The sequence below is a fragment of the Pan troglodytes genome, chromosome 23 (genome assembly GCF_028858775.2).
Source record: "Pan troglodytes isolate AG18354 chromosome 23, NHGRI_mPanTro3-v2.0_pri, whole genome shotgun sequence".
NCBI lineage: Eukaryota > Metazoa > Chordata > Mammalia > Primates > Hominidae > Pan > Pan troglodytes.
The window spans coordinates 17,743,401-17,815,489 of record NC_086016.1 but is presented as its reverse complement, the minus strand read 5'-3'; positions in this window follow the sequence as shown (position 1 = coordinate 17,815,489).

The following is a 72,089-nucleotide window of genomic DNA, read 5'->3' as shown; positions in this document are numbered from 1 at the left end:
TTTGAGGACTTCGTTGGAAACGGGATTTCTTTATATAATGCTAGACAGAAGAATTTTGAGTAACTTCTTTGTGTTGTGTGTATTCAGCTCACAGAGTTGAACCTTTCTTTGGACAGAGCAGATTTGAAACTCTGTTTTTGTGGAAATTGCAATTGGAGATTTCAAGCGATTTGAGGCCAATGTTAGAAAAGGAAATATCTTGGTATAAAAACTAGACAGAATGATTCTCAGAAACTACTATGTGATGTGTGCATTCAGCTCACAGAGTTTAACCTTTCTGTTCATACAGCAGTTTGGAAACACTGTTTGTAAAGTCTGCAAGTGGATATTTGGAACTCTTTGAGGCCTTCGTTGGAAACGGGATTCCTTCATATAATGGAAGACAGAAGAATTTTCAGTAACTTCTTTGTGTTGTGTGTATTCAGCTCACAGAGTTGAACCTTTCTTTGCACAGAGCAGATTTGAAACTCTCTTTTTCTGGAATTTGAAATTGGAGATTTCAAGCGATTTCAGGACAATGTTAGAAAAGGAAATATCTTCGTATAAAAACTAGACAGAATCATTCTCAGAAACCACTATGTGATGTGTGCATTCAGCTCACAGAGTTTAACCTTTCTGTTCATAGAGCAGTTTGGAAACACTCTGTTTGTAAAGTCTGCAAGTGGATATTTGGAACTCTTTGAGGACTTCGTTGGAAACGGGATTTCTTCATATAATGCTAGACAGAAGAATTTTCAGTAACTTCTTTGTGTTTTGTGTATTCAGCTCACAGAGTTGAACCTTTCTTTGGACAGAGCAGATTTGAAACTCTCTTTTTGTGGAAATTGCAATTGGAGATTTCAAGCGATTTTAGGCCAATGTTAGAAAAGGAAGTATCTTCGTATAAAAACTAGGCAGAATCATTCTCAGAAACTACTATGTGATGTGTGCATTCAGCTCACAGAGGTTAACCTTTCTGTTCATACAGCAGTTTGGAAACACTCTGTTTGTAAAGTCTGCAAGTGGATATTTGGAACTCTTTGAGGACTTCGTTGGAAACGGTATTTCTTCATATAATGCTAGACAGAAGAATTTTCAGTAACTTCTTTGTGTTGTGTGTATTCAGCTCACAGAGTTGAACCTTTCTTTGGACAGAGCAGATTTGAAACTCTCTTTTTGTGGAAATTGCAATTGGAGATTTCAAGCGATTTTAGGCCAATGTTAGAAAACGAAATATCTTGGTATAAAAACTAGACAGAATCATTCTCAGAAACAACTTTGTGATGTGTGCGTTCAGCTCACAGAGTTTAACTTTTCTGTTCATAGAGCAGTTTGGAAACACTCTGTTTCTAAAGTCTACAAGTGGATATTTGCTCCACTTTGAGGCCTTCGTTGGAGACGGTATTTCTTCATATAATGGTACACAGAAGAATTCTCAGTAACTTCTTTGTGTTGTGTGTATTCAACTCACAGATTTGAACCTTTCCTTACACACTGCAGGTTTGAAACTGTCTTTTTCTGGAATTTGGAATTTGAGATTTCAAGCGATTTGAGGCCAATGTTAGAAAAGGAAATATCTTCGTATAGAAACTAGACAGAATCTTTCTCAGAAACTACTTTGTGATGTGTGCATTCAGCTCACAGGGTTTAACCTTTCTGTTCATAGAGCAGTTTGGAAACACTCTGTTTGTAACGTCTGCAAGTGGATATTTGGACCTCTTTGAGGACTTCGTTGGAAACGGGATTTCTTTATATAATGCTAGACAGAAGAATTTTGAGTAACTTCTTTGTGTTGTGTGTATTCAGCTCACAAAGTTGAACCTTTCTTTCGACAGAGCAGATTTGAAACTCTCTTTTTGTGGAAATTACAATTGGTGATTTCAAGCGATTTGAGGCCAATGTTAGAAAAGGAAATATCTTGCTATAAAAACTAGACAGAATGATTCTCAGAAACTACTATGTGATGTGTGCATTCAGCTCACAGAGTTTAACCTTTCTCTTCGTACAGCAGTTTGGAAACACTGTTTGTAAAGTCTGCAAGTGGATATTTGGAACTCTTTGAGGCCTTCGTTGGAAACGGGATTTCTTCATATAATGCTAGACAGAAGAATTTTCAGTAACTTCTTTGTGTTGTGTGTATTCAGCTCACAGAGTTGAACCTTTCTTTGCACAGAGCAGATTTGAAACTCTCTTTTTCTGGAATTTGAAATTGGAGATTTCAAGCGATTTCAGGACAATGTTAGAAAAGGAAATATCTTGGTATAAAAACTAGACAGAATCATTCTCAGAAACCACTATGTGATGTGTGCATTCAGCTCACAGAGTTTAACCTTTCTGTTCATAGAGCAGTTTGGAAACACTCTGTTTGTAAAGTCTGCAAGTGGATATTAGGACCTCTTTGAGGACTTCGTTGGAAACGGGATTTCTTCATATAATGCTAGACAGAAGAATTTTCAGTAACTTCTTTGTGTTGTGTGTATTCAGCTCACAGAGTTGAACCTTTCTTTGGACAGAGCAGATTTGAAACTCTCTTTTGTGGAAATTGCAATTGGAGATTTCAAGCGATTTTAGGCCAATGTTAGAAAAGGAAGTATCTTCGTATAAAAACTAGGCAGAATCATTCTCAGAAACTACTATGTGATGTGTGCATTCAGCTCACAGAGTTTAACCTTTCTGTTCATACAGCAGTTTGGAAACACTCTGTTTGTAAAGTCTGCAAGTGGATATTTGGAACTCTTTGAGGACTTCGTTGGAAACGGTATTTCTTCATATAATGCTAGACAGAAGAATTTTCAGTAACTTTTTGTGTTGTGTGTATTTAGCTCACAGAGTTGAACCTTTCTTTGGACAGAGCAGATTTGAAACTCTCTTTTTGTGGAAATTGCAATTGGAGATTTCAAGCGATTTTAGGCCAATGTTAGAAAACGAAATATCTTGGTATAAAAACTAGACAGAATCATTCTCAGAAACAACTTTGTGATGTGTGCGTTCAGCTCACAGAGTTTAACTTTTCTGTTCATAGAGCAGTTTGGAAACACTCTGTTTCTAAAGTCTACAAGTGGATATTTGCTCCACTTTGAGGCCTTCGTTGGAGACGGTATTTCTTCATATAATGGTACACAGAAGAATTCTCAGTAACTTCTTTGTGTTGTGTGTATTCAACTCACAGATTTGAACCTTTCCTTACACACTGCGGGTTTGAAACTGTCTTTTTCTGGAATTTGGAATTTGAGATTTCAAGCGATTTGAGGACAATTTTAGAAAAGGAAATATCTTCGTATAGAAACTAGACAGAATCATTCTCAGAAACTACTTTGTGATGTGTGCATTCAGCTCACAGAGTTTAACCTTTCTGTTCATAGAGCAGTTTGGAAACACTCTGTTTGTAAAGTCTGCAAGGGGATATTTGGACCTCTTTGAGGATTTCGTTGGAAACGGGATTTCTTTATATAATGCTAGACAGAAGAATTTTGAGTAACTTCTTTGTGTTGTGTGTATTCAGCTCACAGAGTTGAACCTTTCTTTGGACAGAGCAGATTTGAAACTCTCTTTTTGTGGAAATTGCAATTGGAGATTTCAAGCGATTTGAGGCCAATGTGAGAAAAGGAAATATCTTGGTATAAAAACTAGACAGAATCATTCTCAGAAACTACTATGTGATGTGTGCATTCAGCTCACAGAGTTTGACCTTTCTGTTCATACAGCAGTTTGGAAACACTCTGTTTGTAAAGTCTGCAAGTGGATATTTGGAACTCTTTGAGGCCTTCGTTGGAAACGGGATTTCTTCATATAATGCTAGACAGAAGAATTTTCAGTAACTTCTTTGTGTTGTGTGTATTCAGCTCACAGAGTTGAACTTTTCTTTGGACAGAGCAGATTTGAAACTCTCTTTTTGTGGAAATTGCAATTGGAGATTTCAAGCGATTTTAGGCCAATGTTAGAAAAAGAAATATCTTGGTATAAAAACTAGACAGAATCATTCTCAGAAACAACTTTGTGATGTGTGCGTTCAGCTCACAGAGTTTAACTTTTCTGTTCATAGAGCAGTTTGGAAACACTCTGTTTCTAAAGTCTACAAGTGGATATTTGCACCACTTTGAGGCCTTCGTTGGAAACGGGATTTCTTCATATAATGCTAGACAGAAGAATTCTCAGTAACTTCTTTGTGTTGTGTGTATTCAACTCACAGATTTGAACCTTTCCTTACACACTGCAGGTTTGTAACTGTCTTTTTCTGGAATTTGGAATTTGAGATTTCAAGCGATTTGAGGCCAATGTTAGAAAAGGAAATATCTTCGTATAGAAACTAGACAGAATCATTCTCAGAAACTACTATGTGATGTGTGCATTCAGCTCACAGAGTTTAACCTTTCTGTTCATAGAGCAGTTTGGAAACACTCTGTTTGTAAAGTCTGCAAGGGGATATTTGGACCTCTTTGAGGACTTCGTTGGAAACGGGATTTCTTCATATAATGCTAGACAGAAGAATTTTCAGTAACTTCTTTGTGTTGTGTGTATTCAGCTCACAGAGTTGAACCTTTCTTTGGACAGAGCAGATTTGAAACTCTCTTTTTGGGGAAATTGCAATTGGAGATTTCAAGCGATTTTAGGCCAATGTTAGAAAAGGAATTATCTTCGTATAAAAACTAGACAGAATCATTCTCAGAAATTACTATGTGATGTGTGCATTCAGCTCACAGAGTTTAACCTTTCTGTTCATACAGCAGTTTGGAAACACTCTGTTTGTATAGTCTGCAAGTGGATATTTGGAACTCTTTGAGGCCTTCGTTGGAAACGGGATTTCTTCATATAATGCTAGACAGAAGAATTTTCAGTAACTTCTTTGTGTTGTGTGTATTCAGCTCACAGAGTTGAACCTTTCTTTGGACAGAGCAGATTTGAAACTCTCTTTTTGTGGAAATTGCAATTGGAGATTTCAAGCGATTTTAGGCCAATGTTAGAAAAGGAAATATCTTGGTATAAAAACTAGACAGAATCATTCTCAGAAACAACTTTGTGATGTGTGCGTTCAGCTCACAGAGTTTAACTTTTCTGTTCATAGACCAGTTTGGAAACACTCTGTTTCTAAAGTCTACAAGTGGATATTTGCACCACGTTGAGGCCTTCGTTGGAAAAGGGATTTCTTCATATAATACTAGACAGAAGAATTCTCAGTAACTTCTTTGTGTTGTGTGTATTCAACTCACAGATTTGAACCTTTCCTTACACACTGCAGGTTTGAAACTGTCTTTTTCTGGAATTTGGAATTTGAGATTTCAAGCGATTTGAGGCCAATGTTAGAAAAGGAAATATCTTCGTATAGAAACTAGATAGAATCATTCTCAGAAACTACTATGTGATGTGTGCATTCAGCTCACAGAGTTTAACCTTTCTGTTCATAGAGCAGTTTGGAAACACTCTGTTTGTAAAGTCTGCAAGTGGATATTTGGACCTCTTTGAGGACTTCGTTGGAAACGGGATTTCTTCATATAATGCTAGACAGAAGAATTTTCAGTAACTTCTTTGTGTTGTGTGTATTCAGCTCACAGAGTTGAACCTTTCTTTGGACAGATCAGATTTGAAACTCTCTTTTTGTGGAAATTGCAATTGGAGATTTCAAGCGATTTTAGGCCAATGTTAGAAAAGGAAGTATCTTCCTATAAAAACTAGACAGAATCATTCTCAGAAACTACTATGTGATGTGTGCATTCAGCTCACAGAGTTTAACCTTTCTGTTCATAGAGCAGTTTGGAAACACTCTGTTTGTAAAGTCTGCAAGTGGATATTTGGAACTCTTTGAGGACTTCGTTGGAAACGGTATTTCTTCATATAATGCTAGACAGAAGAATTTTCAGTAACTTCTTTGTGTTGTGTGTATTCAGCTCACAGAGTTGAACCTTTCTTTGGACAGAGCAGATTTGAAACTCTCTTTTTGTGGAAATTGCAATTGGAGATTTCAAGCGATTTTAGGCCAATGTTAGAAAACGAAATATCTTGGTATAAAAACTAGACAGAATCATTCTCAGAAACAACTTTGTAATGTGTGCGTTCAGCTCACAGAGTTTAACTTTTCTGTTCATAGAGCAGTTTGGAAACACTCTGTTTCTAAAGTCTACAAGTGGATATTTGCTCCACCTTGAGGCCTTCGTTGGAAACGGGATTTCTTCATATAATGCTAGACAGAAGAATTCTCAGTAACTTCTTTGTGTTGTGTGTATTCAACTCACAGATTTGAACCTTTCCTTACACACTGCAGGTTTGAAACTGTCTTTTTCTGGAATTTGGAATTTGAGATTTCAAGCGATTTGAGGCCAATGTTAGAAAAGGAAATATCTTCGTATAGAAACTAGACAGAATCTTTCTCAGAAACTACTTTGTGATGTGTGCATTCAGCTCACAGGGTTTAACCTTTCTGTTCATAGAGCAGTTTGGAAACACTCTGTTTGTAAAGTCTGCAAGTGGATATTTGGACCTCTTTGAGGACTTCGTTGGAAACGGGATTTCTTTATATAATGCTAGACAGAAGAATTTTGAGTAACTTCTTTGTGTTGTGTGTATTCAGCTCACAGAGTTGAACCTTTCTTTGCACAGAGCAGATTTGAAACTCTCTTTTTCTGGAATTTGAAATTGGAGATTTCAAGCGATTTCAGGACAATGTTAGAAAAGGAAATATCTTGGTATAAAAACTAGACAGAATCATTCTCAGAAACCACTATGTGATGTGTGCATTCAGCTCACGGAGTTTAACCTTTCTGTTCATAGAGCAGTTTGGAAACACTCTGTTTGTAAAGTCTGCAAGTGGATATTTGGACCTCTTTGAGGCCTTCGTTGGAAACGGGATTTCTTCATATAATGCTAGACAGAAGAATTTTCAGTAACTTCTTTGTGTTGTGTGTATTCAGCTCACAGAGTTGAACCTTTCTTTGGACAGAGCAGATTTGAAACTCTCTTTTTGTGGAAATTGCAATTGGAGATTTCAAGCGATTTGAGGCCAATGTTAGAAAAGGAAGTATCTTCGTATAAAAACTAGGCAGAATCATTCTCAGAAACTACTATGTGATGTGTGCATTCAGCTCACAGAGTTTAACCTTTCTGTTCATACAGCAGTTTGGAAACACTCTGTTTGTAAACTCTGCAAGAGGATATTTGGAACTCTTTGAGGACTTCGTTGGAAACGGTATTTCTTCATATAATGCTAGACAGAAGAATTTTCAGTAACTTCTTTGTGTTGTGTGTATTCAGCTCACAGAGTTGAACCTTTCTTTGGACAGAGCAGATTTGAAACTCTCTTTTTGTGGAAATTGCAATTGGAGATTTCAAGCGATTTTAGGCCAATGTTAGAAAACGAAATATCTTGGTATAAAAACTAGACAGAATCATTCTCAGAAACAACTTTGTGATGTGTGCGTTCAGCTCACAGAGTTTAACTTTTCTGTTCATAGAGCAGTTTGGAAACACTCTGTTTCTAAAGTCTACAAGTGGATATTTGCTCCACTTTGAGGCCTTCGTTGGAGACGGTATTTCTTCATATAATGGTACACAGAAGAATTCTCAGTAACTTCTTTGTGTTGTGTGTATTCAACTCACAGATTTGAACCTTTCCTTACACACTGCGGGTTTGAAACTGTCTTTTTCTGGAATTTGGAATTTGAGATTTCAAGCGATTTGAGGACAATTTTAGAAAAGGAAATATCTTCGTATAGAAACTAGACAGAATCATTCTCAGAAACTACTTTGTGATGTGTGCATTCAGCTCACAGAGTTTAACCTTTCTGTTCATAGAGCAGTTTGGAAACACTCTGTTTGTAAAGTCTGCAAGGGGATATTTGGACCTCTTTGAGGATTTCGTTGGAAACGGGATTTCTTTATATAATGCTAGACAGAAGAATTTTGAGTAACTTCTTTGTGTTGTGTGTATTCAGCTCACAGAGTTGAACCTTTCTTTGGACAGAGCAGATTTGAAACTCTCTTTTTGTGGAAATTGCAATTGGAGATTTCAAGCGATTTGAGGCCAATGTGAGAAAAGGAAATATCTTGGTATAAAAACTAGACAGAATCATTCTCAGAAACTACTATGTGATGTGTGCATTCAGCTCACAGAGTTTGACCTTTCTGTTCATACAGCAGTTTGGAAACACTCTGTTTGTAAAGTCTGCAAGTGGATATTTGGAACTCTTTGAGGACTTCGTTGGAAACGGTATTTCTTCATATAATGCTAGACAGAAGAATTTTCAGTAACTTCTTTGTGTTGTGTGTATTCAGCTCACAGAGTTGAACTTTTCTTTGGACAGAGCAGATTTGAAACTCTCTTTTTGTGGAAATTGAAATTGGAGATTTCAAGCGATTTTAGGCCAATGTTAGAAAACGAAATATCTTGGTATAAAAACTAGACAGAATCATTCTCAGAAAGTACTTTGTGATGTGTGCGTTCAACTCACAGAGTTTAACTTTTCTGTTCATAGAGCAGTTTGGAAACACTCTGTTTCTAAAGTCTACAAGTGGATATTTGCACCACTTTGAGGCCTTCGTGGGAAACGGGATTTCTTCATATAATGCTAGACAGAAGAATTCTCAGTAACTTCTTTGTGTTGTGTGTATTCAACTCACAGATTTGAACCTTTCCTTACACACTGCAGGTTTGAAACTGTCTTTTTCTGGAATTTGGAATTTGAGATTTCAAGCGATTTGAGGCCAATGTTAGAAAAGGAAATATCTTCGTATAGAAACTAGACAGAATCATTCTCAGAAACTACTATGTGATGTGTGCATTCAGCTCACAGAGTTTAACCTTTCTGTTCATAGAGCAGTTTGGAAACACTCTGTTTGTAAAGTCTGCAAGTGGATATTTGGACCTCTTTGAGGACTTCGTTGGAAACGGGATTTCTTTATATAATGCTAGACAGAAGAATTTTGAGTAACTTCTTTGTGTTGTGTGTATTCAGCTCACAGAGTTCAACCTTTCTTTGGACAGAGCAGATTTGAAACTCTCTTTTTGTGGAAATTGCAATTGGAGATTTCAAGCGATTTGAGGCCAATGTTAGAAAAGGAAATATCTTCGTATAGAAACTAGACAGAATCATTCTCAGAAACTACTATGTGATGTGTGCATTCAGCTCACAGAGTTTAACCTTTCTGTTCATAGAGCAGTTTGGAAACACTCTGTTTGTAAAGTCTGCAAGTGGATATTTGGACCTCTTTGAGGACTTCGTTGGAAACGGGATTTCTTTATATAATGCTAGACAGAAGAATTTTCAGTAACTTCTTTGTGTTGTGTGTATTCAGCTCACGGAGTTGAACCTTTCTTTGGACAGAGCAGATTTGAAACTCTCTTTTTGTGGAAATTGCAATTGGAGATTTCAAGCGATTTGAGGCCAATGTGAGAAAAGGAAATATCTTGGTATAAAAACTAGACAGAATCATTCTCAGAAACTACTATGTGATGTGTGCATTCAGCTCACAGGGTTTAACCTTTCTGTTCATACAGCAGTTTGGAAACACTCTGTTTGTAAAGTCTGCAAGTGGATATTTGGAACTCTTTGAGGCCTTCGTTGGAAACGGGATTTCTTCATATAATGCTAGACAGAAGAATTTTCAGTAACTTCTTTGTGTTGTGTGTATTCAGCTCACAGAGCTGAACTTTTCTTTGGACAGAGCAGATTTGAAACTCTCTTTTTGTGGAAATTGCAATTGGAGATTTCAAGCGATTTTAGGCCAATGTTAGAAAACGAAATATCTTGGTATAAAAACTAGACAGAATCATTCTCAGAAACAACTTTGTGATGTGTGCGTTCAGCTCACAGAGTTTAACTTTTCTGTTCATAGAGCAGTTTGGAAACACTCTGTTTCTAAAGTCTACAAGTGGAAATTTGCACCACTTTGAGGCCTTCGTTGGAAAAGGGATTTCTTCATATAATGATAGACAGAAGAATTCTCAGTAACTTCTTTGTGTTGTGTGTATTCAACTCACAGATTTGAATCTTTCCTTACACAGTGCAGGTTTGAAACTGTCTTTTTCTGGAATTTGGAATTTGAGATTTCAAGCGATTTCAGGCCAATGTTAGAAAAGGAAATATCTTCGTATAGAAACTAGACAGAATCATTCTCAGAAACTACTTTGTGATGTGTGCATTGAGCTCACAGAGTTTAACCTTTCTGTTCATAGAGCAGTTTGGAAACACTCTGTTCGTAAAGTCTGCAAGTGGATATTTGGACCTCTTTGAGGACTTCGTTGGAAACGGGATTTCTTTATATAATGCTAGACAGAAGAATTTTGAGTAACTTCTTTGTGTTGTGTGTATTCAGCTCACAGAGTTGAACCTTTCTTTGGACAGAGCAGATTTGAAACTCTGTTTTTGTGGAAATTGCAATTGGAGATTTCAAGCGATTTGAGGCCAATGTTAGAAAAGGAAATATCTTGGTATAAAAACTAGACAGAATGATTCTCAGAAACTACTATGTGATGTGTGCATTCAGCTCACAGTGTTTAACCTTTCTGTTCCTACAGCAGTTTGGAAACACTGTTTGTAAAGTCTGCAAGTGGATATTTGGAACTCTTTGAGGCCTTCGTTGGAAACGGGATTCCTTCATATAATGGAAGACAGAAGAATTTTCAGTAACTTCTTTGTGTTGTGTGTATTCAGCTCACAGAGTTGAACCTTTCTTTGCACAGAACAGATTTGAAACTCTCTTTTTCTGGAATTTGAAATTGGAGATTTCAAGCGATTTCAGGACAATGTTAGAAAAGGAAATATCTTCGTATAAAAACTAGACAGAATCATTCTCAGAAACCACTATGTGATGTGTGCATTCAGCTCACAGAGTTTAACCTTTCTGTTCATAGAGCAGTTTGGAAACACTCTGTTTGTAAAGTCTGCAAGTGGATATTTGGAACTCTTTGAGGACTTCGTTGGAAACGGGATTTCTTCATATAATGCTAGACAGAAGAATTTTCAGTAACTTCTTTGTGTTTTGTGTATTCAGCTCACAGAGTTGAACCTTTCTTTGGACAGAGCAGATTTGAAACTCTCTTTTTGTGGAAATTGCAATTGGAGATTTCAAGCGATTTTAGGCCAATGTTAGAAAAGGAAGTATCTTCGTATAAAAACTAGGCAGAATCATTCTCAGAAACTACTATGTGATGTGTGCATTCAGCTCACAGAGGTTAACCTTTCTGTTCATACAGCAGTTTGGAAACACTCTGTTTGTAAAGTCTGCAAGTGGATATTTGGAACTCTTTGAGGACTTCGTTGGAAACGGTATTTCTTCATATAATGCTAGACAGAAGAATTTTCAGTAACTTCTTTGTGTTGTGTGTATTCAGCTCACAGAGTTGAACCTTTCTTTGGACAGAGCAGATTTGAAACTCTCTTTTTGTGGAAATTGCAATTGGAGATTTCAAGCGATTTTAGGCCAATGTTAGAAAACGAAATATCTTGGTATAAAAACTAGACAGAATCATTCTCAGAAACAACTTTGTGATGTGTGCGTTCAGCTCACAGAGTTTAACTTTTCTGTTCATAGAGCAGTTTGGAAACACTCTGTTTCTAAAGTCTACAAGTGGATATTTGCTCCACTTTGAGGCCTTCGTTGGAGACGGTATTTCTTCATATAATGGTACACAGAAGAATTCTCAGTAACTTCTTTGTGTTGTGTGTATTCAACTCACAGATTTGAACCTTTCCTTACACACTGCGGGTTTGAAACTGTCTTTTTCTGGAATTTGGAATTTGAGATTTCAAGCGATTTGAGGACAATTTTAGAAAAGGAAATATCTTCGTATAGAAACTAGACAGAATCATTCTCAGAAACTACTTTGTGATGTGTGCATTCAGCTCACAGAGTTTAACCTTTCTGTTCATAGAGCAGTTTGGAAACACTCTGTTTGTAAAGTCTGCAAGGGGATATTTGGACCTCTTTGAGGATTTCGTTGGAAACGGGATTTCTTTATATAATGCTAGACAGAAGAATTTTGAGTAACTTCTTTGTGTTGTGTGTATTCAGCTCACAGAGTTGAACCTTTCTTTGGACAGAGCAGATTTGAAACTCTCTTTTTGTGGAAATTGCAATTGGAGATTTCAAGCGATTTGAGGCCAATGTGAGAAAAGGAAATATCTTGGTATAAAAACTAGACAGAATCATTCTCAGAAACTACTATGTGATGTGTGCATTCAGCTCACAGAGTTTGACCTTTCTGTTCATACAGCAGTTTGGAAACACTCTGTTTGTAAAGTCTGCAAGTGGATATTTGGAACTCTTTGAGGACTTCGTTGGAAACGGTATTTCTTCATATAATGCTAGACAGAAGAATTTTCAGTAACTTCTTTGTGTTGTGTGTATTCAGCTCACAGAGTTGAACTTTTCTTTGGACAGAGCAGATTTGAAACTCTCTTTTTGTGGAAATTGAAATTGGAGATTTCAAGCGATTTTAGGCCAATGTTAGAAAACGAAATATCTTGGTATAAAAACTAGACAGAATCATTCTCAGAAAGTACTTTGTGATGTGTGCGTTCAACTCACAGAGTTTAACTTTTCTGTTCATAGAGCAGTTTGGAAACACTCTGTTTCTAAAGTCTACAAGTGGATATTTGCACCACTTTGAGGCCTTCGTGGGAAACGGGATTTCTTCATATAATGCTAGACAGAAGAATTCTCAGTAACTTCTTTGTGTTGTGTGTATTCAACTCACAGATTTGAACCTTTCCTTACACACTGCAGGTTTGAAACTGTCTTTTTCTGGAATTTGGAATTTGAGATTTCAAGCGATTTGAGGCCAATGTTAGAAAAGGAAATATCTTCGTATAGAAACTAGACAGAATCATTCTCAGAAACTACTATGTGATGTGTGCATTCAGCTCACAGAGTTTAACCTTTCTGTTCATAGAGCAGTTTGGAAACACTCTTTTTGTAAAGTCTGCAAGTGGATATTTGGACCTCTTTGAGGACTTCGTTGGAAACGGGATTTCTTTATATAATGCTAGACAGAAGAATTTTGAGTAACTTCTTTGTGTTGTGTGTATTCAGCTCACAGAGTTCAACCTTTCTTTGGACAGAGCAGATTTGAAACTCTCTTTTTGTGGAAATTGCAATTGGAGATTTCAAGCGATTTGAGGCCAATGTTAGAAAAGGAAATATCTTCGTATAGAAACTAGACAGAATCATTCTCAGAAACTACTATGTGATGTGTGCATTCAGCTCACAGAGTTTAACCTTTCTGTTCATAGAGCAGTTTGGAAACACTCTGTTTGTAAAGTCTGCAAGTGGATATTTGGACCTCTTTGAGGACTTCGTTGGAAACGGGATTTCTTTATATAATGCTAGACAGAAGAATTTTCAGTAACTTCTTTGTGTTGTGTGTATTCAGCTCACGGAGTTGAACCTTTCTTTGGACAGAGCAGATTTGAAACTCTCTTTTTGTGGAAATTGCAATTGGAGATTTCAAGCGATTTGAGGCCAATGTGAGAAAAGGAAATATCTTGGTATAAAAACTAGGCAGAATCATTCTCAGAAACTACTATGTGATGTGTGCATTCAGCTCACAGGGTTTAACCTTTCTGTTCATACAGCAGTTTGGAAACACTCTGTTTGTAAAGTCTGCAAGTGGATATTTGGAACTCTTTGAGGCCTTCGTTGGAAACGGGATTTCTTCATATAATGCTAGACAGAAGAATTTTGAGTAACTTCTTTGTGTTGTGTGTATTCAGCTCACAGAGCTGAACTTTTCTTTGGACAGAGCAGATTTGAAACTCTCTTTTTGTGGAAATTGCAATTGGAGATTTCAAGCGATTTTAGGCCAATGTTAGAAAACGAAATATCTTGGTATAAAAACTAGACAGAATCATTCTCAGAAACAACTTTGTGATGTGTGCGTTCAGCTCACAGAGTTTAACTTTTCTGTTCATAGAGCAGTTTGGAAACACTCTGTTTCTAAAGTCTACAAGTGGAAATTTGCACCACTTTGAGGCCTTCGTTGGAAAAGGGATTTCTTCATATAATGATAGACAGAAGAATTCTCAGTAACTTCTTTGTGTTGTGTGTATTCAACTCACAGATTTGAATCTTTCCTTACACAGTGCAGGTTTGAAACTGTCTTTTTCTGGAATTTGGAATTTGAGATTTCAAGCGATTTGAGGCCAATGTTAGAAAAGGAAATATCTTCGTATAGAAACTAGACAGAATCATTCTCAGAAACTACTTTGTGATGTGTGCATTGAGCTCACAGAGTTTAACCTTTCTGTTCATAGAGCAGTTTGGAAACACTCTGTTCGTAAAGTCTGCAAGTGGATATTTGGACCTCTTTGAGGACTTCGTTGGAAACGGGATTTCTTTATATAATGCTAGACAGAAGAATTTTGAGTAACTTCTTTGTGTTGTGTGTATTCAGCTCACAGAGTTGAACCTTTCTTTGGACAGAGCAGATTTGAAACTCTGTTTTTGTGGAAATTGCAATTGGAGATTTCAAGCGATTTGAGGCCAATGTTAGAAAAGGAAATATCTTGGTATAAAAACTAGACAGAATGATTCTCAGAAACTACTATGTGATGTGTGCATTCAGCTCACAGAGTTTAACCTTTCTGTTCCTACAGCAGTTTGGAAACACTGTTTGTAAAGTCTGCAAGTGGATATTTGGAACTCTTTGAGGCCTTCGTTGGAAACGGGATTCCTTCATATAATGGAAGACAGAAGAATTTTCAGTAACTTCTTTGTGTTGTGTGTATTCAGCTCACAGAGTTGAACCTTTCTTTGCACAGAGCAGATTTGAAACTCTCTTTTTCTGGAATTTGAAATTGGAGATTTCAAGCGATTTCAGGACAATGTTAGAAAAGGAAATATCTTGGTATAAAAACTAGACAGAATCATTCTCAGAAACCACTATGTGATGTGTGCATTGAGCTCACAGAGTTTAACCTTTCTGTTCATAGAGCAGTTTGGAAACACTCTGTTTGTAAAGTCTGCAAGTGGATATTTGGAACTCTTTGAGGACTTCGTTGGAAACGGGATTTCTTCATATAATGCTAGACAGAAGAATTTTCAGTAACTTCTTTGTGTTTTGTGTATTCAGCTCACAGAGTTGAACCTTTCTTTGGACAGAGCAGATTTGAAACTCTCTTTTTGTGGAAATTGCAATTGGAGATTTCAAGCGATTTTAGGCCAATGTTAGAAAAGGAAGTATCTTCGTATAAAAACTAGGCAGAATCATTCTCAGAAACTACTATGTGATGTGTGCATTCAGCTCACAGAGGTTAACCTTTCTGTTCATACAGCAGTTTGGAAACACTCTGTTTGTAAAGTCTGCAAGTGGATATTTGGAACTCTTTGAGGACTTCGTTGGAAACGGTATTTCTTCATATAATGCTAGACAGAAGAATTTTCAGTAACTTCTTTGTGTTGTGTGTATTCAGCTCACAGAGTTGAACCTTTCTTTGGACAGAGCAGATTTGAAACTCTCTTTTTGTGGAAATTGCAATTGGAGATTTCAAGCGATTTTAGGCCAATGTTAGAAAACGAAATATCTTGGTATAAAAACTAGACAGAATCATTCTCAGAAACAACTTTGTGATGTGTGCGTTCAGCTCACAGAGTTTAACTTTTCTGTTCATAGAGCAGTTTGGAAACACTCTGTTTCTAAAGTCTACAAGTGGATATTTGCTCCACTTTGAGGCCTTCGTTGGAGACGGTATTTCTTCATATAATGGTACACAGAAGAATTCTCAGTAACTTCTTTGTGTTGTGTGTATTCAACTCACAGATTTGAACCTTTCCTTACACACTGCGGGTTTGAAACTGTCTTTTTCTGGAATTTGGAATTTGAGATTTCAAGCGATTTGAGGACAATTTTAGAAAAGGAAATATCTTCGTATAGAAACTAGACAGAATCATTCTCAGAAACTACTTTGTGATGTGTGCATTCAGCTCACAGAGTTTAACCTTTCTGTTCATAGAGCAGTTTGGAAACACTCTGTTTGTAAAGTCTGCAAGGGGATATTTGGACCTCTTTGAGGATTTCGTTGGAAACGGGATTTCTTTATATAATGCTAGACAGAAGAATTTTGAGTAACTTCTTTGTGTTGTGTGTATTCAGCTCACAGAGTTGAACCTTTCTTTGGACAGAGCAGATTTGAAACTCTCTTTTTGTGGAAATTGCAATTGGAGATTTCAAGCGATTTGAGGCCAATGTGAGAAAAGGAAATATCTTGGTATAAAAACTAGACAGAATCATTTTCAGAAACTACTATGTGATGTGTGCATTCAGCTCACAGAGTTTGACCTTTCTGTTCATACAGCAGTTTGGAAACACTCTGTTTGTAAAGTCTGCAAGTGGATATTTGGAACTCTTTGAGGCCTTCGTTGGAAACGGGATTTCTTCATATAATGCTAGACAGAAGAATTTTCAGTAACTTCTTTGTGTTGTGTGTATTCAGCTCACAGAGTTGAACTTTTCTTTGGACAGAGCAGATTTGAAACTCTCTTTTTGTGGAAATTCCAATTGGAGATTTCAAGCGATTTTAGGCCAATGTTAGAAAACGAAATATCTTGGTATAAAAACTAGACAGAATCATTCTCAGAAACAACTTTGTGATGTGTGCGTTCAGCTCACAGAGTTTAACTTTTCTGTTCATAGAGCAGTTTGGAAACACTCTGTTTCTAAAGTCTACAAGTGGATATTTGCACCACTTTGAGGCCTTCGTTGGAAACGGGATTTCTTCATATAATGCTAGACAGAAGAATTCTCAGTAACTTCTTTGTGTTGTGTGTATTCAACTCACAGATTTGAACCTTTCCTTACACACTGCAGGTTTGAAACTGTCTTTTTCTGGAATTTGGAATTTGAGATTTCAAGCGATTTGAGGCCAATGTTAGAAAAGGAAATATCTTCGTATAGAAACTAGACAGAATCATTCTCAGAAACTACTATGTGATGTGTGCATTCAGCTCACAGAGTTTAACCTTTCTGTTCATAGAGCAGTTTGGAAACACTCTGTTTGTAAAGTCTGCAAGGGGATATTTGGACCTCTTTGAGGACTTCGTTGGAAACGGGATTTCTTCATATAATGCTAGACAGAAGAATTTTCAGTAACTTCTTTGTGTTGTGTGTATTCAGCTCACAGAGTTGAACCTTTCTTTGGACAGAGCAGATTTGAAACTCTCTTTTTGGGGAAATTGCAATTGGAGATTTCAAGCGATTTTAGGCCAATGTTAGAAAAGGAATTATCTTCGTATAAAAACTAGACAGAATCATTCTCAGAAATTACTATGTGATGTGTGCATTCAGCTCACAGAGTTTAACCTTTCTGTTCATACAGCAGTTTGGAAACACTCTGTTTGTATAGTCTGCAAGTGGATATTTGGAACTCTTTGAGGCCTTCGTTGGAAACGGGATTTCTTCATATAATGCTAGACAGAAGAATTTTCAGTAACTTCTTTGTGTTGTGTGTATTCAGCTCACAGAGTTGAACCTTTCTTTGGACAGAGCAGATTTGAAACTCTCTTTTTGTGGAAATTGCAATTGGAGATTTCAAGCGATTTTAGGCCAATGTTAGAAAAGGAAATATCTTGGTATAAAAACTAGACAGAATCATTCTCAGAAACAACTTTGTGATGTGTGCGTTCAGCTCACAGAGTTTAACTTTTCTGTTCATAGACCAGTTTGGAAACACTCTGTTTCTAAAGTCTACAAGTGGATATTTGCACCACTTTGAGGCCTTCGTTGGAAAAGGGATTTCTTCATATAATACTAGACAGAAGAATTCTCAGTAACTTCTTTGTGTTGTGTGTATTCAACTCACAGATTTGAACCTTTCCTTACACACTGCAGGTTTGCAACTGTCTTTTTCTGGAATTTGGAATTTGAGATTTCAAGCGATTTGAGGCCAATGTTAGAAAAGGAAATATCTTCGTATAGAAACTAGATAGAATCATTCTCAGAAACTACTATGTGATGTGTGCATTCAGCTCACAGAGTTTAACCTTTCTGTTCATAGAGCAGTTTGGAAACACTCTGTTTGTAAAGTCTGCAAGTGGATATTTGGACCTCTTTGAGGACTTCGTTGGAAACGGGATTTCTTCATATAATGCTAGACAGAAGAATTTTCAGTAACTTCTTTGTGTTGTGTGTATTCAGCTCACAGAGTTGAACCTTTCTTTGGACAGATCAGATTTGAAACTCTCTTTTTGTGGAAATTGCAATTGGAGATTTCAAGCGATTTTAGGCCAATGTTAGAAAAGGAAGTATCTTCCTATAAAAACTAGACAGAATCATTCTCAGAAACTACTATGTGATGTGTGCATTCAGCTCACAGAGTTTAACCTTTCTGTTCATAGAGCAGTTTGGAAACACTCTGTTTGTAAAGTCTGCAAGTGGATATTTGGAACTCTTTGAGGACTTCGTTGGAAACGGTATTTCTTCATATAATGCTAGACAGAAGAATTTTCAGTAACTTCTTTGTGTTGTGTGTATTCAGCTCACAGAGTTGAACCTTTCTTTGGACAGAGCAGATTTGAAACTCTCTTTTTGTGGAAATTGCAATTGGAGATTTCAAGCGATTTTAGGCCAATGTTAGAAAACGAAATATCTTGGTATAAAAACTAGACAGAATCATTCTCAGAAACAACTTTGTAATGTGTGCGTTCAGCTCACAGAGTTTTACTTTTCTGTTCATAGAGCAGTTTGGAAACACTCTGTTTCTAAAGTCTACAAGTGGATATTTGCTCCACCTTGAGGCCTTCGTTGGAAACGGGATTTCTTCATATAATGCTAGACAGAAGAATTCTCAGTAACTTCTTTGTGTTGTGTGTATTCAACTCACAGATTTGAACCTTTCCTTACACACTGCAGGTTTGAAACTGTCTTTTTCTGGAATTTGGAATTTGAGATTTCAAGCGATTTGAGGCCAATGTTAGAAAAGGAAATATCTTCGTATAGAAACTAGACAGAATCTTTCTCAGAAACTACTTTGTGATGTGTGCATTCAGCTCACAGGGTTTAACCTTTCTGTTCATAGAGCAGTTTGGAAACACTCTGTTTGTAAAGTCTGCAAGTGGATATTTGGACCTCTTTGAGGACTTCGTTGGAAACGGGATTTCTTTATATAATGCTAGACAGAAGAATTTTCAGTAACTTCTTTGTGTTGTGTGTATTCAGCTCACAGAGTTGAACCTTTCTTTGGACAGAGCAGATTTGACACTCTCTTTTTGTGGAAATTGCAATTGGTGATTTCAAGCGATTTGAGGCCAATGTTAGAAAAGGAAATATCTTGCTATAAAAACTAGACAGAATGATTCTCAGAAACTACTATGTGATGTGTGCATTCAGCTCACAGAATTTAACCTTTCTGTTCGTACAGCAGTTTGGAAACACTGTTTGTAAAGTCTGCAAGTGGATATTTGGAACTCTTTGAGGCCTTCGTTGGAAACGGGATTTCTTCATATAATGCTAGACAGAAGAATTTTCAGTAACTTCTTTGTGTTGTGTGTATTCAGCTCACAGAGTTGAACCTTTCTTTGCACAGAGCAGATTTGAAACTCTCTTTTTCTGGAATTTGAAATTGGAGATTTCAAGCGATTTCAGGACAATGTTAGAAAAGGAAATATCTTGGTATAAAAACTAGACAGAATCATTCTCAGAAACCACTATGTGATGTGTGCATTCAGCTCACGGAGTTTAACCTTTCTGTTCATAGAGCAGTTTGGAAACACTCTGTTTGTAAAGTCTGCAAGTGGATATTTGGACCTCTTTGAGGACTTCGTTGGAAACGGGATTTCTTCATATAATGCTAGACAGAAGAATTTTCAGTAACTTCTTTGTGTTGTGTGTATTCAGCTCACAGAGTTGAACCTTTCTTTGGACAGAGCAGATTTGAAACTCTCTTTTTGTGGAAATTGCAATTGGAGATTTCAAGCGATTTGACGCCAATGTTAGAAAAGGAAGTATCTTCGTATAAAAACTAGGCAGAATCATTCTCAGAAACTACTATGTGATGTGTGCATTCAGCTCACAGAGTTTAACCTTTCTGTTCATACAGCAGTTTGGAAACACTCTGTTTGTAAAGTCTGCAAGTGGATATTTGGAACTCTTTGAGGACTTCGTTGGAAACGGTATTTCTTCATATAATGCTAGACAGAAGAATTTTCAGTAACTTCTTTGTGTTGTGTGTATTCAGCTCACAGAGTTGAACCTTTCTTTGGACAGAGCAGATTTGAAACTCTCTTTTTGTGGAAATTGCAATTGGAGATTTCAAGCGATTTTAGGCCAATGTTAGAAAACGAAATATCTTGGTATAAAAACTAGACAGAATCATTCTCAGAAACAACTTTGTGATGTGTGCGTTCAGCTCACAGAGTTTAACTTTTCTGTTCATAGAGCAGTTTGGAAACACTCTGTTTCTAAAGTCTACAAGTGGATATTTGCTCCACTTTGAGGCCTTCGTTGGAGACGGTATTTCTTCATATAATGGTACACAGAAGAATTCTCAGTAACTTCTTTGTGTTGTGTGTATTCAACTCACAGATTTGAACCTTTCCTTACACACTGCGGGTTTGAAACTGTCTTTTTCTGGAATTTGGAATTTGAGATTTCAAGCGATTTGAGGACAATTTTAGAAAAGGAAATATCTTCGTATAGAAACTAGACAGAATCATTCTCAGAAACTACTTTGTGATGTGTGCATTCAGCTCACAGAGTTTAACCTTTCTGTTCATAGAGCAGTTTGGAAACACTCTGTTTGTAAAGTCTGCAAGGGGATATTTGGACCTCTTTGAGGATTTCGTTGGAAACGGGATTTCTTTATATAATGCTAGACAGAAGAATTTTGAGTAACTTCTTTGTGTTGTGTGTATTCAGCTCACAGAGTTGAACCTTTCTTTGGACAGAGCAGATTTGAAACTCTCTTTTTGTGGAAATTGCAATTGGAGATTTCAAGCGATTTGAGGCCAATGTGAGAAAAGGAAATATCTTGGTATAAAAACTAGACAGAATCATTCTCAGAAACTACTATGTGATGTGTGCATTCAGCTCACAGAGTTTGACCTTTCTGTTCATACAGCAGTTTGGAAACACTCTGTTTGTAAAGTCTGCAAGTGGATATTTGGAACTCTTTGAGGCCTTCGTTGGAAACGGGATTTCTTCATATAATGCTAGACAGAAGAATTTTCAGTAACTTCTTTGTGTTGTGTGTATTCAGCTCACAGAGTTGAACTTTTCTTTGGACAGAGCAGATTTGAAACTCTCTTTTTGTGGAAATTGCAATTGGAGATTTCAAGCGATTTTAGGCCAATGTTAGAAAAGGAAATATCTTGGTATAAAAACTAGACAGAATCATTCTCAGAAACAACTTTGTGATGTGTGCGTTCAGCTCACAGAGTTTAACTTTTCTGTTCATAGAGCAGTTTGGAAACACTCTGTTTCTAAAGTCTACAAGTGGATATTTGCACCGCTTTGAGGCCTTCGTTGGAAACGGGATTTCTTCATATAATGCTAGACAGAAGAATTCTCAGTAACTTCTTTGTGTTGTGTGTATTCAACTCACAGATTTGAACCTTTCCTTACACACTGCAGGTTTGAAACTGTCTTTTTCTGGAATTTGGAATTTGAGATTTCAAGCGATTTGATGCCAATGTTAGAAAAGGAAATATCTTCGTATAGAAACTAGACAGAATCATTCTCAGAAACTACTATGTGATGTGTGCATTCAGCTCACAGAGTTTAACCTTTCTGTTCATAGAGCAGTTTGGAAACACTCTGTTTGTAAAGTCTGCAAGTGGATATTTGGACCTCTTTGAGGACTTCGTTGGAAACGGGATTTCTTTATATAATGCTAGACAGAAGAATTTTGAGTAACTTCTTTGTGTTGTGTGTATTCAGCTCACAGGGTTGAACCTTTCTTTGGACAGAGCAGATTTGAAACTCTCTTTTTGTGGAAATTGCAATTGGAGATTTCAAGCGATTTTAGGCCAATGTTAGAAAAGGAAATATCTTCGTATAAAAACTAGACAGAATCATTCTCAGAAACCACTATGTGATGTGTGCATTCAGCTCACAGAGTTTAACCTTTCTGTTCATAGAGCAGTTTGGAAACACTCTGTTTGTAAAGTCTGCAAGTGGATATTTGGACCTCTTTGAGGACTTCGTTGGAAACGGGATTTCTTCATATAATGCTAGACAGAAGAATTTTCAGTAACTTCTTTGTGTTGTGTGTATTCAGCTCACAGAGTTGAACTTTTCTTTGGACAGAGCAGATTTGAAACTCTCTTTTTGTGGAAATTGCAATTGGAGATTTCAAGCGTTTTTAGGCCAATGTTAGAAAACGAAATATCTTGGTATAAAAACTAGACAGAATCATTCTCAGAAACAACTTTGTGATGTGTGCGTTCAGCTCACAGAGTTTAACTTTTCTGTTCATAGAGCAGTTTGGAAACACTCTGTTTCTAAAGTCTACAAGTGGATATTTGCACCACTTTGAGGCCTTCGTTGGAAACGGGATTTCTTCATATAATGCTAGACAGAAGAATTCTCAGTAACTTCTTTGTGTTGTGTGTATTCAACTCACAGATTTGAACCTTTCCTTACACACTGCAGGTTTGAAACTGTCTTTTTCTGGAATTTGGAATTTGAGATTTCCAGCGATTTGAGGCCAATGTTAGAAAAGGAAATATCTTCGTATAGAAACTAGACAGAATCATTCTCAGAAACTACTATGTGATGTGTGCATTCAGCTCACAGAGTTTAACCTTTCTGTTCATAGAGCAGTTTGGAAACACTCTGTTTGTAAAGTCTGCAAGTGGATATTTGGACCTCTTTGAGGACTTCGTTGGAAACGGGATTTCTTTATATAATGCTAGACAGAAGAATTTTGAGTAACTTCTTTGTGTTGTGTGTATTCAGCTCACAGAGTTGAACCTTTCTTTGGACAGAGCAGATTTGAAACTCTCCTTTGTGGAAATTGCAAGTGGAGATTTCAAGCGATTTTAGGCCAATGTTAGAAAAGGAAATATCTTCGTATAAAAACTAGACAGAATCATTCTCAGAAACTACTATGTGATGTGTGCATTCAGCTCACAGAGTTTAACCTTTCTGTTCATAGAGCAGTTTGGAAACACTCTGTTTGTAAAGTCTGCAAGGGGATATTTGGACCTCTTTGAGGACTTCGTTGGAAACGGGATTTCTTCATATAATGCTAGACAGAAGAATTTTCAGTAACTTCTTTGTGTTGTGTGTATTCAGCTCACAGAGTTGAACCTTTCTTTGGACAGAGCAGATTTGAAACTCTCTTTTTGGGGAAATTGCAATTGGAGATTTCAAGCGATTTTAGGCCAATGTTAGAAAAGGAATTATCTTCGTATAAAAACTAGACAGAATCATTCTCAGAAATTACTATGTGATGTGTGCATTCAGCTCACAGAGTTTAACCTTTCTGTTCATACAGCAGTTTGGAAACACTCTGTTTGTATAGTCTGCAAGTGGATATTTGGAACTCTGTGAGGCCTTCGTTGGAAACGGGATTTCTTCATATAATGCTAGACAGAAGAATTTTCAGTAACTTCTTTGTGTTGTGTGTATTCAGCTCACAGAGTTGAACCTTTCTTTGGACAGAGCAGATTTGAAACTCTCTTTTTGTGGAAATTGCAATTGGAGATTTCAAGCGATTTTAGGCCAATGTTAGAAAAGGAAGTATCTTCCTATAAAAACTAGACAGAATCATTCTCAGAAACTACTATGTGATGTGTGCATTCAGCTCACAGAGTTTAACCTTTCTGTTCATAGAGCAGTTTGGAAACACTCTGTTTGTAAAGTCTGCAAGTGGATATTTGGAACTCTTTGAGGACTTCGTTGGAAACGGTATTTCTTCATATAATGCTAGACAGAAGAATTTTCAGTAACTTCTTTGTGTTGTGTGTATTCAGCTCACAGAGTTGAACCTTTCTTTGGACAGAGCAGATTTGAAACTCTCTTTTTGTGGAAATTGCAATTGGAGATTTCAAGCGATTTTAGGCCAATGTTAGAAAACGAAATATCTTGGTATAAAAACTAGACAGAATCATTCTCAGAAAAAACTTTGTAATGTGTGCGTTCAGCTCACAGAGTTTAACTTTTCTGTTCATAGAGCAGTTTGGAAACACTCTGTTTCTAAAGTCTACAAGTGGATATTTGCTCCACCTTGAGGCCTTCGTTGGAAACGGGATTTCTTCATATAATGCTAGACAGAAGAATTCTCAGTAACTTCCTTGTGTTGTGTGTATTCAACTCACAGATTTGAACCTTTCCTTACACACTGCAGGTTTGAAACTGTCTTTTTCTGGAATTTGGAATTTGAGATTTCAAGCGATTTGAGGCCAATGTTAGAAAAGGAAATATCTTCGTATAGAAACTAGACAGAATCTTTCTCAGAAACTACTTTGTGATGTGTGCATTCAGCTCACAGGGTTTAACCTTTCTGTTCATAGAGCAGTTTGGAAACACTCTGTTTGTAAAGTCTGCAAGTGGATATTTGGACCTCTTTGAGGACTTCGTTGGAAACGGGATTTCTTCATATAATGCTAGACAGAAGAATTTTCAGTAACTTCTTTGTGTTGTGTGTATTCAGCTCACAGAGTTGAACCTTTCTTTGGACAGAGCAGATTTGAAACTCTCTTTTTGTGGAAATTGCAATTGGTGATTTCAAGCGATTTGAGGCCAATGTTAGAAAAGGAAATATCTTGCTATAAAAACTAGACAGAATGATTCTCAGAAACTACTATGTGATGTGTGCATTCAGCTCACAGAGTTTAACCTTTCTGTTCGTACAGCAGTTTGGAAACACTGTTTGTAAAGTCTGCAAGTGGATATTTGGAACTCTTTGAGGCCTTCGTTGGAAACGGGATTTCTTCATATAATGCTAGACAGAAGAATTTTCAGTAACTTCTTTGTGTTGTGTGTATTCAGCTCACAGAGTTGAACCTTTCTTTGCACAGAGCAGATTTGAAACTCTCTTTTTCTGGAATTTGAAATTGGAGATTTCAAGCGATTTCAGGACAATGTTAGAAAAGGAAATATCTTGGTATAAAAACTAGACAGAATCATTCTCAGAAACCACTATGTGATGTGTGCATTCAGCTCACGGAGTTTAACCTTTCTGTTCATAGAGCAGTTTGGAAACACTCTGTTTGTAAAGTCTGCAAGTGGATATTTGGACCTCTTTGAGGACTTCGTTGGAAACGGGATTTCTTCATATAATGCTAGACAGAAGAATTTTCAGTAACTTCTTTGTGTTGTGTGTATTCAGCTCACAGAGTTGAACCTTTCTTTGGACAGATCAGATTTGAAACTCTCTTTTTGTGGAAATTGCAATTGGAGATTTCAAGCGATTTTAGGCCAATGTTAGAAAAGGAAGTATCTTCCTATAAAAACTAGACAGAATCATTCTCAGAAACTACTATGTGATGTGTGCATTCAGCTCACAGAGTTTAACCTTTCTGTTCATAGAGCAGTTTGGAAACACTCTGTTTGTAAAGTCTGCAAGTGGATATTTGGAACTCTTTGAGGACTTCGTTGGAAACGGTATTTCTTCATATAATGCTAGACAGAAGAATTTTCAGTAACTTCTTTGTGTTGTGTGTATTCAGCTCACAGAGTTGAACCTTTCTTTGGACAGAGCAGATTTGAAACTCTCTTTTTGTGGAAATTGCAATTGGAGATTTCAAGCGATTTTAGGCCAATGTTAGAAAACGAAATATCTTGGTATAAAAACTAGACAGAATCATTCTCAGAAACAACTTTGTAATGTGTGCGTTCAGCTCACAGAGTTTAACTTTTCTGTTCATAGAGCAGTTTGGAAACACTCTGTTTCTAAAGTCTACAAGTGGATATTTGCTCCACCTTGAGGCCTTCGTTGGAAACGGGATTTCTTCATATAATGCTAGACAGAAGAATTCTCAGTAACTTCTTTGTGTTGTGTGTATTCAACTCACAGATTTGAACCTTTCCTTACACACTGCAGGTTTGAAACTGTCTTTTTCTGGAATTTGGAATTTGAGATTTCAAGCGATTTGAGGCCAATGTTAGAAAAGGAAATATCTTCGTATAGAAACTAGACAGAATCTTTCTCAGAAACTACTTTGTGATGTGTGCATTCAGCTCACAGGGTTTAACCTTTCTGTTCATAGAGCAGTTTGGAAACACTCTGTTTGTAAAGTCTGCAAGTGGATATTTGGACCTCTTTGAGGACTTCGTTGGAATCGGGATTTCTTTATATAATGCTAGACAGAAGAATTTTCAGTAACTTCTTTGTGTTGTGTGTATTCAGCTCACAGAGTTGAACCTTTCTTTGGACAGAGCAGATTTGACACTCTCTTTTTGTGGAAATTGCAATTGGTGATTTCAAGCGATTTGAGGCCAATGTTAGAAAAGGAAATATCTTGCTATAAAAACTAGACAGAATGATTCTCAGAAACTACTATGTGATGTGTGCATTCAGCTCACAGAGTTTAACCTTTCTGTTCGTACAGCAGTTTGGAAACACTGTTTGTAAAGTCTGCAAGTGGATATTTGGAACTCTTTGAGGCCTTCGTTGGAAACGGGATTTCTTCATATAAAGCTAGACAGAAGAATTTTCAGTAACTTCTTTGTGTTGTGTGTATTCAGCTCACAGAGTTGAACCTTTCTTTGCACAGAGCAGATTTGAAACTCTCTTTTTCTGGAATTTGAAATTGGAGATTTCAAGCGATTTCAGGACAATGTTAGAAAAGGAAATATCTTGGTATAAAAACTAGACAGAATCATTCTCAGAAACCACTATGTGATGTGTGCATTCAGCTCACGGAGTTTAACCTTTCTGTTCATAGAGCAGTTTGGAAACACTCTGTTTGTAAAGTCTGCAAGTGGATATTTGGACCTCTTTGAGGACTTCGTTGGAAACGGGATTTCTTCATATAATGCTAGACAGAAGAATTTTCAGTAACTTCTTTGTGTTGTGTGTATTCAGCTCACAGAGTTGAACCTTTCTTTGGACAGAGCAGATTTGAAACTCTCTTTTTGTGGAAATTGCAATTGGAGATTTCAAGCGATTTGAGGCCAATGTTAGAAAAGGAAGTATCTTCGTATAAAAACTAGGCAGAATCATTCTCAGAAACTACTATGTGATGTGTGCATTCAGCTCACAGAGTTTAACCTTTCTGTTCATACAGCAGTTTGGAAACACTCTGTTTGTAAAGTCTGCAAGTGGATATTTGGAACTCTTTGAGGACTTCGTTGGAAACGGTATTTCTTCATATAATGCTAGACAGAAGAATTTTCAGTAACTTCTTTGTGTTGTGTGTATTCAGCTCACAGAGTTGAACCTTTCTTTGGACAGAGCAGATTTGAAACTCTCTTTTTGTGGAAATTGCAATTGGAGATTTCAAGCGATTTTAGGCCAATGTTAGAAAACGAAATATCTTGGTATAAAAACTAGACAGAATCATTCTCAGAAACAACTTTGTGATGTGTGCGTTCAGCTCACAGAGTTTAACTTTTCTGTTCATAGAGCAGTTTGGAAACACTCTGTTTCTAAAGTCTACAAGTGGATATTTGCTCCACTTTGAGGCCTTCGTTGGAGACGGTATTTCTTCATATAATGGTACACAGAAGAATTCTCAGTAACTTCTTTGTGTTGTGTGTATTCAACTCACAGATTTGAACCTTTCCTTACACACTGCGGGTTTGAAACTGTCTTTTTCTGGAATTTGGAATTTGAGATTTCAAGCGATTTGAGGACAATTTTAGAAAAGGAAATATCTTCGTATAGAAACTAGACAGAATCATTCTCAGAAACTACTTTGTGATGTGTGCATTCAGCTCACAGAGTTTAACCTTTCTGTTCATAGAGCAGTTTGGAAACACTCTGTTTGTAAAGTCTGCAAGGGGATATTTGGACCTCTTTGAGGATTTCGTTGGAAACGGGATTTCTTTATATAATGCTAGACAGAAGAATTTTGAGTAACTTCTTTGTGTTGTGTGTATTCAGCTCACAGAGTTGAACCTTTCTTTGGACAGAGCAGATTTGAAACTCTCTTTTTGTGGAAATTGCAATTGGAGATTTCAAGCGATTTGAGGCCAATGTGAGAAAAGGAAATATCTTGGTATAAAAACTAGACAGAATCATTCTCAGAAACTACTATGTGATGTGTGCATTCAGCTCACAGAGTTTGACCTTTCTGTTCATACAGCAGTTTGGAAACACTCTGTTTGTAAAGTCTGCAAGTGGATATTTGGAACTCTTTGAGGACTTCGTTGGAAACGGGATTCTTCATATAATGCTAGACAGAAGAATTTTCAGTAACTTCTTTGTGTTGTGTGTATTCAGCTCACAGAGTTGAACTTTTCTTTGGACAGAGCAGATTTGAAACTCTCTTTTTGTGGAAATTGCAATTGGAGATTTCAAGCGATTTTAGGCCAATGTTAGAAAAGGAAATATCTTGGTATAAAAACTAGACAGAATCATTCTCAGAAACAACTTTGTGATGTGTGCGTTCAGCTCACAGAGTTTAACTTTTCTGTTCATAGAGCAGTTTGGAAACACTCTGTTCGTAAAGTCTGCAAGTGGATATTTGGACCTCTTTGAGGACTTCGTTGGAAACGGGATTTCTTTATATAATGCTAGACAGAAGAATTTTGAGTAACTTCTTTGTGTTGTGTGTATTCAGCTCACAGAGTTGAACCTTTCTTTGGACAGAGCAGATTTGAAACTCTGTTTTTGTGGAAATTGCAATTGGAGATTTCAAGCGATTTGAGGCCAATGTTAGAAAAGGAAATATCTTGGTATAAAAACTAGACAGAATGATTCTCAGAAACTACTATGTGATCTGTGCATTCAGCTCACAGAGTTTAACCTTTCTGTTCCTACAGCAGTTTGGAAACACTGTTTGTAAAGTCTGCAAGTGGATATTTGGAACTCTTTGAGGCCTTCGTTGGAAACGGGATTCCTTCATATAATGGAAGACAGAAGAATTTTCAGTAACTTCTTTGTGTTGTGTGTATTCAGCTCACAGAGTTGAACCTTTCTTTGCACAGAGCAGATTTGAAACTCTCTTTTTCTGGAATTTGAAATTGGAGATTTCAAGCGATTTCAGGACAATGTTAGAAAAGGAAATATCTTGGTATAAAAACTAGACAGAATCATTCTCAGAAACCACTATGTGATGTGTGCATTGAGCTCACAGAGTTTAACCTTTCTGTTCATAGAGCAGTTTGGAAACACTCTGTTTGTAAAGTCTGCAAGTGGATATTTGGAACTCTTTGAGGACTTCGTTGGAAACGGGATTTCTTCATATAATGCTAGACAGAAGAATTTTCAGTAACTTCTTTGTGTTTTGTGTATTCAGCTCACAGAGTTGAACCTTTCTTTGGACAGAGCAGATTTGAAACTCTCTTTTTGTGGAAATTGCAATTGGAGATTTCAAGCGATTTTAGGCCAATGTTAGAAAAGGAAGTATCTTCGTATAAAAACTAGGCAGAATCATTCTCAGAAACTACTATGTGATGTGTGCATTCAGCTCACAGAGGTTAACCTTTCTGTTCATACAGCAGTTTGGAAACACTCTGTTTGTAAAGTCTGCAAGTGGATATTTGGAACTCTTTGAGGACTTCGTTGGAAACGGTATTTCTTCATATAATGCTAGACAGAAGAATTTTCAGTAACTTCTTTGTGTTGTGTGTATTCAGCTCACAGAGTTGAACCTTTCTTTGGACAGAGCAGATTTGAAACTCTCTTTTTGTGGAAATTGCAATTGGAGATTTCAAGCGATTTTAGGCCAATGTTAGAAAACGAAATATCTTGGTATAAAAACTAGACAGAATCATTCTCAGAAACAACTTTGTGATGTGTGCGTTCAGCTCACAGAGTTTAACTTTTCTGTTCATAGAGCAGTTTGGAAACACTCTGTTTCTAAAGTCTACAAGTGGATATTTGCTCCACTTTGAGGCCTTCGTTGGAGACGGTATTTCTTCATATAATGGTACACAGAAGAATTCTCAGTAACTTCTTTGTGTTGTGTGTATTCAACTCACAGATTTGAACCTTTCCTTACACACTGCGGGTTTGAAACTGTCTTTTTCTGGAATTTGGAATTTGAGATTTCAAGCGATTTGAGGACAATTTTAGAAAAGGAAATATCTTCGTATAGAAACTAGACAGAATCATTCTCAGAAACTACTTTGTGATGTGTGCATTCAGCTCACAGAGTTTAACCTTTCTGTTCATAGAGCAGTTTGGAAACACTCTGTTTGTAAAGTCTGCAAGGGGATATTTGGACCTCTTTGAGGATTTCGTTGGAAACGGGATTTCTTCATATAATGCTAGACAGAAGAATTTTGAGTAACTTCTTTGTGTTGTGTGTATTCAGCTCACAGAGTTGAACCTTTCTTTGGACAGAGCAGATTTGAAACTCTCTTTTTGTGGAAATTGCAATTGGAGATTTCAAGCGATTTGAGGCCAATGTGAGAAAAGGAAATATCTTGGTATAAAAACTAGACAGAATCATTCTCAGAAACTACTATGTGATGTGTGCATTCAGCTCACAGAGTTTGACCTTTCTGTTCATACAGCAGTTTGGAAACACTCTGTTTGTAAAGTCTGCAAGTGGATATTTGGAACTCTTTGAGGCCTTCGTTGGAAACGGGATTTCTTCATATAATGCTAGACAGAAGAATTTTCAGTAACTTCTTTGTGTTGTGTGTATTCAGCTCACAGAGTTGAACTTTTCTTTGGACAGAGCAGATTTGAAACTCTCTTTTTGTGGAAATTCCAATTGGAGATTTCAAGCGATTTTAGGCCAATGTTAGAAAACGAAATATCTTGGTATAAAAACTAGACAGAATCATTCTCAGAAACAACTTTGTGATGTGTGCGTTCAGCTCACAGAGTTTAACTTTTCTGTTCATAGAGCAGTTTGGAAACACTCTGTTTCTAAAGTCTACAAGTGGATATTTGCACCACTTTGAGGCCTTCGTTGGAAACGGGATTTCTTCATATAATGCTAGACAGAAGAATTCTCAGTAACTTCTTTGTGTTGTGTGTATTCAACTCACAGATTTGAACCTTTCCTTACACACTGCAGGTTTGAAACTGTCTTTTTCTGGAATTTGGAATTTGAGATTTCAAGCGATTTGAGGCCAATGTTAGAAAAGGAAATATCTTCGTATAGAAACTAGACAGAATCATTCTCAGAAACTACTATGTGATGTGTGCATTCAGCTCACAGAGTTTAACCTTTCTGTTCATAGAGCAGTTTGGAAACACTCTGTTTGTAAAGTCTGCAAGGGGATATTTGGACCTCTTTGAGGACTTCGTTGGAAACGGGATTTCTTCATATAATGCTAGACAGAAGAATTTTCAGTAACTTCTTTGTGTTGTGTGTATTCAGCTCACAGAGTTGAACCTTTCTTTGGACAGAGCAGATTTGAAACTCTCTTTTTGGGGAAATTGCAATTGGAGATTTCAAGCGATTTTAGGCCAATGTTAGAAAAGGAATTATCTTCGTATAAAAACTAGACAGAATCATTCTCAGAAATTACTATGTGATGTGTGCATTCAGCTCACAGAGTTTAACCTTTCTGTTCATACAGCAGTTTGGAAACACTCTGTTTGTATAGTCTGCAAGTGGATATTTGGAACTCTTTGAGGCCTTCGTTGGAAACGGGATTTCTTCATATAATGCTAGACAGAAGAATTTTCAGTAACTTCTTTGTGTTGTGTGTATTCAGCTCACAGAGTTGAACCTTTCTTTGGACAGAGCAGATTTGAAACTCTCTTTTTGTGGAAATTGCAATTGGAGATTTCAAGCGATTTTAGGCCAATGTTAGAAAAGGAAATATCTTGGTATAAAAACTAGACAGAATCATTCTCAGAAACAACTTTGTGATGTGTGCGTTCAGCTCACAGAGTTTAACTTTTCTGTTCATAGACCAGTTTGGAAACACTCTGTTTCTAAAGTCTACAAGTGGATATTTGCACCACTTTGAGGCCTTCGTTGGAAAAGGGATTTCTTCATATAATACTAGACAGAAGAATTCTCAGTAACTTCTTTGTGTTGTGTGTATTCAACTCACAGATTTGAACCTTTCCTTACACACTGCAGGTTTGAAACTGTCTTTTTCTGGAATTTGGAATTTGAGATTTCAAGCGATTTGAGGCCAATGTTAGAAAAGGAAATATCTTCGTATAGAAACTAGATAGAATCATTCTCAGAAACTACTATGTGATGTGTGCATTCAGCTCACAGAGTTTAACCTTTCTGTTCATAGAGCAGTTTGGAAACACTCTGTTTGTAAAGTCTGCAAGTGGATATTTGGACCTCTTTGAGGACTTCGTTGGAAACGGGATTTCTTCATATAATGCTAGACAGAAGAATTTTCAGTAACTTCTTTGTGTTGTGTGTATTCAGCTCACAGAGTTGAACCTTTCTTTGGACAGAGCAGATTTGAAACTCTCTTTTTGTGGAAATTGCCATTGGAGATTTCAAGCGATTTTAGGCCAATGTTAGAAAAGGAAGTATCTTCCTATAAAAACTAGACAGAATCATTCTCAGAAACTACTATGTGATGTGTGCATTCAGCTCACAGAGTTTAACCTTTCTGTTCATAGAGCAGTTTGGAAACACTCTGTTTGTAAAGTCTGCAAGTGGATATTTGGAACTCTTTGAGGACTTCGTTGGAAACGGTATTTCTTCATATAATGCTAGACAGAAGAATTTTCAGTAACTTCTTTGTGATGTGTGTATTCAGCTCACAGAGTTGAACCTTTCTTTGGACAGAGCAGATTTGAAACTCTCTTTTTGTGGAAATTGCAATTGGAGATTTCAAGCGATTTTAGGCCAATGTTAGAAAACGAAATATCTTGGTATAAAAACTAGACAGAATCATTCTCAGAAACAACTTTGTAATGTGTGCGTTCAGCTCACAGAGTTTAACTTTTCTGTTCATAGAGCAGTTTGGAAACACTCTGTTTCTAAAGTCTACAAGTGGATATTTGCTCCACCTTGAGGCCTTCGTTGGAAACGGGATTTCTTCATATAATGCTAGACAGAAGAATTCTCAGTAACTTCTTTGTGTTGTGTGTATTCAACTCACAGATTTGAACCTTTCCTTACACACTGCAGGTTTGAAACTGTCTTTTTCTGGAATTTGGAATTTGAGATTTCAAGCGATTTGAGGCCAATGTTAGAAAAGGAAATATCTTCGTATAGAAACTAGACAGAATCTTTCTCAGAAACTACTTTGTGATGTGTGCATTCAGCTCACAGGGTTTAACCTTTCTGTTCATAGACCAGTTTGGAAACACTCTGTTTGTAAAGTCTGCAAGTGGATATTTGGACCTCTTTGAGGACTTCGTTGGAAACGGGATTTCTTCATATAATGCTAGACAGAAGAATTTTCAGTAACTTCTTTGTGTTGTGTGTATTCAGCTCACAGAGTTGAACCTTTCTTTGGACAGAGCAGATTTGACACTCTCTTTTTGTGGAAATTGCAATTGGTGATTTCAAGCGATTTGAGGCCAATGTTAGAAAAGGAAATATCTTGCTATAAAAACTAGACAGAATGATTCTCAGAAACTACTATGTGATGTGTGCATTCAGCTCACAGAGTTTAACCTTTCTGTTCGTACAGCAGTTTGGAAACACTGTTTGTAAAGTCTGCAAGTGGATATTTGGAACTCTTTGAGGCCTTCGTTGGAAACGGGATTTCTTCATATAATGCTAGACAGAAGAATTTTCAGTAACTTCTTTGTGTTGTGTGTATTCAGCTCACAGAGTTGAACCTTTCTTTGCACAGAGCAGATTTGAAACTCTCTTTTTCTGGAATTTGAAATTGGAGATTTCAAGCGATTTCAGGACAATGTTAGAAAAGGAAATATCTTGGTATAAAAACTAGACAGAATCATTCTCAGAAACCACTATGTGATGTGTGCATTCAGCTCACGGAGTTTAACCTTTCTGTTCATAGAGCAGTTTGGAAACACTCTGTTTGTAAAGTCTGCAAGTGGATATTTGGACCTCTTTGAGGACTTCGTTGGAAACGGGATTTCTTCATATAATGCTAGACAGAAGAATTTTCAGTAACTTCTTTGTGTTGTGTGTATTCAGCTCACAGAGTTGAACCTTTCTTTGGACAGATCAGATTTGAAACTCTCTTTTTGTGGAAATTGCAATTGGAGATTTCAAGCGATTTTAGGCCAATGTTAGAAAAGGAAGTATCTTCCTATAAAAACTAGACAGAATCATTCTCAGAAACTACTATGTGATGTGTGCATTCAGCTCACAGAGTTTAACCTTTCTGTTCATAGAGCAGTTTGGAAACACTCTGTTTGTAAAGTCTGCAAGTGGATATTTGGAACTCTTTGAGGACTTCGTTGGAAACGGTATTTCTTCATATAATGCTAGACAGAAGAATTTTCAGTAACTTCTTTGTGTTGTGTGTATTCAGCTCACAGAGTTGAACCTTTCTTTGGACAGAGCAGATTTGAAACTCTCTTTTTGTGGAAATTGCAATTGGAGATTTCAAGCGATTTTAGGCCAATGTTAGAAAACGAAATATCTTGGTATAAAAACTAGACAGAATCATTCTCAGAAACAACTTTGTAATGTGTGCGTTCAGCTCACAGAGTTTAACTTTTCTGTTCATAGAGCAGTTTGGAAACACTCTGTTTCTAAAGTCTACAAGTGGATATTTGCTCCTCCTTGAGGCCTTCGTTGGAAACGGGATTTCTTCATATAATGCTAGACAGAAGAATTCTCAGTAACTTCTTTGTGTTGTGTGTATTCAACTCACAGATTTGAACCTTTCCTTACACACTGCAGGTTTGAAACTGTCTTTTTCTGGAATTTGGAATTTGAGATTTCAAGCGATTTGAGGCCAATGTTAGAAAAGGAAATATCTTCGTATAGAAACTAGACAGAATCTTTCTCAGAAACTACTTTGTGATGTGTGCATTCAGCTCACAGGGTTTAACCTTTCTGTTCATAGAGCAGTTTGGAAACACTCTGTTTGTAAAGTCTGCAAGTGGATATTTGAACCTCTTTGAGGACTTCGTTGGAAACGGGATTTCTTTATATAATGCTAGACAGAAGAATTTTCAGTAACTTCTTTGTGTTGTGTGTATTCAGCTCACAGAGTTGAACCTTTCTTTGGACAGAGCAGATTTGACACTCTCTTTTTGTGGAAATTGCAATTGGTGATTTCAAGCGATTTGAGGCCAATGTTAGAAAAGGAAATATCTTGCTATAAAAACTAGACAGAATGATTCTCAGAAACTACTATGTGATGTGTGCATTCAGCTCACAGAGTTTAACCTTTCTGTTCGTACAGCAGTTTGGAAACACTGTTTGTAAAGTCTGCAAGTGGATATTTGGAACTCTTTGAGGCCTTCGTTGGAAACGGGATTTCTTCATATAATGCTAGACAGAAGAATTTTCAGTAACTTCTTTGTGTTGTGTGTATTCAGCTCACAGAGTTGAACCTTTCTTTGCACAGAGCAGATTTGAAACTCTCTTTTTCTGGAATTTGAAATTGGAGATTTCAAGCGATTTCAGGACAATGTTAGAAAAGGAAATATCTTGGTATAAAAACTAGACAGAATCATTCTCAGAAACCACTATGTGATGTGTGCATTCAGCTCACGGAGTTTAACCTTTCTGTTCATAGAGCAGTTTGGAAACACTCTGTTTGTAAAGTCTGCAAGTGGATATTTGGACCTCTTTGAGGACTTCGTTGGAAACGGGATTTCTTCATATAATGCTAGACAGAAGAATTTTCAGTAACTTCTTTGTGTTGTGTGTATTCAGCTCACAGAGTTGAACCTTTCTTTGGACAGAGCAGATTTGAAACTCTCTTTTTGTGGAAATTGCAATTGGAGATTTCAAGCGATTTGAGGCCAATGTTAGAAAAGGAAGTATCTTCGTATAAAAACTAGGCAGAATCATTCTCAGAAACTACTATGTGATGTGTGCATTCAGCTCACAGAGTTTAACCTTTCTGTTCATACAGCAGTTTGGAAACACTCTGTTTGTAAAGTCTGCAAGTGGATATTTGGAACTCTTTGAGGACTTCGTTGGAAACGGTATTTCTTCATATAATGCTAGACAGAAGAATTTTCAGTAACTTCTTTGTGTTGTGTGTATTCAGCTCACAGAGTTGAACCTTTCTTTGGACAGAGCAGATTTGAAACTCTCTTTTTGTGGAAATTGCAATTGGAGATTTCAAGCGATTTTAGGCCAATGTTAGAAAACGAAATATCTTGGTATAAAAACTAGACAGAATCATTCTCAGAAACAACTTTGTGATGTGTGCGTTCAGCTCACAGAGTTTAACTTTTCTGTTCATAGAGCAGTTTGGAAACACTCTGTTTCTAAAGTCTACAAGTGGATATTTGCTCCACTTTGAGGCCTTCGTTGGAGACGGTATTTCTTCATATAATGGTACACAGAAGAATTCTCAGTAACTTCTTTGTGTTGTGTGTATTCAACTCACAGATTTGAACCTTTCCTTACACACTGCGGGTTTGAAACTGTCTTTTTCTGGAATTTGGAATTTGAGATTTCAAGCGATTTGAGGACAATTTTAGAAAAGGAAATATCTTCGTATAGAAACTAGACAGAATCATTCTCAGAAACTACTTTGTGATGTGTGCATTCAGCTCACAGAGTTTAACCTTTCTGTTCATAGAGCAGTTTGGAAACACTCTGTTTGTAAAGTCTGCAAGGGGATATTTGGACCTCTTTGAGGATTTCGTTGGAAACGGGATTTCTTTATATAATGCTAGACAGAAGAATTTTGAGTAACTTCTTTGTGTTGTGTGTATTCAGCTCACAGAGTTGAACCTTTCTTTGGACAGAGCAGATTTGAAACTCTCTTTTTGTGGAAATTGCAATTGGAGATTTCAAGCGATTTGAGGCCAATGTGAGAAAAGGAAATATCTTGGTATAAAAACTAGACAGAATCATTCTCAGAAACTACTATGTGATGTGTGCATTCAGCTCACAGAGTTTGACCTTTCTGTTCATACAGCAGTTTGGAAACACTCTGTTTGTAAAGTCTGCAAGTGGATATTTGGAACTCTTTGAGGCCTTCGTTGGAAACGGGATTTCTTCATATAATGCTAGACAGAAGAATTTTCAGTAACTTCTTTGTGTTGTGTGTATTCAGCTCACAGAGTTGAACTTTTCTTTGGACAGAGCAGATTTGAAACTCTCTTTTTGTGGAAATTGCAATTGGAGATTTCAAGCGATTTTAGGCCAATGTTAGAAAAGGAAATATCTTGGTATAAAAACTAGACAGAATCATTCTCAGAAACAACTTTGTGATGTGTGCGTTCAGCTCACAGAGTTTAACTTTTCTGTTCATAGAGCAGTTTGGAAACACTCTGTTTCTAAAGTCTACAAGTGGATATTTGCACCGCTTTGAGGCCTTCGTTGGAAACGGGATTTCTTCATATAATGCTAGACAGAAGAATTCTCAGTAACTTCTTTGTGTTGTGTGTATTCAACTCACAGATTTGAACCTTTCCTTACACACTGCAGGTTTGAAACTGTCTTTTTCTGGAATTTGGAATTTGAGATTTCAAGCGATTTGAGGCCAATGTTAGAAAAGGAAATATCTTCGTATAGAAACTAGACAGAATCATTCTCAGAAACTACTATGTGATGTGTGCATTCAGCTCACAGAGTTTAACCTTTCTGTTCATAGAGCAGTTTGGAAACACTCTGTTTGTAAAGTCTGCAAGTGGATATTTGGACCTCTTTGAGGACTTCGTTGGAAAAAGGGATTTCTTTATATAATGCTAGACAGAAGAATTTTGAGTAACTTCTTTGTGTTGTGTGTATTCAGCTCACAGGGTTGAACCTTTCTTTGGACAGAGCAGATTTGAAACTCTCTTTTTGTGGAAATTGCAATTGGAGATTTCAAGCGATTTTAGGCCAATGTTAGAAAAGGAAATATCTTCGTATAAAAACTAGACAGAATCATTCTCAGAAACTACTATGTGATGTGTGCATTCAGCTCACAGAGTTTAACCTTTCTGTTCATAGAGCAGTTTGGAAACACTCTGTTTGTAAAGTCTGCAAGGGGATATTTGGACCTCTTTGAGGACTTCGTTGGAAACGGGATTTCTTCATATAATGCTAGACAGAAGAATTTTCAGTAACTTCTTTGTGTTGTGTGTATTCAGCTCACAGAGTTGAACTTTTCTTTGGACAGAGCAGATTTGAAACTCTCTTTTTGTGGAAATTGCAATTGGAGATTTCAAGCGTTTTTAGGCCAATGTTAGAAAACGAAATATCTTGGTATAAAAACTAGACAGAATCGTTCTCAGAAACAACTTTGTGATGTGTGCGTTCAGCTCACAGAGTTTAACTTTTCTGTTCATAGAGCAGTTTGGAAACACTCTGTTTCTAAAGTCTACAAGTGGATATTTGCACCACTTTGAGGCCTTCGTTGGAAACGGGATTTCTTCATATAATGCTAGACAGAAGAATTCTCAGTAACTTCTTTGTGTTGTGTGTATTCAACTCACAGATTTGAACCTTTCCTTACACACTGCAGGTTTGAAACTGTCTTTTTCTGGAATTTGGAATTTGAGATTTCCAGCGATTTGAGGCCAATGTTAGAAAAGGAAATATCTTCGTATAGAAACTAGACAGAATCATTCTCAGAAACTACTATGTGATGTGTGCATTCAGCTCACAGAGTTTAACCTTTCTGTTCATAGAGCAGTTTGGAAACACTCTGTTTGTAAAGTCTGCAAGTGGATATTTGGACCTCTTTGAGGACTTCGTTGGAAACGGGATTTCTTTATATAATGCTAGACAGAAGAATTTTGAGTAACTTCTTTGTGTTGTGTGTATTCAGCTCACAGAGTTGAACCTTTCTTTGGACAGAGCAGATTTGAAACTCTCCTTTGTGGAAATTGCAAGTGGAGATTTCAAGCGATTTTAGGCCAATGTTAGAAAAGGAAATATCTTCGTATAAAAACTAGACAGAATCATTCTCAGAAACTACTATGTGATGTGTGCATTCAGCTCACAGAGTTTAACCTTTCTGTTCATAGAGCAGTTTGGAAACACTCTGTTTGTAAAGTCTGCAAGGGGATATTTGGACCTCTTTGAGGACTTCGTTGGAAACGGGATTTCTTCATATAATGCTAGACAGAAGAATTTTCAGTAACTTCTTTGTGTTGTGTGTATTCAGCTCACAGAGTTGAACCTTTCTTTGGACAGAGCAGATTTGAAACTCTCTTTTTGGGGAAATTGCAATTGGAGATTTCAAGCGATTTTAGGCCAATATTAGAAAAGGAATTATCTTCGTATAAAAACTAGACAGAATCATTCTCAGAAATTACTATGTGATGTGTGCATTCAGCTCACAGAGTTTAACCTTTCTGTTCATACAGCAGTTTGGAAACACTCTGTTTGTATAGTCTGCAAGTGGATATTTGGAACTCTTTGAGGCCTTCGTTGGAAACGGGATTTCTTCATATAATGCTAGACAGAAGAATTTTCAGTAACTTCTTTGTGTTGTGTGTATTCAGCTCACAGAGTTGAACCTTACTTTGGACAGAGCAGATTTGAAACTCTCTTTTTGTGGAAATTGCAATTGGAGATTTCAAGCGATTTTAGGCCAATGTTAGAAAACGAAATATCTTGGTATAAAAACTAGACAGAATCATTCTCAGAAACAACTTTGTGATGTGTGCGTTCAGCTCACAGAGTTTAACTTTTCTGTTCATAGAGCAGTTTGGAAACACTCTGTTTCTAAAGTCTACAAGTGGATATTTGCACCACTTTGAGGCCTTCGTTGGAAACGGGATTTCTTCATATAATGCTAGACAGAAGAATTCTCAGTAACTTCTTTGTGTTGTGTGTATTCAACTCACAGATTTGAACCTTTCCTTACACACTGCAGGTTTGAAACTGTCTTTTTCTGGAATTTGGAATTTGAGATTTCAAGCGATTTGAGGCCAATGTTAGAAAAGGAAATATCTTCGTATAGAAACTAGACAGAATCATTCTCAGAAACTACTATGTGATGTGTGCATTCAGCTCACAGAGTTTAACCTTTCTGTTCATAGAGCAGTTTGGAAACACTCTGTTTGTAAAGTCTGCAAGGGGATATTTGGACCTCTTTGAGGACTTCGTTGGAAACGGGATTTCTTCATATAATGCTAGACAGAAGAATTTTCAGTAACTTCTTTGTGTTGTGTGTATTCAGCTCACAGAGTTGAAACTTTCTTTGGACAGAGCAGATTTGAAACTCTCTTTTTGGGGAAATTGCAATTGGAGATTTCAAGCGATTTTAGGCCAATGTTAGAAAAGGAATTATCTTCGTATAAAAACTAGACAGAATCATTCTCAGAAATTACTATGTGATGTGTGCATTCAGCTCACAGAGTTTAACCTTTCTGTTCATACAGCAGTTTGGAAACACTCTGTTTGTATAGTCTGCAAGTGGATATTTGGAACTCTTTGAGGCCTTCGTTGGAAACGGGATTTCTTCATATAATGCTAGACAGAAGAATTTTCAGTAACTTCTTTGTGTTGTGTGTATTCAGCTCACAGAGTTGAACCTTTCTTTGGACAGAGCAGATTTGAAACTCTCTTTTTGTGGAAATTGCAATTGGAGATTTCAAGCGATTTTAGGCCAATGTTAGAAAAGGAAGTATCTTCCTATAAAAACTAGACAGAATCATTCTCAGAAACTACTATGTGATGTGTGCATTCAGCTGACAGAGTTTAACCTTTCTGTTCATAGAGCAGTTTGGAAACACTCTGTTTGTAAAGTCTGCAAGTGGATATTTGGAACTCTTTGAGGACTTCGTTGGAAACGGTATTTCTTCATATAATGCTAGACAGAAGAATTTTGAGTAACTTCTTTGTGTTGTGTGTATTCAGCTCACAGAGTTGAACCTTTCTTTGGACAGAGCAGATTTGAAACTCTCTTTTTGTGGAAATTGCAATTGGAGATTTCAAGCGATTTGAGGCCAATGTGAGAAAAGGAAATATCTTGGTATGAAAACTAGACAGAATCATTCTCAGAAACTACTATGTGATGTGTGCATTCAGCTCACAGAGTTTAACCTTTGTGTTCATACAGCAGTTTGGAAACACTCTGTTTGTAAAGTCTGCAAGTGGATATTTGGAACTCTTTGAGGCCTTCGTTGGAAACGGGATTTCTTCATATAATGCTAGACAGAAGAATTTTCAGTAACTTCTTTGTGTTGTGTGTATTCAGCTCACAGAGTTGAACTTTTCTTTGGACAGAGCAGATTTGAAACTCTCTTTTTGTGGAAATTGCAATTGGAGATTTCAAGCGATTTTAGGCCAATGTTAGAAAACGAAATATCTTGGTATAAAAACTAGACAGAATCATTCTCAGAAACAACTTTGTGATGTGTGCGTTCAGCTCACAGAGTTTAACTTTTCTTTTCATAGAGCAGTTTGGAAACACTCTGTTTCTAAAGTCTACAAGTGGATATTTGCACCACTTTGAGGCCTTCGTTGGAAACGGGATTTCTTCATATAATGCTAGACAGAAGAATTCTCAGTAACTTCTTTGTGTTGTGTGTATTCAACTCACAGATTTGAACCTTTCCTTACACACTGCAGGTTTGAAACTGTCTTTTTCTGGAATTTGGAATTTGAGATTTCAAGCGATTTGAGGCCAATGTTAGAAAAGGAAATATCTTCGTATAGAAACTAGACAGAATCATTCTCAGAAACTACTATGTGATGTGTACATTCAGCTCACAGAGTTTAACCTTTCTGTTCATAGAGCAGTTTGGAAACACTCTGTTTGTAAAGTCTGCAAGTGGATATTTGGACCTCTTTGAGGACTTCGTTGGAAACGGGATTTCTTTATATAATGCTAGACAGAAGAATTTTCAGTAACTTCTTTGTGTTGTGTGTATTCAGCTCACAGAGTTGAACCTTTCTTTGGACAGAGCAGATTTGAAACTCTCTTTTTGTGGAAATTGCAATTGGAGATTTCAAGCGATTTTAGGCCAATGTTAGAAAAGGAAATATCTTCGTATAAAAACTAGACAGAATCATTCTCAGAAACTACTATGTGATGTGTGCATTCAGCTCACAGAGTTTAACCTTTCTGTTCATAGAGCAGTTTGGAAACACTCTGTTTGTAAAGTCTGCAAGGGGATATTTGGACCTGTTTGAGGACTTCGTTGGAAACGGGATTTCTTCATATAATGCTAGACAGAAGAATTTTCAGTAACTTCTTTGTGTTGTGTGTATTCAGCTCACAGAGTTGAACCTTTCTTTGGACAGAGCAGATTTGAAACTCTCTTTTTGGGGAAATTGCAATTGGAGATTTCAAGCGATTTTAGGCCAATGTTAGAAAAGGAATTATCTTCGTATAAAAACTAGACAGAATCATTCTCAGAAACTACTATGTGATGTGTGCATTCAGCTCACAGAGTTTAACCTTTCTGTTCATAGAGCAGTTTGGGAACACTCTGTTTGTATAGTCTGCAAGTGGATATTTGGAACTCTTTGAGGCCTTCGTTGGAAACGGGATTTCTTCATATAATGCTAGACAGAAGAATTTTCAGTAACTTCTTTGTGTTGTGTGAATTCAGCTCACAGAGATGAACCTTTCTTTGGACAGAGCAGATTTGAAACTCTCTTTTTGTGGAAATTGCAATTGGAGATTTCAAGCGATTTTAGGCCAATGTTAGAAAACGAAATATCTTGGTATAAAAACTAGACAGAATCATTCTCAGAAACAACTTTGTGATGTGTGCGTTCAGCTCACAGAGTTTAACTTTTCTGTTCATAGAGCAGTTTGGAAACACTCTGTTTCTAAAGTCTACAAGTGGATATTTGCACCACTTTGAGGCCTTCGTTGGAAACGGGATTTCTTCATATAATGCTAGACAGAAGAATTCTCAGTAACTTCTTTGTGTTGTGTGTATTCAACTCACAGATTTGAACCTTTCCTTACACACTGCAGGTTTGAAACTGTCTTTTTCTGGAATTTGGAATTTGAGATTTCAAACGATTTGAGGCCAATATTAGAAAAGGAAATATCTTCGTATGGAAACTAGACAGAATCATTCTCAGAAACTACTATGTGATGTGTGCATTCAGCTCACAGAGTTTAACCTTTCTGTTCATAGAGCAGTTTGGAAACACTCTGTTTGTAAAGTCTGCAAGTGGATATTTGGACCTCTTTGAGGACTTCGTTGGAAACGGGATTTCTTCATATAATTCTAGACAGAAGAATTTTCAGTAACTACTTTGTGTTGTGTGTATTCAGCTCACAGAGTTGAACCTTTCTTAGGACAGAGCAGATTTGAAACTCTCTTTTTGTGGAAATTGCAATTGGAGATTTCAAGCGATTTGAGGCCAATGTGAGAAAAGGAAATATCTTGGTATAAAAACTAGACAGAATCATTCTCAGAAACTACTATGTGATGTGTGCATTCAGCTCACAGAGTTTAACCTTGCAATTCATAGAGCAGTTTGGAAACACTCTCTTTGTAAAGTCTGCAAGTGGATATTTGGACCTCTTTGAGGACTTCGTTGGAAACGGGATTTCTTTATATAATGCTAGACAAAATAATTTTCAGTAACTTCTTTGTGTTGTGTGTATTCAGCTCACAGAGTTGAACCTTTCTTTGGACAGCGCAGATTTGAAACTCTCTTTTTGGGGAAATTGCAATTGGAGATTTCAAGCGACTTTAGGCCAATGTTAGAAAAGGAAATATCTTCGTATAAAAACTAGACAGAATCATTCTCAGAAACTACTATGTGATGTGTGCATTCAGCTCACAGAGTTTAACCTTTCTGTTCATACATCAGTTTGGAAACACTCTGTTTGTAAAGTCTGCGAGTGGATATTTTGAACTCTTTGAGGACTTCGTTGGAAACGGGATTTCTTCATATAGTGCTAGACAGAAGAATTTTCAGTAACTTCTTTGTGTTGTGTGTATTCAGCACACAGAGTTGAACCTTTCTTTGGACAGAGCAGTTTTGAAACTCTCTTATTGTGGAAATTGCAATTGGAGATTTCAAGCGATTTTAGGCCAATGTTAGAAAACGAAATATCTTGGTATAAAAACTAGACACAATCATTCTCAGAAACAACTTTGGATGTGTGCGTTCAGCTCACAGAGTTTAACTTTTCTGTTCATAGAACAGTTTGGAAACACTCTGTTTCTAAAGTCTACAAGTGGATATTTGCACCACTTTGAGGCCTTCGTTGGAAACGGGATTTCTTCATATAATGCTAGACAGAAGAATTCTCAGTAACTTCTTTGTGTTGTGTGTATTCAACTCACAGATTTGAACCTTTCCTTACACACTGCAGGTTTGAAACTGTCTTTTTCTGGAATTTGGAATTTGACATTCCAAGCGATTTGAGGCCAATGTGAGAAAAGGAAATATCTTGGTATAAAAACTAGACAGAATCATTCTCAGAAACTACTATGTGATGTGTGCATTCAGCTCACAGAGTTTAACCTTTGTGTTCATACAGCAGTTTGGAAACACTCTGTTTGTAAAGTCTGCAAGTGGATATTTGGACCTCTTTGAGGCCTTCGTTGGAAACGGGATTTCTTCATATAATGCTAGACAGATGAATTTTCAGTAACTTCTTTGTGTTGTGTGTATTCAGCTCACAGAGTTGAAATTTTCTTTGGACAGAGCAGATTTGAAACTCTCTTTTTGTGGAAATTGCAATTGGAGATTTCAAGCGATTTTAGGCCAATGTTAGAAAACGAAATATCTTGGTATAAAAACTAGACAGAATCATTCTCAGAAACAACTTTGTGATGTGTGCGTTCAGCTCACAGAGTTTAACTTTTCTGTTCATAGAGCAGTTTGGAAACACTCTGTTTCTAAAGTCTACAAGTGGATATTTGCACCACTTTGAGGCCTTCGTTGGAAACGGGATTTCTTCATATAATGCTAGACAGAAGAATTCTCAGTAACTTCTTTGTGTTGTGTGTATTCAACTCACAGATTTGAACCTTTCCTTACACACTGCAGGTTTGAAACTGTCTTTTTCTGGAATTTGGAATTTGAGATTTCAAGCGATTTGAGGCCAATGTTAGAAAAGGAAATATCTTCGTATAGAAACTAGACAGAATCATTCTCAGAAACTACTATGTGATGTGTGCATTCAGCTCACAGAGTTTAACCTTTCTGTTCATAGAGCAGTTTGGAAACACTCTGTTTGTAAAGTCTGCAAGTGGATATTTGGACCTCTTTGAGGACTTCGTTGGAAACGGGATTTCTTTATATAATGCTAGACAGAAGAATTTTGAGTAACTTCTTTGTGTTGTGTGTATTCAGCTCACAGAGTTGAACCTTTCTTTGGACAGAGCAGATTTGAAACTCTCTTTTTGTGGAAATTGCAATTGGAGATTTCAAGCGATTTTAGGCCAATGTTAGAAAAGGAAATATCTTCGTATAAAAACTAGACAGAATCATTCTCAGAAACTACTATGTGATGTGTGCATTCAGCTCACCGAGTTTAACCTTTCTGTTCATAGAGCAGTTTGGAAACACTCTGTTTGTAAAGTCTGCAAGGGGATATTTGGACCTCTTTGAGGACTTCGTTGGAAACGGGATTTCTTCATATAATGCTAGACAGAAGAATTTTCAGTAACTTCTTTGTGTTGTGTGTATTCAGCTCACAGAGTTGAACTTTTCTTTGGACAGAGCAGATTTGAAACTCTCTTTTTGTGGAAATTGCAATTGGAGATTTCAAGCGATTTTAGGCCAATGTTAGAAAACGAAATATCTTGGTATAAAAACTAGACAGAATCATTCTCAGAAACAACTTTGTGATGTGTGCGTTCAGCTCACAGAGTTTAACTTTTCTGTTCATAGAACAGTTTGGAAACACTCTGTTTGTATAGTCTGCAAATGGATATTTGGAACTCTTTGAGGCCTTCGTTGGAAACGGGATTTCTTCATATAATGCTAGACAGAAGAATTTTCAGTAACTTCTTTGTGTTGTGTGTATTCAGCTCACAGAGTTGAACCTTTCTTTGCACAGAGCAGATTTGAAACTCTCTTTTTCTGGAATTTGAAATTGGAGATTTCAAGCGATTTCAGGACAATGTTAGAAAAGGAAATATCTTGGTATAAAAACTAGACAGAATCATTCTCAGAAACCACTATGTGATGTGTGCATTCAGCTCACAGAGTTTAACCTTTCTGTTCATAGAGCAGTTTGGAAACACTCTGTTTGTAAAGTCTGCAAGTGGATATTTGGACCTCTTTGAGGACTTCGTTGGAAACGGGATTTCTTTATATAATGCTAGACAGAAGAATTTTGAGTAACTTCTTTGTGTTGTGTGTATTCAGCTCACAGAGTTGAACCTTTCTTTGGACAGAGCAGATTTGAAACTCTCTTTTTGTGGAAATTGCAATTGGAGATTTCAAGCGATTTTAGGCCAATGTTAGAAAAGGAAATATCTTCGTATAAAAACTAGACAGAATCATTCTCAGAAACTACTATGTGATGTGTGCATTCAGCTCACAGAGTTTAACCTTTCTGTTCATAGAGCAGTTTGGAAACACTCTGTTTGTAAAGTCTGCAAGGGGATATTTGGACCTCTTTGAGGACTTCGTTGGAAACGGGATTTCTTCATATAATGCTAGACAGAAGAATTTTCAGTAACTTCTTTGTGTTGTGTGTATTCAGCTCACAGAGTTGAACTTTTCTTTGGACAGAGCAGATTTGAAACTCTCTTTTTGTGGAAATTGCAATTGGAGATTTCAAGCGATTTTAGGCCAATGTTAGAAAACGAAATATCTTGGTATAAAAACTAGACAGAATCATTCTCAGAAACAACTTTGTGATGTGTGCGTTCAGCTCACATAGTTTAACTTTTCTGTTCATAGAACAGTTTGGAAACACTCTGTTTCTAAAGTCTACAAGTGGATATTTGCACCACTTTGAGGCCTTCGTTGGAAACGGGATTTCTTCATATAATGCTAGACAGAAGAATTCTCAGTAACTTCTTTGTGTTGTGTGTATTCAACTCACAGATTTGAACCTTTCCTTACACACTGCAGGTTTGAAACTGTCTTTTTCTGGAATTTGGAATTTGAGATTTCAAGCGATTTGAGGCCAATGTTAGAAAAGGAAATATCTTCGTATAGAAACTAGACAGAATCATTCTCAGAAACTACTATGTGATGTGTGCATTCAGCTCACAGAGTTTAACCTTTCTGTTCATAGAGCAGTTTGGAAACACTCTGTTTGTAAAGTCTGCAAGTGGATATTTGGACCTCTTTGAGGACTTCGTTGGAAACGGGATTTCTTTATATAATGCTAGACAGAAGAATTTTGAGTAACTTCTTTGTGTTGTGTGTATTCAGCTCACAGAGTTGAACCTTTCTTTGGACAGAGCAGATTTGAAACTCTCTTTTTGTGGAAATTGCAATTGGAGATTTCAAGCGATTTTAGGCCAATGTTAGAAAAGGAAATATCTTCGTATAAAAACTAGACAGAATCATTCTCAGAAACTACTATGTGATGTGTGTATTCAGCTCACAGAGTTTAACCTTTCTGTTCATAGAGCAGTTTGGAAACACTCTGTTTGTAAAGTCTGCAAGTGGATATTTGGACCTCTTTGAGGACTTCGTTGGAAATGGGATTTCTTTATATAATGCTAGACAGAAGAATTTTGAGTAACTTCTTTGTGTTGTGTGTATTCAGCTCACAGAGTTGAACCTTTCTTTGGACAGAGCAGATTTGAAACTCTCTTTTTGTGGAAATTGCAATTGGAGATTTCAAGCGATTTGAGGCCAATGTTAGAAAAGGAAATATCTTCGTATAGAAACTAGACAGAATCATTCTCAGAAACTACTATGTGATGTGTCCATTCAGCTCACAGAGTTTAACCTTTCTGTTCATACAGCAGTTTGGAAACACTCTGTTTGTAATGTCTGCAAGTGGATATTTGGAACTCTTTGAGGCCTTCGTTGGAAACGGGATTTCTTCATATAATGCTAGACAGAAGAATTTTCAGTAACTTCTTTGTGTTGTGTGTATTCAGCTCACAGAGTTGAACTTTTCTTTGGACAGAGCAGATTTGAAACTCTCTTTTTGTGGAAATTGAAATTGGAGATTTCAAGCGATTTTAGGCCAATGTTAGAAAACGAAATATCTTGGTATAAAAACTAGACAGAATCATTCTCAGAAAGTACTTTGTGATGTGTGCATTCAGCTCACAGGGTTTAACCTTTCTGTTCATACAGCAGTTTGGAAACACTCTGTTTGTAAAGTCTGCAAGTGGATATTTGGAACTCTTTGAGGCCTTCGTTGGAAACGGGATTTCTTCATATAATGCTAGACAGAAGAATTTTCAGTAACTTCTTTGTGTTGTGTGTATTCAGCTCACAGAGCTGAACTTTTGTTTGGACAGAGCAGATTTGAAACTCTCTTTTTGTGGAAATTGCAATTGGAGATTTCAAGCGATTTTAGGCCAATGTTAGAAAAGGAAATATCTTGGTATAAAAACTAGACAGAATCATTCTCAGAAACAACTTTGTGATGTGTGCGTTCAGCTCACAGAGTTTAACTTTTCTGTTCATAGTGCAGTTTGGAAACACTCTGTTTCTAAAGTCTACAAGTGGAAATTTGCACCACTTTGAGGCCTTCGTTGGAAAAGGGATTTCTTCATATAATGATAGACAGAAGAATTCTCAGTAACTTCTTTGTGTTGTGTGTATTCAACTCACAGATTTGAATCTTTCCTTACACAGTGCAGGTTTGAAACTGTCTTTTTCTGGAATTTGGAATTTGAGATTTCAAGCGATTTCAGGCCAATGTTAGAAAAGGAAATATCTTCGTATAGAAACTAGACAGAATCATTCTCAGAAACTACTTTGTGATGTGTGCATTGAGCTCACAGAGTTTAACCTTTCTGTTCATAGAGCAGTTTGGAAACACTCTGTTCGTAAAGTCTGCAAGTGGATATTTAGACCTCTTTGAGGACTTCGTTGGAAACGGGATTTCTTTATATAATGCTAGACAGAAGAATTTTGAGTAACTTCTTTGTGTTGTGTGTATTCAGCTCACAGAGTTGAACCTTTCTTTGGACAGAGCAGATTTGAAACTCTGTTTTTGTGGAAATTGCAATTGGAGATTTCAAGCGATTTGAGGCCAATGTTAGAAAAGGAAATATCTTGGTATAAAAACTAGACAGAATGATTCTCAGAAACTACTATGTGATGTGTGCATTCAGCTCACAGAGTTTAACCTTTCTGTTCATACAGCAGTTTGGAAACACTGTTTGTAAAGTCTGCAAGTGGATATTTGGAACTCTTTGAGGCCTTCGTTGGAAACGGGATTTCTTCATATAATGGAAGACAGAAGAATTTTCAGTAACTTCTTTGTGTTGTGTGTATTCAGCTCACAGAGTTGAACCTTTCTTTGCACAGAGCAGATTTGAAACTCTCTTTTTCTGGAATTTGAAATTGGAGATTTCAAGCGATTTCAGGACAATGTTAGAAAAGGAAATATCTTGGTATAAAAACTAGACAGAATCATTCTCAGAAACCACTATGTGATGTGTGCATTCAGCTCACAGAGTTTAACCTTTCTGTTCATAGAGCAGTTTGGAAACACTCTGTTTGTAAAGTCTGCAAGTGGATATTTGGAACTCTTTGAGGACTTCGTTGGAAACGGGATTTCTTCATATAATGCTAGACAGAAGAATTTTCAGTAACTTCTTTGTGTTGTGTGTATTCAGCTCACAGAGTTGAACCTTTCTTTGGACAGAGCAGATTTGAAACTCTCTTTTTGTGGAAATTGCAATTGGAGATTTCAAGCGATTTTAGGCCAATGTTAGAAAAGGAAGTATCTTCGTATAAAAACTAGGCAGAATCATTCTCAGAAACTACTATGTGATGTGTGCATTCAGCTCACAGAGTTTAACCTTTCTGTTCATAGAGCAGTTTGGGAACACTCTGTTTGTATAGTCTGCAAGTGGATATTTGGAACTCTTTGAGGCCTTCGTTGGAAACGGGATTTCTTCATATAATGCTAGACAGAAGAATTTTCAGTAACTTCTTTGTGTTGTGTGAATTCAGCTCACAGAGATGAACCTTTCTTTGGACAGAGCAGATTTGAAACTCTCTTTTTGTGGAAATTGCAATTGGAGATTTCAAGCGATTTTAGGCCAATGTTAGAAAACGAAATATCTTGGTATAAAAACTAGACAGAATCATTCTCAGAAACAACTTTGTGATGTGTGCGTTCAGCTCACAGAGTTTAACTTTTCTGTTCATAGAGCAGTTTGGAAACACTCTGTTTCTAAAGTCTACAAGTGGATATTTGCACCACTTTGAGGCCTTCGTTGGAAACGGGATTTCTTCATATAATGCTAGACAGAAGAATTCTCAGTAACTTCTTTGTGTTGTGTGTATTCAACTCACAGATTTGAACCTTTCCTTACACACTGCAGGTTTGAAACTGTCTTTTTCTGGAATTTGGAATTTGAGATTTCAAACGATTTGAGGCCAATATTAGAAAAGGAAATATCTTCGTATGGAAACTAGACAGAATCATTCTCAGAAACTACTATGTGATGTGTGCATTCAGCTCACAGAGTTTAACCTTTCTGTTCATAGAGCAGTTTGGAAACACTCTGTTTGTAAAGTCTGCAAGTGGATATTTGGACCTCTTTGAGGACTTCGTTGGAAACGGGATTTCTTCATATAATTCTAGACAGAAGAATTTTCAGTAACTACTTTGTGTTGTGTGTATTCAGCTCACAGAGTTGAACCTTTCTTAGGACAGAGCAGATTTGAAACTCTCTTTTTGTGGAAATTGCAATTGGAGATTTCAAGCGATTTGAGGCCAATGTGAGAAAAGGAAATATCTTGGTATAAAAACTAGACAGAATCATTCTCAGAAACTACTATGTGATGTGTGCATTCAGCTCACAGAGTTTAACCTTGCAATTCATAGAGCAGTTTGGAAACACTCTCTTTGTAAAGTCTGCAAGTGGATATTTGGACCTCTTTGAGGACTTCGTTGGAAACGGGATTTCTTTATATAATGCTAGACAAAATAATTTTCAGTAACTTCTTTGTGTTGTGTGTATTCAGCTCACAGAGTTGAACCTTTCTTTGGACAGCGCAGATTTGAAACTCTCTTTTTGGGGAAATTGCAATTGGAGATTTCAAGCGACTTTAGGCCAATGTTAGAAAAGGAAATATCTTCGTATAAAAACTAGACAGAATCATTCTCAGAAACTACTATGTGATGTGTGCATTCAGCTCACAGAGTTTAACCTTTCTGTTCATACATCAGTTTGGAAACACTCTGTTTGTAAAGTCTGCGAGTGGATATTTTGAACTCTTTGAGGACTTCGTTGGAAACGGGATTTCTTCATATAGTGCTAGACAGAAGAATTTTCAGTAACTTCTTTGTGTTGTGTGTATTCAGCACACAGAGTTGAACCTTTCTTTGGACAGAGCAGATTTGAAACTCTCTTTTTGTGGAAATTGCAATTGGAGATTTCAAGCGATTTGAGGCCAATGTTAGAAAAGGAAATATCTTCGTATAGAAACTAGACAGAATCATTCTCAGAAACTACTATGTGATGTGTCCATTCAGCTCACAGAGTTTAACCTTTCTGTTCATACAGCAGTTTGGAAACACTCTGTTTGTAATGTCTGCAAGTGGATATTTGGAACTCTTTGAGGCCTTCGTTGGAAACGGGATTTCTTCATATAATGCTAGACAGAAGAATTTTCAGTAACTTCTTTGTGTTGTGTGTATTCAGCTCACAGAGTTGAACTTTTCTTTGGACAGAGCAGATTTGAAACTCTCTTTTTGTGGAAATTGAAATTGGAGATTTCAAGCGATTTTAGGCCAATGTTAGAAAACGAAATATCTTGGTATAAAAACTAGACAGAATCATTCTCAGAAAGTACTTTGTGATGTGTGCGTTCAACTCACAGAGTTTAACTTTTCTGTTCATAGAGCAGTTTGGAAACACTCTGTTTCTAAAGTCTACAAGTGGATATTTGCACCACTTTGAGGCCTTCGTTGGAAAAGGGATTTCTTCATATAATGCTAGACAGAAGAATTCTCAGTAACTTCTTTGTGTTGTGTGTATTCAACTCACAGATTTGAACCTTTCCTTACACACTGCAGGTTTGAAACTGTCTTTTTCTGGAATTTGGAATTTGAGATTTCAAGCGATTTGAGGCCAATGTGAGAAAAGGAAATATCTTCGTATAGAAACTAGACAGAATCATTCTCAGAAACTACTATGTGATGTGTGCATTCAGCTCACAGAGTTTAACCTTTCTGTTCATAGAGCAGTTTGGAAACACTCTGTTTGTAAAGTCTGCAAGTGGATATTTGGACCTCTTTGAGGACTTCGTTGGAAATGGGATTTCTTTATATAATGCTAGACAGAAGAATTTTGAGTAACTTCTTTGTGTTGTGTGTATTCAGCTCACAGAGTTGAACCTTTCTTTGGACAGAGCAGATTTGAAACTCTCTTTTTGTGGAAATTGCAATTGGAGATTTCAAGCGATTTGAGGCCAATGTTAGAAAAGGAAATATCTTCGTATAGAAACTAGACAGAATCATTCTCAGAAACTACTATGTGATGTGTCCATTCAGCTCACAGAGTTTAACCTTTCTGTTCATACAGCAGTTTGGAAACACTCTGTTTGTAATGTCTGCAAGTGGATATTTGGAACTCTTTGAGGCCTTCGTTGGAAACGGGATTTCTTCATATAATGCTAGACAGAAGAATTTTCAGTAACTTCTTTGTGTTGTGTGTATTCAGCTCACAGAGTTGAACTTTTCTTTGGACAGAGCAGATTTGAAACTCTCTTTTTGTGGAAATTGAAATTGGAGATTTCAAGCGATTTTAGGCCAATGTTAGAAAACGAAATATCTTGGTATAAAAACTAGACAGAATCATTCTCAGAAAGTACTTTGTGATGTGTGCATTCAGCTCACAGGGTTTAACCTTTCTGTTCATACAGCAGTTTGGAAACACTCTGTTTGTAAAGTCTGCAAGTGGATATTTGGAACTCTTTGAGGCCTTCGTTGGAAACGGGATTTCTTCATATAATGCTAGACAGAAGAATTTTCAGTAACTTCTTTGTGTTGTGTGTATTCAGCTCACAGAGCTGAACTTTTCTTTGGACAGAGCAGATTTGAAACTCTCTTTTTGTGGAAATTGCAATTGGAGATTTCAAGCGATTTTAGGCCAATGTTAGAAAAGGAAATATCTTGGTATAAAAACTAGACAGAATCATTCTCAGAAACAACTTTGTGATGTGTGCGTTCAGCTCACAGAGTTTAACTTTTCTGTTCATAGTGCAGTTTGGAAACACTCTGTTTCTAAAGTCTACAAGTGGAAATTTGCACCACTTTGAGGCCTTCGTTGGAAAAGGGATTTCTTCATATAATGATAGACAGAAGAATTCTCAGTAACTTCTTTGTGTTGTGTGTATTCAACTCACAGATTTGAATCTTTCCTTACACAGTGCAGGTTTGAAACTGTCTTTTTCTGGAATTTGGAATTTGAGATTTCAAGCGATTTCAGGCCAATGTTAGAAAAGGAAATATCTTCGTATAGAAACTAGACAGAATCATTCTCAGAAACTACTTTGTGATGTGTGCATTGAGCTCACAGAGTTTAACCTTTCTGTTCATAGAGCAGTTTGGAAACACTCTGTTCGTAAAGTCTGCAAGTGGATATTTGGACCTCTTTGAGGACATCGTTGGAAACGGGATTTCTTTATATAATGCTAGACAGAAGAATTTTGAGTAACTTCTTTGTGTTGTGTGTATTCAGCTCACAGAGTTGAACCTTTCTTTGGACAGAGCAGATTTGAAACTCTGTTTTTGTGGAAATTGCAATTGGAGATTTCAAGCGATTTGAGGCCAATGTTAGAAAAGGAAATATCTTGGTATAAAAACTAGACAGAATGATTCTCAGAAACTACTATGTGATGTGTGCATTCAGCTCACAGAGTTTAACCTTTCTGTTCATACAGCAGTTTGGAAACACTGTTTGTAAAGTCTGCAAGTGGATATTTGGAACTCTTTGAGGCCTTCGTTGGAAACGGGATTTCTTCATATAATGGAAGACAGAAGAATTTTCAGTAACTTCTTTGTGTTGTGTGTATTCAGCTCACAGAGTTGAACCTTTCTTTGCACAGAGCAGATTTGAAACTCTCTTTTTCTGGAATTTGAAATTGGAGATTTCAAGCGATTTCAGGACAATGTTAGAAAAGGAAATATCTTGGTATAAAAACTAGACAGAATCATTCTCAGAAACCACTATGTGATGTGTGCATTCAGCTCACAGAGTTTAACCTTTCTGTTCATAGAGCAGTTTGGAAACACTCTGTTTGTAAAGTCTGCAAGTGGATATTTGGAACTCTTTGAGGACTTCGTTGGAAACGGGATTTCTTCATATAATGCTAGACAGAAGAATTTTCAGTAACTTCTTTGTGTTGTGCGTATTCAGCTCACAGAGTTGAACCTTTCTTTGGACAGAGCAGATTTGAAACTCTCTTTTTGTGGAAATTGCAATTGGAGATTTCAAGCGATTTTAGGCCAATGTTAGAAAAGGAAGTATCTTCGTATAAAAACTAGGCAGAATCATTCTCAGAAACTACTATGTGATGTGTGCATTCAGCTCACAGAGTTTAACCTTTCTGTTCATAGAGCAGTTTGGGAACACTCTGTTTGTATAGTCTGCAAGTGGATATTTGGAACTCTTTGAGGCCTTCGTTGGAAACGGGATTTCTTCATATAATGCTAGACAGAAGAATTTTCAGTAACTTCTTTGTGTTGTGTGAATTCAGCTCACAGAGATGAACCTTTCTTTGGACAGAGCAGATTTGAAACTCTCTTTTTGTGGAAATTGCAATTGGAGATTTCAAGCGATTTTAGGCCAATGTTAGAAAACGAAATATCTTGGTATAAAAACTAGACAGAATCATTCTCAGAAACAACTTTGTGATGTGTACGTTCAGCTCACAGAGTTTAACTTTTCTGTTCATAGAGCAGTTTGGAAACACTCTGTTTCTAAAGTCTACAAGTGGATATTTGCACCACTTTGAGGCCTTCGTTGGAAACGGGATTTCTTCATATAATGCTAGACAGAAGAATTCTCAGTAACTTCTTTGTGTTGTGTGTATTCAACTCACAGATTTGAACCTTTCCTTACACACTGCAGGTTTGAAACTGTCTTTTTCTGGAATTTGGAATTTGAGATTTCAAACGATTTGAGGCCAATATTAGAAAAGGAAATATCTTCGTATGGAAACTAGACAGAATCATTCTCAGAAACTACTATGTGATGTGTGCATTCAGCTCACAGAGTTTAACCTTTCTGTTCATAGAGCAGTTTGGAAACACTCTGTTTGTAAAGTCTGCAAGTGGATATTTGGACCTCTTTGAGGACTTCGTTGGAAACGGGATTTCTTCATATAATTCTAGACAGAAGAATTTTCAGTAACTACTTTGTGTTGTGTGTATTCAGCTCACAGAGTTGAACCTTTCTTAGGACAGAGCAGATTTGAAACTCTCTTTTTGTGGAAATTGCAATTGGAGATTTCAAGCGATTTGAGGCCAATGTGAGAAAAGGAAATATCTTGGTATAAAAACTAGACAGAATCATTCTCAGAAACTACTATGTGATGTGTGCATTCAGCTCACAGAGTTTAACCTTGCAATTCATAGAGCAGTTTGGAAACACTCTCTTTGTAAAGTCTGCAAGTGGATATTTGGACCTCTTTGAGGACTTCGTTGGAAACGGGATTTCTTTATATAATGCTAGACAAAATAATTTTCAGTAACTTCTTTGTGTTGTGTGTATTCAGCTCACAGAGTTGAACCTTTCTTTGGACAGCGCAGATTTGAAACTCTCTTTTTGGGGAAATTGCAATTGGAGATTTCAAGCGACTTTAGGCCAATGTTAGAAAAGGAAATATCTTCGTATAAAAACTAGACAGAATCATTCTCAGAAACTACTATGTGATGTGTGCATTCAGCTCACAGAGTTTAACCTTTCTGTTCATACATCAGTTTGGAAACACTCTGTTTGTAAAGTCTGCGAGTGGATATTTTGAACTCTTTGAGGACTTCGTTGGAAACGGGATTTCTTCATATAGTGCTAGACAGAAGAATTTTCAGTAACTTCTTTGTGTTGTGTGTATTCAGCACACAGAGTTGAACCTTTCTTTGGACAGAGCAGATTTGAAACTCTCTTTTTGTGGAAATTGCAATTGGAGATTTCAAGCGATTTGAGGCCAATGTTAGAAAAGGAAATATCTTCGTATAGAAACTAGACAGAATCATTCTCAGAAACTACTATGTGATGTGTCCATTCAGCTCACAGAGTTTAACCTTTCTGTTCATACAGCAGTTTGGAAACACTCTGTTTGTAATGTCTGCAAGTGGATATTTGGAACTCTTTGAGGCCTTCGTTGGAAACGGGATTTCTTCATATAATGCTAGACAGAAGAATTTTCAGTAACTTCTTTGTGTTGTGTGTATTCAGCTCACAGAGTTGAACTTTTCTTTGGACAGAGCAGATTTGAAACTCTCTTTTTGTGGAAATTGAAATTGGAGATTTCAAGCGATTTTAGGCCAATGTTAGAAAACGAAATATCTTGGTATAAAAACTAGACAGAATCATTCTCAGAAAGTACTTTGTGATGTGTGCATTCAGCTCACAGGGTTTAACCTTTCTGTTCATACAGCAGTTTGGAAACACTCTGTTTGTAAAGTCTGCAAGTGGATATTTGGAACTCTTTGAGGCCTTCGTTGGAAACGGGATTTCTTCATATAATGCTAGACAGAAGAATTTTCAGTAACTTCTTTGTGTTGTGTGTATTCAGCTCACAGAGCTGAACTTTTCTTTGGACAGAGCAGATTTGAAACTCTCTTTTTGTGGAAATTGCAATTGGAGATTTCAAGCGATTTTAGGCCAATGTTAGAAAAGGAAATATCTTGGTATAAAAACTAGACAGAATCATTCTCAGAAACAACTTTGTGATGTGTGCGTTCAGCTCACAGAGTTTAACTTTTCTGTTCATAGTGCAGTTTGGAAACACTCTGTTTCTAAAGTCTACAAGTGGAAATTTGCACCACTTTGAGGCCTTCGTTGGAAAAGGGATTTCTTCATATAATGATAGACAGAAGAATTCTCAGTAACTTCTTTGTGTTGTGTGTATTCAACTCACAGATTTGAATCTTTCCTTACACAGTGCAGGTTTGAAACTGTCTTTTTCTGGAATTTGGAATTTGAGATTTCAAGCGATTTCAGGCCAATGTTAGAAAAGGAAATATCTTCGTATAGAAACTAGACAGAATCATTCTCAGAAACTACTTTGTGATGTGTGCATTGAGCTCACAGAGTTTAACCTTTCTGTTCATAGAGCAGTTTGGAAACACTCTGTTCGTAAAGTCTGCAAGTGGATATTTGGACCTCTTTGAGGACTTCGTTGGAAACGGGATTTCTTTATATAATGCTAGACAGAAGAATTTTGAGTAACTTCTTTGTGTTGTGTGTATTCAGCTCACAGAGTTGAACCTTTCTTTGGACAGAGCAGATTTGAAACTCTGTTTTTGTGGAAATTGCAATTGGAGATTTCAAGCGATTTGAGGCCAATGTTAGAAAAGGAAATATCTTGGTATAAAAACTAGACAGAATGATTCTCAGAAACTACTATGTGATGTGTGCATTCAGCTCACAGAGTTTAACCTTTCTGTTCATACAGCAGTTTGGAAACACTGTTTGTAAAGTCTGCAAGTGGATATTTGGAACTCTTTGAGGCCTTCGTTGGAAACGGGATTTCTTCATATAATGGAAGACAGAAGAATTTTCAGTAACTTCTTTGTGTTGTGTGTATTCAGCTCACAGAGTTGAACCTTTCTTTGCACAGAGCAGATTTGAAACTCTCTTTTTCTGGAATTTGAAATTGGAGATTTCAAGCGATTTCAGGACAATGTTAGAAAAGGAAATATCTTGGTATAAAAACTAGACAGAATCATTCTCAGAAACCACTATGTGATGTGTGCATTCAGCTCACAGAGTTTAACCTTTCTGTTCATAGAGCAGTTTGGAAACACTCTGTTTGTAAAGTCTGCAAGTGGATATTTGGAACTCTTTGAGGACTTCGTTGGAAACGGGATTTCTTCATATAATGCTAGACAGAAGAATTTTCAGTAACTTCTTTGTGTTGTGCGTATTCAGCTCACAGAGTTGAACCTTTCTTTGGACAGAGCAGATTTGAAACTCTCTTTTTGTGGAAATTGCAATTGGAGATTTCAAGCGATTTTAGGCCAATGTTAGAAAAGGAAGTATCTTCGTATAAAAACTAGGCAGAATCATTCTCAGAAACTACTATGTGATGTGTGCATTCAGCTCACAGAGTTTAACCTTTCTGTTCATAGAGCAGTTTGGGAACACTCTGTTTGTATAGTCTGCAAGTGGATATTTGGAACTCTTTGAGGCCTTCGTTGGAAACGGGATTTCTTCATATAATGCTAGACAGAAGAATTTTCAGTAACTTCTTTGTGTTGTGTGAATTCAGCTCACAGAGATGAACCTTTCTTTGGACAGAGCAGATTTGAAACTCTCTTTTTGTGGAAATTGCAATTGGAGATTTCAAGCGATTTTAGGCCAATGTTAGAAAACGAAATATCTTGGTATAAAAACTAGACAGAATCATTCTCAGAAACAACTTTGTGATGTGTGCGTTCAGCTCACAGAGTTTAACTTTTCTGTTCATAGAGCAGTTTGGAAACACTCTGTTTCTAAAGTCTACAAGTGGATATTTGCACCACTTTGAGGCCTTCGTTGGAAACGGGATTTCTTCATATAATGCTAGACAGAAGAATTCTCAGTAACTTCTTTGTGTTGTGTGTATTCAACTCACAGATTTGAACTTTGCTTACACACTGCAGGTTTGAAACTGTCTTTTTCTGGAATTTGGAATTTGAGATTTCAAACGATTTGAGGCCAATATTAGAAAAGGAAATATCTTCGTATGGAAACTAGACAGAATCATTCTCAGAAACTACTATGTGATGTGTGCATTCAGCTCACAGAGTTTAACCTTTCTGTTCATAGAGCAGTTTGGAAACACTCTGTTTGTAAAGTCTGCAAGTGGATATTTGGACCTCTTTGAGGACTTCGTTGGAAACGGGATTTCTTCATATAATTCTAGACAGAAGAATTTTCAGTAACTACTTTGTGTTGTGTGTATTCAGCTCACAGAGTTGAACCTTTCTTAGGACAGAGCAGATTTGAAACTCTCTTTTTGTGGAAATTGCAATTGGAGATTTCAAGCGATTTGAGGCCAATGTGAGAAAAGGAAATATCTTGGTATAAAAACTAGACAGAATCATTCTCAGAAACTACTATGTGATGTGTGCATTCAGCTCACAGAGTTTAACCTTGCAATTCATAGAGCAGTTTGGAAACACTCTCTTTGTAAAGTCTGCAAGTGGATATTTGGACCTCTTTGAGGACTTCGTTGGAAACGGGATTTCTTTATATAATGCTAGACAAAATAATTTTCAGTAACTTCTTTGTGTTGTGTGTATTCAGCTCACAGAGTTGAACCTTTCTTTGGACAGCGCAGATTTGAAACTCTCTTTTTGGGGAAATTGCAATTGGAGATTTCAAGCGACTTTAGGCCAATGTTAGAAAAGGAAATATCTTCGTATAAAAACTAGACAGAATCATTCTCAGAAACTACTATGTGATGTGTGCATTCAGCTCACAGAGTTTAACCTTTCTGTTCATACATCAGTTTGGAAACACTCTGTTTGTAAAGTCTGCGAGTGGATATTTTGAACTCTTTGAGGACTTCGTTGGAAACGGGATTTCTTCATATAGTGCTAGACAGAAGAATTCTCAGTAACTTCTTTGTGTTGTGTGTATTCAACTCACAGATTTGAACCTTTCCTTACACACTGCAGGTTTGAAACTGTCTTTTTCTGGAATTTGGAATTTGACATTCCAAGCGATTTGAGGCCAATGTGAGAAATGGAAATATCTTGGTATAAAAACTAGACAGAATCATTCTCAGAAACTACTATGTGATGTGTGCATTCAGCTCACAGAGTTTAACCTTTGTGTTCATACAGCAGTTTGGAAACACTCTGTTTGTAAAGTCTGCAAGTGGATATTTGGACCTCTTTGAGGCCTTCGTTGGAAACGGGATTTCTTCATATAATGCTAGACAGATGAATTTTCAGTAACTTCTTTGTGTTGTGTGTATTCAGCTCACAGAGTTGAACTTTTCTTTGGACAGAGCAGATTTGAAACTCTCTTTTTGTGGAAATTGCAATTGGAGATTTCAAGCGATTTTAGGCCAATGTTAGAAAACGAAATATCTTGGTATAAAAACTAGACAGAATCATTCTCAGAAACAACTTTGTGATGTGTGCGTTCAGCTCACAGAGTTTAACTTTTCTGTTCATAGAACAGTTTGGAAACACTCTGTTTGTATAGTCTGCAAATGGATATTTGGAACTCTTTGAGGCCTTCGTTGGAAACGGGATTTCTTCATATAATGCTAGACAGAAGAATTTTCAGTAACTTCTTTGTGTTGTGTGTATTCAGCTCACAGAGTTGAACCTTTCTTTGCACAGAGCAGATTTGAAACTCTCTTTTTCTGGAATTTGAAATTGGAGATTTCAAGCGATTTCAGGACAATGTTAGAAAAGGAAATATCTTGGTATAAAAACTAGACAGAATCATTCTCAGAAACCACTATGTGATGTGTGCATTCAGCTCACAGAGTTTAACCTTTCTGTTCATAGAGCAGTTTGGAAACACTCTGTTTGTAAAGTCTGCAAGTGGATATTTGGACCTCTTTGAGGACTTCGTTGGAAACGGGATTTCTTTATATAATGCTAGACAGAAGAATTTTGAGTAACTTCTTTGTGTTGTGTGTATTCAGCTCACAGAGTTTAACCTTTCTTTGGACAGAGCAGATTTGAAACTCTCTTTTTGTGGAAATTGCAATTGGAGATTTCAAGCGATTTTAGGCCAATGTTAGAAAAGGAAATATCTTCGTATAAAAACTAGACAGAATCATTCTCAGAAACTACTATGTGATGTGTGCATTCAGCTCACAGAGTTTAACCTTTCTGTTCATAGAGCAGTTTGGAAACACTCTGTTTGTAAAGTCTGCAAGGGGATATTTGGACCTCTTTGAGGACTTCGTTGGAAACGGGATTTCTTCATATAATGCTAGACAGAAGAATTTTCAGTAACTTCTTTGTGTTGTGTGTATTCAGCTCACAGAGTTGAACTTTTCTTTGGACAGAGCAGATTTGAAACTCTCTTTTTGTGGAAATTGCAATTGGAGATTTCAAGCGATTTTAGGCCAATGTTAGAAAACGAAATATCTTGGTATAAAAACTAGACAGAATCATTCTCAGAAACAACTTTGTGATGTGTGCGTTCAGCTCACATAGTTTAACTTTTCTGTTCATAGAACAGTTTGGAAACACTCTGTTTCTAAAGTCTACAAGTGGATATTTGCACCACTTTGAGGCCTTCGTTGGAAACGGGATTTCTTCATATAATGCTAGACAGAAGAATTCTCAGTAACTTCTTTGTGTTGTGTGTATTCAACTCACAGATTTGAACCTTTCCTTACACACTGCAGGTTTGAAACTGTCTTTTTCTGGAATTTGGAATTTGAGATTTCAAGCGATTTGAGGCCAATGTTAGAAAAGGAAATATCTTCGTATAGAAACTAGACAGAATCATTCTCAGAAACTACTATGTGATGTGTGCATTCAGCTCACAGAGTTTAACCTTTCTGTTCATAGAGCAGTTTGGAAACACTCTGTTTGTAAAGTCTGCAAGTGGATATTTGGACCTCTTTGAGGACTTCGTTGGAAACGGGATTTCTTTATATAATGCTAGACAGAAGAATTTTGAGTAACTTCTTTGTGTTGTGTGTATTCAGCTCACAGAGTTGAACCTTTCTTTGGACAGAGCAGATTTGAAACTCTCTTTTTGTGGAAATTGCAATTGGAGATTTCAAGCGATTTTAGGCCAATGTTAGAAAAGGAAATATCTTCGTATAAAAACTAGACAGAATCATTCTCAGAAACTACTATGTGATGTGTGCATTCAGCTCACAGAGTTTAACCTTTCTGTTCATAGAGCAGTTTGGAAACACTCTGTTTGTAAAGTCTGCAAGGGGATATTTGGACCTCTTTGAGGACTTCGTTGGAAACGGGATTTCTTCATATAATGCTAGACAGAAGAATTTTCAGTAACTTCTTTGTGTTGTGTGTATTCAGCTCACAGAGTTGAACCTTTCTTTGGACAGAGCAGATTTGAAACTCTCTTTTTGGGGAAATTGCAATTGGAGATTTCAAGCAATTTTAGGCCAATGTTAGAAAAGGAATTATCTTCGTATAAAAACTAGACAGAATCATTCTCAGAAATTACTATGTGATGTGTGCATTCAGCTCACAGAGTTTAAACTTTCTGTTCATACAGCAGTTTGGAAACACTCTGTTTGTATAGTCTGCAAATGGATATTTGGAACTCTTTGAGGCCTTCGTTGGAAACGGGATTTCTTCATATAATGCTAGACAGAAGAATTTTCAGTAACTTCTTTGTGTTGTGTGTATTCAGCTCACAGAGTTGAACCTTTCTTTGCACAGAGCAGATTTGAAACTCTCTTTTTCTGGAATTTGAAATTGGAGATTTCAAGCGATTTCAGGACAATGTTAGAAAAGGAAATATCTTGGTATAAAAACTAGACAGAATCATTCTCAGAAACCACTATGTGATGTGTGCATTCAGCTCACAGAGTTTAACCTTTCTGTTCATAGAGCAGTTTGGAAACACTCTGTTTGTAAAGTCTGCAAGTGGATATTTGGACCTCTTTGAGGACTTCGTTGGAAACGGGATTTCTTCATATAATGCTAGACAGAAGAATTTTCAGTAACTTCTTTGTGTTGTGTGTATTCAGCACACAGAGTTGAACCTTTCTTTGGACAGAGCAGATTTGAAACTCTCTTTTTGTTGAAATTGCAATTGGAGATTTCAAGCGATTTTAGGCCAATGTTAGAAAACGAAATATCTTGGTATAAAAACTAGACAGAATCATTCTCAGAAACAACTTTGTGATGTGTGAGTTCAGCTCACAGAGTTTAACTTTTCTGTTCATAGAGCAGTTTGGAAACACTCTGTTTCTAAAGTCTACAAGTGGATATTTGCTCCACTTTGAGGCCTTCGTTGGAAACGGGTTTTCTTCATATAATGCTAGACAGAAGAATTCTCAGTAACTTCTTTGTGTTGTGTGTATTCAACTCACAGATTTGAACCTTTCCTTACACACTGCAGGTTTGAAACTGTCTTTTTCTGGAGTTTGGAATTTGAGATTTCAAGGGATTTGAGGACAATGTTAGAAAAGGAAATATCTTCGTATAGAAACTAGACAGAATCATTCTCAGAAACTACTATGTGATGTGTGCATTGAGCTCACAGAGTTTAACCTTTCTGTTCATAGAGCAGTTTGGAAACACTCTGTTTGTAAAGTCTGCAAGGGGATATTTGGACCTCTTTGAGGATTTCGTTGGAAACGAGATTTCTTTATATAATGCCAGACAGAAGAATTTTGAGTAACTTCTTTGTGTTGTGTGTATTCAGCTCACAGAGTTGAACCTTTCTTTGGACATAGCAGATTTGAAACTCTCTTTTTGTGGAAATTGCAAATGGAGATTTCAAGCGATTTGAGGCCAATGTGAGAAAAGGAAATATCTTGGTATAAAAACTAGACAGAATCATTCTCAGAAACTACTATGTGATGTGTGCATTCAGCTCACAGAGTTTAACCTTTCTGTTCATACAGCAGTTTGGAAACACTCTGTTTGTAAAGTCTGCAAGTGGATATTTGGAACTCTTTGAGGCCTTCGTTGGAAACGGGATTTCTTCATATAATGCTAGACAGAAGAATTTTCAGTAACTTCTTTGTGTTGTGTGTATTCAGCTCACAGAGTTGAACTTTTCTTTGGACAGAGCAGATTTGAAACTCTCTTTTTGTGGAAATTGAAATTGGAGATTTCAAGCGATTTTAGGCCAATGTTAGAAAACGAAATATCTTGGTATAAAAACTAGACAGAATCATTCTCAGAAAGTACTTTGTGATGTGTGCGTTCAACTCACAGAGTTTAACTTTTCTGTTCATAGAGCAGTTTGGAAACACTCTGTTTCTAAAGTCTACAAGTGGATATTTGCACCACTTTGAGGCCTTCGTTGGAAAAGGGATTTCTTCATATAATGCTAGACAGAAGAATTCTCAGTAACTTCTTTGTGTTGTGTGTATTCAACTCACAGATTTGAACCTTTCCTTACACACTGCAGGTTTGAAACTGTCTTTTTCTGGAATTTGGAATTTGAGATTTCAAGCGATTTGAGGCCAATGTGAGAAAAGGAAATATCTTCGTATAGAAACTAGACAGAATCATTCTCAGAAACTACTATGTGATGTGTGCATTCAGCTCACAGAGTTTAACCTTTCTGTTCATAGAGCAGTTTGGAAACACTCTGTTTGTAAAGTCTGCAAGTGGATATTTGGACCTCTTTGAGGACTTCGTTGGAAATGGTATTTCTTTATATAATGCTAGACAGAAGAATTTTGAGTAACTTCTTTGTGTTGTGTGTATTCAGCTCACAGAGTTGAACCTTTCTTTGGACAGAGCAGATTTGAAACTCTCTTTTTGTGGAAATTGCAATTGGAGATTTCAAGCGATTTGAGGCCAATGTTAGAAAAGGAAATATCTTCGTATAGAAACTAGACAGAATCATTCTCAGAAACTACTATGTGATGTGTCCATTCAGCTCACAGAGTTTAACCTTTCTGTTCATACAGCAGTTTGGAAACACTCTGTTTGTAATGTCTGCAAGTGGATATTTGGAACTCTTTGAGGCCTTCGTTGGAAACGGGATTTCTTCATATAATGCTAGACAGAAGAATTTTCAGTAACTTCTTTGTGTTGTGTGTATTCAGCTCACAGAGTTGAACTTTTCTTTGGACAGAGCAGATTTGAAACTCTCTTTTTGTGGAAATTGAAATTGGAGATTTCAAGCGATTTTAGGCCAATGTTAGAAAACGAAATATCTTGGTATAAAAACTAGACAGAATCATTCTCAGAAAGTACTTTGTGATGTGTGCATTCAGCTCACAGGGTTTAACCTTTCTGTTCATACAGCAGTTTGGAAAAACTCTGTTTGTAAAGTCTGCAAGTGGATATTTGGAACTCTTTGAGGCCTTCGTTGGAAACGGGATTTCTTCATATAATGCTAGACAGAAGAATTTTCAGTAACTTCTTTGTGTTGTGTGTATTCAGCTCACAGAGCTGAACTTTTCTTTGGACAGAGCAGATTTGAAACTCTCTTTTTGTGGAAATTGCAATTGGAGATTTCAAGCGATTTTAGGCCAATGTTAGAAAAGGAAATATCTTGGTATAAAAACTAGACAGAATCATTCTCAGAAACAACTTTGTGATGTGTGCGTTCAGCTCACAGAGTTTAACTTTTCTGTTCATAGTGCAGTTTGGAAACACTCTGTTTCTAAAGTCTACAAGTGGAAATTTGCACCACTTTGAGGCCTTCGTTGGAAAAGGGATTTCTTCATATAATGATAGACAGAAGAATTCTCAGTAACTTCTTTGTGTTGTGTGTATTCAACTCACAGATTTGAATCTTTCCTTACACAGTGCAGGTTTGAAACTGTCTTTTTCTGGAATTTGGAATTTGAGATTTCAAGCGATTTCAGGCCAATGTTAGAAAAGGAAATATCTTCGTATAGAAACTAGACAGAATCATTCTCAGAAACTACTTTGTGATGTGTGCATTGAGCTCACAGAGTTTAACCTTTCTGTTCATAGAGCAGTTTGGAAACACTCTGTTCGTAAAGTCTGCAAGTGGATATTTGGACCTCTTTGAGGACTTCGTTGGAAACGGGATTTCTTTATATAATGCTAGACAGAAGAATTTTGAGTAACTTCTTTGTGTTGTGTGTATTCAGCTCACAGAGTTGAACCTTTCTTTGGACAGAGCAGATTTGAAACTCTGTTTTTGTGGAAATTGCAATTGGAGATTTCAAGCGATTTGAGGCCAATGTTAGAAAAGGAAATATCTTGGTATAAAAACTAGACAGAATGATTCTCAGAAACTACTATGTGATGTGTGCATTCAGCTCACAGAGTTTAACCTTTCTGTTCATACAGCAGTTTGGAAACACTGTTTGTAAAGTCTGCAAGTGGATATTTGGAACTCTTTGAGGCCTTCGTTGGAAACGGGATTTCTTCATATAATGGAAGACAGAAGAATTTTCAGTAACTTCTTTGTGTTGTGTGTATTCAGCTCACAGAGTTGAACCTTTCTTTGCACAGAGCAGATTTGAAACTCTCTTTTTCTGGAATTTGAAATTGGAGATTTCAAGCGATTTCAGGACAATGTTAGAAAAGGAAATATCTTGGTATAAAAACTAGACAGAATCATTCTCAGAAACCACTATGTGATGTGTGCATTCAGCTCACAGAGTTTAACCTTTCTGTTCATAGAGCAGTTTGGAAACACTCTGTTTGTAAAGTCTGCAAGTGGATATTTGGAACTCTTTGAGGACTTCGTTGGAAACGGGATTTCTTCATATAATGCTAGACAGAAGAATTTTCAGTAACTTCTTTGTGTTGTGTGTATTCAGCTCACAGAGTTGAACCTTTCTTTGGACAGAGCAGATTTGAAACTCTCTTTTTGTGGAAATTGCAATTGGAGATTTCAAGCGATTTTAGGCCAATGTTAGAAAAGGAAGTATCTTCGTATAAAAACTAGGCAGAATCATTCTCAGAAACTACTATGTGATGTGTGCATTCAGCTCACAGAGGTTAACCTTTCTGTTCATACAGCAGTTTGGAAACACTCTGTTTGTAAAGTCTGCAAGTGGATATTTGGAACTCTTTGAGGACTTCGTTGGAAACGGTATTTCTTCATATAATGCTAGACAGAAGAATTTTCAGTAACTTCTTTGTGTTGTGTGTATTCAGCTCACAGAGTTGAACCTTTCTTTGGACAGAGCAGATTTGAAACTCTCTTTTTGTGGAAATTGCAATTGGAGATTTCAAGCGATTTTAGGCCAATGTTAGAAAACGAAATATCTTGGTATAAAAACTAGACAGAATCATTCTCAGAAACAACTTTGTGATGTGTGCGTTCAGCTCACAGAGTTTAACTTTTCTGTTCATAGAGCAGTTTGGAAACACTCTGTTTCTAAAGTCTACAAGTGGATATTTGCTCCACTTTGAGGCCTTCGTTGGAGACGGTATTTCTTCATATAATGGTACACAGAAGAATTCTCAGTAACTTCTTTGTGTTGTGTGTATTCAACTCACAGATTTGAACCTTTCCTTACACACTGCAGGTTTGAAACTGTCTTTTTCTGGAATTTGGAATTTGAGATTTCAAGCGATTTGAGGCCAATGTTAGAAAAGGAAATATCTTCGTATAGAAACTAGACAGAATCTTTCTCAGAAACTACTTTGTGATGTGTGCATTCAGCTCACAGGGTTTAACCTTTCTGTTCATAGAGCAGTTTGGAAACACTCTGTTTGTAAAGTCTGCAAGTGGATATTTGGACCTCTTTGAGGACTTCGTTGGAAACGGGATTTCTTTATATAATGCTAGACAGAAGAATTTTGAGTAACTTCTTTGTGTTGTGTGTATTCAGCTCACAGAGTTGAACCTTTCTTTGGACAGAGCAGATTTGAAACTCTCTTTTTGTGGAAATTGCAATTGGTGATTTCAAGCGATTTGAGGCCAATGTTAGAAAAGGAAATATCTTGCTATAAAAACTAGACAGAATGATTCTCAGAAACTACTATGTGATGTGTGCATTCAGCTCACAGAGTTTAACCTTTCTGTTCGTACAGCAGTTTGGAAACACTGTTTGTAAAGTCTGCAAGTGGATATTTGGAACTCTTTGAGGCCTTCGTTGGAAACGGGATTTCTTCATATAATGCTAGACAGAAGAATTTTCAGTAACTTCTTTGTGTTGTGTGTATTCAGCTCACAGAGTTGAACCTTTCTTTGCACAGAGCAGATTTGAAACTCTCTTTTTCTGGAATTTGAAATTGGAGATTTCAAGCGATTTCAGGACAATGTTAGAAAAGGAAACATCTTGGTATAAAAACTAGACAGAATCATTCTCAGAAACCACTATGTGATGTGTGCATTCAGCTCACAGAGTTTAACCTTTCTGTTCATAGAGCAGTTTGGAAACACTCTGTTTGTAAAGTCTGCAAGTGGATATTTGGACCTCTTTGAGGACTTCGTTGGAAACGGGATTTCTTCATATAATGCTAGACAGAAGAATTTTCAGTAACTTCTTTGTGTTGTGTGTATTCAGCTCACAGAGTTGAACCTTTCTTTGGACAGAGCAGATTTGAAACTCTCTTTTGTGGAAATTGCAATTGGAGATTTCAAGCGATTTTAGGCCAATGTTAGAAAAGGAAGTATCTTCGTATAAAAACTAGGCAGAATCATTCTCAGAAACTACTATGTGATGTGTGCATTCAGCTCACAGAGTTTAACCTTTCTGTTCATACAGCAGTTTGGAAACACTCTGTTTGTAAAGTCTGCAAGTGGATATTTGGAACTCTTTGAGGACTTCGTTGGAAACGGTATTTCTTCATATAATGCTAGACAGAAGAATTTTCAGTAACTTCTTTGTGTTGTGTGTATTCAGCTCACAGAGTTGAACCTTTCTTTGGACAGAGCAGATTTGAAACTCTCTTTTTGTGGAAATTGCAATTGGAGATTTCAAGCGATTTTAGGCCAATGTTAGAAAACGAAATATCTTGGTATAAAAACTAGACAGAATCATTCTCAGAAACAACTTTGTGATGTGTGCGTTCAGCTCACAGAGTTTAACTTTTCTGTTCATAGAGCAGTTTGGAAACACTCTGTTTCTAAAGTCTACAAGTGGATATTTGCTCCACTTTGAGGCCTTCGTTGGAGACGGTATTTCTTCATATAATGGTACACAGAAGAATTCTCAGTAACTTCTTTGTGTTGTGTGTATTCAACTCACAGATTTGAACCTTTCCTTACACACTGCGGGTTTGAAACTGTCTTTTTCTGGAATTTGGAATTTGAGATTTCAAGCGATTTGAGGACAATTTTAGAAAAGGAAATATCTTCGTATAGAAACTAGACAGAATCATTCTCAGAAACTACTTTGTGATGTGTGCATTCAGCTCACAGAGTTTAACCTTTCTGTTCATAGAGCAGTTTGGAAACACTCTGTTTGTAAAGTCTGCAAGGGGATATTTGGACCTCTTTGAGGATTTCGTTGGAAACGGGATTTCTTGATATAATGCTAGACAGAAGAATTTTGAGTAACTTCTTTGTGTTGTGTGTATTCAGCTCACAGAGTTGAACCTTTCTTTGGACAGAGCAGATTTGAAACTCTCTTTTTGTGGAAATTGCAATTGGAGATTTCAAGCGATTTGAGGCCAATGTGAGAAAAGGAAATATCTTGGTATAAAAACTAGACAGAATCATTCTCAGAAACTACTATGTGATGTGTGCATTCAGCTCACAGAGTTTGACCTTTCTGTTCATACAGCAGTTTGGAAACACTCTGTTTGTAAAGTCTGCAAGTGGATATTTGGAACTCTTTGAGGCCTTCGTTGGAAACGGGATTTCTTCATATAATGCTAGACAGAAGAATTTTCAGTAACTTCTTTGTGTTGTGTGTATTCAGCTCACAGAGCTCAACTTTTCTTTGGACAGAGCAGATTTGAAACTCTCTTTTTGTGGAAATTGCAATTGGAGATTTCAAGCGATTTTAGGCCAATGTTAGAAAAGGAAATATCTTGGTATAAAAACTAGACAGAATCATTCTCAGAAACAACTTTGTGATGTGTGCGTTCAGCTCACAGAGTTTAACTTTTCTGTTCATAGAGCAGTTTGGAAACACTCTGTTTCTAAAGTCTACAAGTGGAAATTTGCACCACTTTGAGGCCTTCGTTGGAAAAGGGATTTCTTCATATAATGCTAGACAGAAGAATTCTCAGTAACTTCTTTGTGTTGTGTGTATTCAACTCACAGATTTGAACCTTTCCTTACACACTGCAGGTTTGAAACTGTCTTTTTCTGGAATTTGGAATTTGAGATTTCAAGCGATTTGAGGCCAATGTTAGAAAAGGAAATATCTTCGTATAGAAACTAGACAGAATCATTCTGAGAAACTACTATGTGATGTGTGCATTCAGCTCACAGAGTTTAACCTTTCTGTTCATAGAGCAGTTTGGAAACACTCTGTTTGTAAAGTCTGCAAGTGGATATTTGGACCTCTTTGAGGACTTCGTTGGAAACGGGATTTCTTTATATAATGTTAGACAGAAGAATTTTGAGTAACTTCTTTGTGTTGTGTGTATTCAGCTCACAGAGTTGAACCTTTCTTTGGACAGAGCAGATTTGAAACTCTCTTTTTGTGGAAATTGCAATTGGAGATTTCAAGCGATTTTAGGCCAATGTTAGAAAAGGAAATATCTTCGTATAAAAACTAGACAGAATCATTCTCAGAAACTACTATGTGATGTGTGCATTCAGCTCACAGAGTTTAACCTTTCTGTTCATAGAGCAGTTTGGAAACACTCTGTTTGTAAAGTCTGCAAGGGGATATTTGGACCTCTTTGAGGACTTCGTTGGAAACGGGATTTCTTCATATAATGCTAGACAGAAGAATTTTCAGTAACTTCTTTGTGTTGTGTGTATTCAGCTCACAGAGTTGAACTTTTCTTTGGACAGAGCAGATTTGAAACTCTCTTTTTGTGGAAATTGCAATTGGAGATTTCAAGCGTTTTTAGGCCAATGTTAGAAAACGAAATATCTTGGTATAAAAACTAGACAGAATCATTCTCAGAAACAACTTTGTGATGTGCGCGTTCAGCTCACAGAGTTTAACTTTTCTGTTCATAGAGCAGTTTGGAAACACTCTGTTTCTAAAGTCTACAAGTGGATATTTGCACCACTTTGAGGCCTTCGTTGGAAACGGGATTTCTTCATATAATGCTAGACAGAAGAATTCTCAGTAACTTCTTTGTGTTGTGTGTATTCAACTCACAGATTTGAACCTTTCCTTACACACTGCAGGTTTGAAACTGTCTTTTTCTGGAATTTGGAATTTGAGATTTCAAGCGATTTGAGGCCAATGTTAGAAAAGGAAATATCTTCGTATAGAAACTAGACAGAATCATTCTCAGAAACTACTATGTGATGTGTGCATTCAGCTCACAGAGTTTAACCTTTCTGTTCATAGAGCAGTTTGGAAACACTCTGTTTGTAAAGTCTGCAAGTGGATATTTGGACCTCTTTGAGGACTTCGTTGGAAACAGGATTTCTTTATATAATGTTAGACAGAAGAATTTTGAGTAACTTCTTTGTGTTGTGTGTATTCAGCTCACAGAGTTGAACCTTTCTTTGGACAGAGCAGATTTGAAACTCTCTTTTTGTGGAAATTGCAATTGGAGATTTCAAGCGATTTTAGGCCAATGTTAGAAAAGGAAATATCTTCGTATAAAAACTAGACAGAATCATTCTCAGAAACTACTATGTGATGTGTGCATTCAGCTCACAGAGTTTAACCTTTCTGTTCATAGAGCAGTTTGGAAACACTCTGTTTGTAAAGTCTGCAAGGGGATATTTGGACCTCTTTGAGGACTTCGTTGGAAACGGGATTTCTTCATATAATGCTAGACAGAAGAATTTTCAGTAACTTCTTTGTGTTGTGTGTATTCAGCTCACAGAGTTGAACTTTTCTTTGGACAGAGCAGATTTGAAACTCTCTTTTTGTGGAAATTGCAATTGGAGATTTCAAGCGTTTTTAGGCCAATGTTAGAAAACGAAATATCTTGGTATAAAAACTAGACAGAATCATTCTCAGAAACAACTTTGTGATGTGTGCGTTCAGCTCACAGAGTTTAACTTTTCTGTTCATAGAGCAGTTTGGAAACACTCTGTTTCTAAAGTCTACAAGTGGATATTTGCACCACTTTGAGGCCTTCGTTGGAAACGGGATTTCTTCATATAATGCTAGAC